Source organism: Lissotriton helveticus, chromosome 1_1 (genome assembly GCF_964261635.1).
Source record: "Lissotriton helveticus chromosome 1_1, aLisHel1.1, whole genome shotgun sequence".
Lineage (NCBI taxonomy): Eukaryota > Metazoa > Chordata > Amphibia > Caudata > Salamandridae > Lissotriton > Lissotriton helveticus.
The window spans coordinates 796888579-796960667 of NC_136057.1; positions in this window are offsets into that span (position 1 = coordinate 796888579).

Sequence of the window (72089 nt, forward strand, 5' to 3'; positions counted from 1 at the left end):
CTGTTGAAATCTTATTTTGGTCAGACGTTGTTCCTTTAAGATTTCCCCTCTTACCATGCACATAACGGCTTCACTTTGATCACTTTTTAACTGGTGTGTCCCAGATGCCTTCTTATTCATGCTCTTTGTTGTTTTTTCTTCATGATGTCTATGATGTTGATGCTTTTTTTAAGAATTTATGTCTTATATGTATGTGTTCTGCTTGTATGGTTTGTCTTACAAATCGAATAAAGCTTTTGAACTGAACTGCCCCTTTTACAGAAGGGGGAGTAAGAGAGCAGCTCCTGTATATAAAGAACATAAAGGTGGCAGGTCCAGACTCTTTTACGGCCGAGATTTACAAGCTAATAGCTGATGAAATATTGCTGGAAATTAACTCACTCTTCAATTCAGTTTATAAGGCGACCTGCTGATCCTGGATTCTTGAAGAGAGGCTATTATTACCTTGATCTTAAAATCCGGTAAGGACCCGAGGAAGGCTGATTCACATCGGCTATTCTCCCTACTGAATGTAGATCATAAAATGTATACAGATATTTTGGCAGGGAGATTGGCAAAGGTGGCCCTCCAACTGATACATATTGATCAGAAAGGTTTTGTCCCGAAATACAAATACAGGAACTTACACTTTCATTATTCGGGACTATAGACCCAGGAGACACCCGATCGATTATGTTGGCGGTGATCACTATAGACGCCGCAAAGGCTTTCGACCGTGTCAGTTTGGCATTTCTTTGGGCAGTTTTGGGCACAATGGGCTTTAATACTGATTTTGTCACAGCAATCAGAAAATTATATGAGTGTTGCATGGCTAAAATTCTCCTAAATGGCTCCCTTACAAAGAGTTTCAATATCCACAGAGGGACAAAGCAGGGTTGTCCCGTCTCCCCTCCTTTTCAACATATATGTTGAACCCCTGGAGCACATATTAAGAAATGATGATCAGATCATCCCATACAGCATCTCCCTTCACGCAGCAAAATTGCTTTGTATGCTGATGACTTGATAATTTACACCTCTGACCCGGCTCAAATGTTAATCAGGGTGGAATAACCGACAAAAGAATATGGGTCATTTTCCGGTTATTCATTGAATCTATCAAAGACAGAACTTATGTATTGGAATATGGAGGTGTGAGGAGGCAGAGTGTGCACCAAGTTGAAATATCTAGGGATAGTTATAGTTGAAAAAATGGATGGGATTGCCATACGTAATTTGAAGAGGGTAGCAAAGGTGGTCGATAGTCATTAGCTAGGTGGAAGAACTTACCTTTGACCATCTACTGGAGGGTTAACTTAGTAAAAGTGTTTGTTCTTCTGAAGCTAACCTACCTGTTCGATACCATTCCACTTAACTTCCCCAAGGATGAAATCAACAAAATAAAGGAGAAAATATATAGCTTTATCTGGGCATCCCGTGGGGTTTGTCTCTCCTGATAAAAACTAAGACGTGATCTTAAGAAGAGGGGTTAGCTTCGCTGTACCTTAGGCTCTATTGCATAGCCTTTCATTTTTAATAAATCTGTAAGCTTGTGGGTAGCCCATTTGTTCCACCTGGGGTTTAATATTGGGGGAAATGACCAAAGAGTTTGGTCCAGTAGCCTTCCTACAAATTCTTTTAAAAAAAAGTAAGGTTAAAGGTATTAAAATCTGCATTGAGCTTCTGGCTTGCAGTAAGAAGGTTACTAAACATTGGCTATTTTTCAGAATTTGCTCCAATTTGGAAACCCCCGGGGAGCCTGGAATACCTGAAAGATGCTCTAAGTTTGCCCTTAAAGCAGACAGGGATATCTAAATGGGGAGATTTGATATCAACAGGAGATGTGACACCCTGGGAGGTATTGAGTGCTTGGACGGGCAAAAGGCTTTTTAGGTTTAAGTACTTGCAGCCTGCTTCTTGGTTCTTAACTGCCTCACAGGAAGTAGGCAGGGCCATGGGGCTTCACTCCAGAAAGTCAGCCCAAAAGTTAAAGAAGTGGAAAAGTGGTATGGGCAATTCCTGGAGGCAGAGGAAGAGAAATTGAAGGCCCTCTTTCAGATCTGTGCAGACACACTCCAGGAAGGAAACATACAATCTCTTTGCACAGACTCATTGAAATTACTATATGCTATAGTAACATCTGCTAACTTTATACGTCATCATTTCTTTGTCATCAATAGGCTGTATTCGACCCCTCAAAGATTGGCCAAGTTTGTGTCACAGCCGGTCCCCAGATGTAAGAGATGTAATCTTCTAAGTGCGAATGATACTCATGTTTTCTTTACATGCCCCCGGTGATAAAAGATTTCTGGAAGACTGTGGAAGCTACCATGAGAGACATTTTAGAAGAATATGCATTCTGGATGAAAACCCTGGTGCTTTTGGGGGTAGATAGTGTTACGCAACACTCCTTAAACAGTAAGCAAAGGGGCTTCCCTGTTGCTTTTAGCCAGGCGGGAGATTTGTAAACGCTGGATAGATCCTGTTCCTCCACACCCCATGGGGTGGTTAAGTGTAGTTAGGGGGACATGCAATAGGGACATCAAATGCAACTCACGCTGCCAGGAGAATTTGGGGGGTATTTTCTTAAGTGGACAGGTCAGGGCTTAGGTTAATTCCCAGGGTGGCTGGAAACATCGATATATATATTGTGCTATGATTACACCCGGTCATTGACTCGGGGTAGGCTTTTTGCTCCCCCGTAATAATGCCAGAGCTGGGGAGGTTCAGGGCATGAAATTGCAATGGACCACAGACGGACCGAGGATTTTTAAAAAGGCCCAGAGTGCAGTCGCCATGGTGATATGAGGACAAAATAAAACTAACAAAATAAATATATATATATATTACCTACTGGCGGTCGCCAGTAGGTATATATAGTTAGGATTTTTTCTCTATGGGATTTTTGAAAATTCTATGTCTAATAACTTTGGCGTTTGTGGACGGAATTGGCTGAAATTTTCAGGAAAATGGCACATTTTGTGTCTGAGCAGCCCTTGAAAATTTGGGGGGGGTTCGTCAAGGGGGGGCCGAGAAAAAAGGGGGGTCCCAAAACGTGTTTTTAACATTGAGTTTTCCATAGGGCGGTTGGCCTCACTTTTAGCCCGAACGGCTGAATGGATTTGCACGAAACTTGGCAAAATTGTAGGGACTGGTAGCCCGATGTGCCTTTGCTAGGTCTCAATATATGTGCTCCAGTGGATTTTGAGAAATTAACGTTCAAAAAAAGATATATATCTGTAACAGCGGACCGGGCAGCGCTCCGGTTCGCGGACTTTACGCGTAACGGAACTTCGCGTAGCGAAGCTGATTGGCTCTCCGGCGTCTGTGAACATTCCAAACAGTCCGTAGCGGCCGCCATCTTGTCTCTCGGTAGGATCGAGAGACAAGAGGAGGCCAAAGCGAAGGGGCAAATGACCATAAGGGGGCATAGTAGATCCTCGCTGACCCCCTAGGTTTGATGTGGAGGTTTTAAAAGGGTCCCGCGGGGCAAAAAAAAAATAATAATAATAATAATCGAACGGCTGAATGGATTTGCACGAAACTTGGTAAAATATTAGGGACTGGTAGCCCGATGTGCCTTTGCTAGGTCTCAATATATGTGCTCCAGTGGATTTTGAGAAATTAACGTTCAAAAAAAGATATATATCTGTAACAGCGCTCCGCTTCGCGTAACGGAGGTTTGCGAAGCTGATTGGTTCTCCGGCGTCTGTAAACATTGCAAACAGTCCGTAGCGGCCGCCATCTTGTCTCTCGGTAGGATCGAGAGACAAGAGGAGGCCAAAGCGAAGGGGCAAATGACCATAAGGGGGCATAGTAGATCCTCCTTGACCTCTTAGGTTTGATGTGGAGGTTTTAAAAGGGCTCCGCGGGGCAAAAAAAAAATAATAATAATAATCGAACGGCTGAATGGATTTGCACAAAACTTGGCAAAATTGTAGGGACTGGTAGCTCGATGTGCCTTTGCTAGGTCTCAATATATGTGCTTCAGTGGATTTTGAGAAATTAACGTTCAAAAACAAGATATATATCTGTAACAGCGCTCCGCTTCGCGGAGATAAAATTATATCTGTATTACCTAGCTGTTGCTAACACCAGTTAGCGACGGCTAGTAGGAGATAGCGACCATCTTGGGCCCCACTTTGCATGTGAGTGATATTTATCACTAATGACATGCAAAGTGGGCATGCCAAGATGGTAGCGACTGGAAACAGTCGCTAACATCGCTATCTCCTATTATCAACTTTTGGAAATATTCGAGATAAGCGCGAATATCTCCAAAAGCTAGCACCTGCCCTGAGCAGTTCTTAGCCATGTTATCCAATGGGAGGTGGATAACATGGCTAAGAGCATTAGCTCGGTAATGCATGAATATCGCTGAGTTTTCAGCGATATTAATGCATTGCGGTCGTTTATTATCGTATTTGCGATAAACCTTGATAATAGCAAGGTTTATCTGCGATAATTTCTGACGATGCTTAGCGGTAAAAAAATCGTTGCTAAGCATCGTTAGGGATAAATATCGCTTAACTTTGGTAATATGCCCCAACGTCTGTTAACGTTCGATTCGAAGGAAATCAGGAAGTGTTGAAAAACATTGTCTGCGCCATCTTGTCTTTTTTCAAATGCCACACTTTTGTCGTGCACGGCAGCCATTTTAGATGCCTTGACCAGACCCACTCTGTGCACGCTGTCGATCCTTAGCATGGCTCCCCACCCTCGCAAGCATCTCCCCCAGGCAGTGGTCACCCCCGCTCTCTGTCTTATGCATGGGTAATAAACCTCCCCCCATCTGCGCTGCTCTTCCCTGAGAATCACACCCTGTGCCCGCCCGACACCTCCCTTTCGCCCTATTCACTACCGCACCCTCTGACACTCCTTTTCCTCTGTGTCCGATTGTCCAGGCTGGTCCTAGGGTATCAGCTAGCCCTGCAGATGTAGTTTATGGCCCCAGCTGTAAAGAATCACCCCTCTTCAAAGGAGTTATAGTAGATCAAGGCCCACACTCGATGAGATCCGTCACAGCAGACGCGTTCCTATTATCTGAAAACCATCCTGTATTGTGATTGGGGAAGGGACCGAGCCTGAAGCGGAAGATTCCAGGGATGATTTTTTGTACATCAAAGTTTTTACAATTATGTGTCACATTAAAAATATATAGCACTCCGACAAAGTAGTAAGATTATAAAAGTTTAATAACTTATAAATATATACAAGAAAACAAAAATAGTAATAACATATAAACATTTTTAGGGAAAAACAACGAAGTAGCGGTCGGCTGTGCGAATAGTCCCAACGCAGCACAACGTCCAGATTTCCGGCGTGGGGCGTCGCGGGGGGTGGGTCATCAGTAGCAAACTGTTGTGCGAATAGTTCCAAGGCAGCAGAACGATGGCACCAAGGTGATGTCCAGTAAGTTGCCGCACTGGTTTTGGTATCCTACAATGCTGCTCCGAATAACGGCGTGGGGCGCCCCGGGGGAGGCGGCGTGAACGGGCCTCTCCAGATGGGTGTCATCTGTTGTAGTGGGGCGCCCCTTTACCGTTTCAGTTGCCATTCCGTCCGTTTTTGGTCCACTGTGTCAAAAGCCGCAATTCAGCTGAGTTGCGCCCACTCTTGCGGTGCAGCGATAGGCGGCTGTCACAGGACTCTCAAAATGGCGGCAGGCTCTTTCCTTTTTGGGCCTGGTCCACTGAAATGGCCCTGGGACACCTTGGAAATCGGACGCTTGTCTGCTAGGTCTTGGACCCCATTCTCGAAAGCGTCCCCTCCGCCTTGAGGATTCATCAAAAGTTTTGGGGGCCCCCGACTCCTGTAGGCTTCTGGTGGGGAGCGGTTGCCATGATTGCTCGCGGAATGACCACGACGGAGCTACGAGATGGTGGTGCTCTCATGCTGACGCCAGCTTCAGTCTGAAACATCCAGAAACAAGGTGGGGCTTTCATCGTTTGGGAAAAAAAAAAAGTTTTCATCCAATGAAAAGTGTTGTTTTTAGGTCATATGATCAAGCCTTCCATCATTAGGAAACCAAAAGTAAAATGAACCAATGAAAAGTTTTATAAACAAGTCACATGACCTGTTATGCGGCATAGGGTATAAAATGCGGAGAAAATACGTTGGCACGTGAGGCGGCGTCAGTAGCGGACCGATGTGCGAATAGGCCGAAGGCAATACAACGCGCCAAGATCCGGATGGCACCGAGGTGGTGTCCAGCAAGTTGCAGCACTGGTGTGGCCATCCTACAATGCTGAAAGTCGGCGTGGGGCGCCCCGTTGGCCTGTGAGTTTGCGTCAGTAGCGGACCGATGTGCGAATAGGCCGAAGGCAGCACAACGCGCCAAGATCCGGATGGCACCGAGGTGGTGTCTAGTAAGTTGCCGCACTGGTGTGGCCATCCTACAATGTTGAAAGTCGGCGTGGGGCGCCCCGTTGGCCTGTGAGATGGCGGCAGTAGCGGACCGATGTGCGAATGGGGCCAAAGGCAGCGCAACAATATTTTCGGAATAGAAGACACCACAAGGCGCTGAGATGCCAAGATCCGGATGGCACCGAGGTGGTGTCTAGCAAGTTGTGGCACTGGTGTGGCCATCCTACAATGGTAAAAGTCGGCGTGGGGCGCCCTGTTGGCCTGTGAGATGGTGTCAGTAGCGGACTGATGTGCGAATGGGGCCAAAGGCAGCGCAACAATATTTTCTGACTGACACCACAAGGCGCTGAGATGCCAAGATCCGGATGGCACCGAGGTGATGTCTAAGTTGCGGACCGATGTGCGAATGGGGCCAAAGGCAGCGCAACAATATTTTCTGTATGGAAGATACCACTAGGCGTTGAGATGCCAAGATCCGGATGGCACCGAGGTGATGTCTAGCAAGTTGCTGTACTGGTGTGGTCATCCTACAATGCTGAAACTCGGCGTGGGGCGCCCTATTAGCCTGTGAGATGGTGTCAGTAGCGGACCGATGTGTGAATGGGGCAAAGGTAGCGCAAGAATATTTTCTGAATAGAAGACACCACAAGGCGCTGAGATGCCAAGATCCGGATGGCACCGAGGTGGTGTCTAGTAAGGTGCACTGGTGTGGTCATCCTACAATGCTGAAACTCGGCGTGGGGCGCCCCATTAGTCTGTGAGATGGCGTCAGTAGCGGACCGATGTGCGAATAGGCCGAAGGCAGCACAACGCGCCAAGATCCGGATGTCACCGTGGTGGTTTCATAGTTGAGAGGCACTTCATCTGCAGTGGGGCGCCGAGATCCGGATGGCACCGAGGTGATGTCTAGCAAGTTGCTGTGCTGGTGTGGTCATCCTACAATGCTGAAACTCGGCGTGGGGCGCCCCATTAGCCTGTGAGATGGCGTCAGTAGCGGACCGATGTGCGAATAGGCCGAAGGCAGCACAACGCGCCAAGATCCGGATGTCACCGTGGTGGTTTCAAAGTTGAGAGGCACTTCATCTGCAGTGGGGCGCCGAGATCCGGATGGCACCGAGGTGATGTCTAGCAAGTTGCTGTACTGGTGTGGTCATCCTACAATGCTGAAAGTCGGCGTGGGGCGCCCCATTAGCCTGTGAGATGGCGTCAGTAGCGGACCGATGTGCGAATGGGGCCAAAGGCAGCGCAACAATATTTTCTGAAGAGAAGACACCAAAAGGCGCTGAGATTCCAAGATCCGGATGGCATCGAGGTGGTGTCTAGCAAGCTATGCAGTTGAGTTGTGTGCGCACTTGCGGCGAATAGGTCAAAGGCAGCATAACAATGTTTTCTGAATAGAAGACACCACAAGGCGTTGAGATTCGGTTACCACCGAGGTGATGTCTAGCAAGTTGCCGCACTGGTGTGGACATCCTACAATACTGCTCCGAATAACGGCGTGGGGTGCCCGAAGGGGGGGGGGAGGCGGCGTGAACGGGCCTTCCTAGGTGGAGGCTCGTCTGCTGTAGTGGGGCGCCCCTTTACCGTTTCAGTTGCCATTCAGCTGAGTTTCGGCTGCTCTTGATGCTACAGCGACAGGCGGCTGCAACAGGACTCTCAAAATGGCGGCCTGTTCTTTGGATTTGGGCCTGGTCCACTAAAATGGCCCTGGGACACCTTAGAACTCGGACGCTCGATTTTTTTTTCCTTTCCTGTACATGCAAAAAAAGGTAAATGCCCGGTACGTTACACGCTTCATCTGCCACGATGAACTCTCCAGAGGAACCGAAAAAAAATATAGTTATGGTAACTATACCATGCATCGTCATATGGAGAGGTGGCACCAATTAATTATAGTGCTGCATAAAAGAGAGATTTGGAGGAGAACCCCTGACCTGCTAGTACATTCATCAAAGAAGTGGCACTGACAGCATCAGAGGCAAGGGAAACGGTCCCAAATATTTAGAAGAACTTTGGAAAGATTAAAATGACATGTTTAGATTGTGGCAAATTAATTTCATGTGGACAGATGAGTGTTACTCTAATAAATACAGCATATGAACATCATCATAGTCGATGGTTGGTAGAGACATTTTGACTATATCCTGGACCTGCCCGTCCTCGCCCAAAATGGCGCCGGAATAAATGGGACTCGTAACTCCTTGTTGTGTACTGGTTGCAGAACCTTGAAATCACGAGATACGTATGCAGTTTTGAAGCACATGGCGGGCGGGGACGAGAATTGATTGAATATTTCGACATCCCTATTGATATTAAGTTCTGATGTGTTATTGATTACTGTACTATTGAAAGTTCGAATTAACGTCACCCATGGTACTTGCCCGCAAATGTATATCTAGATAATTTTATTGTAACTGGCCCTGTCGTATTTTAATTATAAAATGTACGTCCACCGATTCCGTAACTGTGAGACACCTTAGTTCTTGCAACCTAATGGCCCGCCCGTTACGTTCCTCTACAGTGTAAATGTCTACTCATCATATACGATTACAGTTTGCTCCGTGGCAGGCCCACGTGGTTATAGGCTCGTATTTGTATAATGAAATTTTCACAATAAAGGTTTTTAAAAGAAAACATGGTAGTAGTATATACATTGGTAAAGTTTTTAATAATAGTGACTGTTTTAGAATCATTAAAAGGCAAGTGAAATAAAGCAGACCAATTACATGAAGGGTAAAAGGTATAATACGAAGGAACGCAGTAAAGATAAATGGTCAAGGGCTGTTGTGTTTTCTATTCCTGCAACATAAAGTGATCGATAAGAATCTCATATTCAGGCGTATCGGCGACTAAGACAGCAGGTCGACCCTCTTTTGCTCAACGGCTCCGTCATGGGACGGAGAAACGCTCTTTTTTTCGAAAAAAGAATATATTTTACTTGCAGGACAGTTGTAAATTTTCCGGGAAAGTACATTAGCCTGGAACATTATAACATATATTTAAAAAAAAAATAATGTTCGGAAGTAATAAAAAGCGTAATTTTTAGGTCATATGACCAAGCCTTTCATCATTAGAATAAGAAAAGTAAAATGAACCAATGAAAAGTTTTATTAACAAGTCACATGACTTGTTATGCTTACGTTACGCGCTGCGCGCCCCGGATGACTTCCGGATGCGCTAACGCGGCGCGTCATATGACGCATTACGCGACAACGCAGGTCCAGAATATAGTCAAAATGTCTCCACCAACCAGCGGTCGGAACACAACCCCTTTCAGCAGGCTAAATAGTTCTGTTAAATGACAACAGAAGGGACAGGCAACAAGAACCATCAGTCAAAGAGGGGAGGGCTAGTTCTTCTCTACCGGGTTACATTGGGGCGCTACCGGAACTGATCGAATTGGTAGTCTACAGTGTTTCTGGATGTTTCAGACTGAAGCTGGGGTTAGCATGAGAGCAGTACCATTTCGTAGCTCCGTCGTGGCCATTCCGCAACCAATCATGGCAGCCGCTCTTTATCGTTATTTTGGGCGGGGTGGGTGGCGGAGCCGAGCTGTTTTGCAGCCATCATTGTGTGGAGTTCAGTTCATTTCACTAGTTTTGTATTTGTCATGAGGGGTTGTTCCTAATGTTTCTATTTTAGCGAGGTCAAAAAGAGATCCCGTTAGTGGCCTACTGATTTTGCTCGATTCCTTTTCTCTTTTTTTTTACACGATTTTTCGTTATCTGCAAAGACTAAACAGAGTATTGCGACTCTGTGTTTGTTTGTAAATAGAGAATGAACCAAAGAGAACCAATTCTAAAACAGTAAATACTTGGATAACAATAGATCAAATGGAGAGAGAAGCAGGCACGACGTATTACAACGGGGGCAAAGGCCTGCGTTAACTACCCTTCACTATGTGCAAAGAGAGAGTACTCCTAATAGAAATGAGGGGGGGGGGCACCATTCAAAGCAGATCAGTGTGCATAAACACGAAAATGTTTTCACTTACCACGTACTTGACATTCGACAGCTTATGATATTTGCTATTAAAAAACCATTGAAATTCACTGAAAAAAACATAGGTTATAGATCATATATAGTTAGGAATTAGCATTTACAAAACCTTGAAAATTCACTGAAAAAACCATAGGTTATAGACCATATATAGTTAGGAATTAGCATTTAAAAAACCTTATTTTACTCACACAAAACCATTGAAATTCCATATATAGTTAGTTGCACTAACTATATATCGCGCACCCGCAATCCACTGCTGATGATGTCACATATTACATCATTCATGACATGGTCAGTGACATCACTGATGACATCACTGATGACATCTCAAATGACATCACTGATGACATCACTGATGACATCTGAAATGACATCACTGATAACATCTCAAATGACATCACTGATGACATCTCAAATGACATCACTGATGACATCACTGATGACATCTCATTTGACATCAATGACCACATCACTGATGATATCATTCATGTGACAATACAATGCATCTCCTCACACTTTAATATAACCTCTGTTACACCCAGTGTTAAATACAGAGTATAATTTTTGAAACCATTGACACACCAATACTAGTTACTACATACGCACTCAGTGATTCCTATGTTTACACACACATTCACTCATTTACCCATACAATCATTCATACATGCAATCACTCATCTTTACAACACTATCATATGCACTCATACACCTATACAGACTCTCACACTCTGTCACTCATCCATGGAGTTACTCACACACCTAGTCAGTCCTGTAAATAATCAATCACACTTCCATTTTCTAATCTATACAGTTAAACATAGAGCACCTTACATTTTGAAACATATACTAACACATACTTACTCTCTTATACAATCATTGATACAAGTACACATTGATCTGCACAGAGTCACACACCTCCCAGCCAGCCACACACACACTCAGTCTCCCATACAAATACTTGGGCAATCAATCAATAACCCATATAGTTACTCATATAGCTACTGACCAACACATGCAGCAGTTTACAGAAGAACAGACATAATGATGCACAAATTAAGACAGTTTAGTCACTAACCCATGCACTCAGTGAGACACATTTAATCACTCACTCATACAGTCAGTCACGCACCTACTAAATCCTTCATCCAGACACTTCTACATCTATTCATTCTTCAATATGTAAAACATATTTAAACTTTACAGAAACACACAGTCACTGGATGATGTCATCAGTGATGTCATTTGAGATGTCATCAGTGATGTCATCCGTGATGTCACTGACCATGTCATGAATGATGTAATATGTGACATCATCAGCAGTGGATTGCGGGTGCGCGATATATAGTTAGTGCAACTAACTATATATGGAATTTCAATGGTTTTGTGTGAGTAAAATAAGGTTTTTTAAATGCTAATTCCTAACTATATATGGTCTATAACCTATGGTTTTTTCAGTGAATATATATATATATATATATATATATATATATATATATATATATATATATATATATATATATATATATATATATATATATATATTACCTACTGGCGGTCGCCAGTAGGTATATATAGTTAGGATTTTTTCCCTATGGGATTTTTGAAAATTCTATGTCTAATAACTTTGGTGTTTGTGGACGGAATTGGCTGAAATTTTCTGGAAAATGGAACATTTTGTTTCTGAGCAGCCCTTGAAAATTTGGGGGGGGTTCGTCCAGGGGGGGCCGAGAAAAAAGGGGGGTCCCAAAACGTGTTTTTAACATTGAGTTTTCCATAGGGCGGTTGGCCTCACTTTTAGCCCGAACGGCTGAATGGATTTGCACGAAACTTGGCAAAATTGTAGGGACTGGTAGCCCGATGTGCCTTTTGTAGGTCTCAATATATGTGCTCCAGTGGATTTTGAGAAATTAACGTTTAAAAAAAGATATATATCTGTAAGCGCGCTCCGGTCCGCGCCCCGGTTCGCGGACCGGGGCGCGTACCGGAACTTCGCGTAGCGAAGCTGATTGGCTCTCCGGTGTCTGTCAACATTCTAAACAGTCCGTAGCGGCCGCCATCTTGTCTCTCGGTAGGATTGAGAGACAAGAGGAGGCCAAAACAAAGGGGGAAATGACCATAAGGGGGCATAGTAGATCCTCCCTGACCCCCTAGGTTTAATGTGGAGGCTTTAAAAGGGCCCCGCGGGGCAAAAAAAATTATTTTTTTTTTTGTTTTTTTTGCGTGGGTAGCGCCCGGTACGCGAACCGGGAAGCGTTCTGGGCAGCGTACTACAATGAAAAAAGAATGAGAGACTTTTCAAATGCAGTATGTTAATTGATTGTTGGTTTTGTTGATTATTTTTTATTTTCTTTATTTTTTTAACATTTTTTTTTTATTGTGATTGTGTTTCATAATTTATTAAACTTTCTAACATTTCATTGTCAGAAATTTCATAATTATCATGGAATATACATTGTAGTCTCTGAGGGTGTAAAATGTCCTCATTTGCAAGGAGGTTATCTACTGCTTGTACACATTGCAGTAGTTCATTGTCCCAAGTTTCATCGAAAAATTCAATGTCAATTTGATCAATTGTATCAATCAATTCTTGGCTGCTCTCTTGCAGGTCCATTTCAAAAGAAACTTGGTTTTCGCCTTCCATTTTGCCTGAAATTTGGATTAAAAAAATATATATTAGTAGAGATAGGGCAATGTTGGGAATAATTTTAGATAGGCATTTTTTATCAGTGAATTTATCTTTGGGCAGTGTATAGTATCAGAGTGGAAGTAGGAATTTAAAAAAGTGTATGTGATTTAACGTAAGTAAATTCATAATTATACAAGAGAAGCCTAACTCCATCCATAACTATAACAGAGAAGTCTCTCTAAATCTATAACTACTACAGAGGGATAGTATATATCTATCAGAAAAAGTTTACCATATTAACTTATAGTGCACAATATACTTCAGTTTTAAAAATAAAAACTTACCTTTAGAAAGAAGTTGAAGGAATTAGTGAAAATACTATTGAAATGTACAGCAAGAAGTAGTAGTCAAAATGGCTGTGTTTTCTTCTCTTCCTTTATATATATTCAGGTATATAACCAATGAAATGTCAGGTAAAAAAAGTAGAAAATGAAAGTAACATTTTCATTGGTTGTCAATTCCAACACTTCAGATGTGTTTTGTGAAGTAATTTACCTCAGGGTATTTAGAGAGGTCTACAGGCTAAATGACTAAATGGAATTCCAATCAAATTTGTGAAAATGGTAGGGATTGGTATGTAGTATGAGCTAATCTATATTTGGTGAAATTGTCTCCAGTGGCTTTTCTGTGAACTACTTTCCCACCTTTTTTGATGGTGCGCTTCCCAGGAGCGACCCGGTACGCGAACCGGTGAGCGCCCCGGTACGCGAACCTTAAGCGTTACGGGAGTCCACCATTTTGTGTTTCGGTCGAATTAAGATACAAAATGGAGGGCAAATAATGTTCAGAATGGGTAGAAGGGGGCACGGTAGACTTATCTTGACACCCTAGGTTTTGTGAGGGTGGCTGAGGAGGCTTATATGTGCGGAAAAAAAACATTTTTTAAAAAAATTTCGCGAGGTTAGCTCCCGGTTCGCGTACTGGGTAGCGCCCCGGGGAGCGTACTTTGTTGAAAATTAGTGAAAAATGTTAGAGTAAAATAATAATTGTGAGTGATTAGATGTAGGGTAGCTCTGAGAAGAGCTTTTGGGTTTATGGTACATTTAGGTACTTATAAGTAGGTACCAATGCACATTCTTAAATTCAGAGTGAAAACTCTGTTGCCCTCATCTGAGAAGTGAACTCCATCTCCTCTGTAGATATCTTGCATGTAGTAACGCAAGTTATTGTTGTACAGGGAGCCCATTCCATGGTCTCTCATGTAAGCTGAAACAGATTTGTTTACATGCTTCCTCGACTTCTCAATTTGTGGACAAAATTGGTTTGACCACCTCCATTTCTGTCTTTGGCATATATTTGAATATACCAAGGCAGTCTGAGGAAAAAGTGCCATCAATTGCTCAAAGGTGTCCTTTAAAAGCATTTCCAGACCTACCCCAGTCAAAGTGCCCAAGTCATTACCTCCACAGTGCACAATTAACAGGTCAGGTTTGGGCAAATGCATAAAGGTTTTCACCAATGGTATCAATTGGTGACATTTTAATCCTCTGTGGCCAAACCACTTAATTTCCACATCTTGTAAATTGAGGTTAGGTAAATTCCTGTTTTCAACGTACCTTTGAGCCCAGTGAATATAACTATGTCCAACAATCCAGACAGAAAACATGGTGAGAGAAGGTTCTCCTGCAGTCAGATGAAGTGTGGCAATGAAATGGCAGTTGAAAAAATGAGAGTTTAAAATGAAAAAAACTGTGGAGTTTCTGTGTTCATGAAGCAGTAACAGTGATTGGTGGATTTTGATTGCTGAAAACAGAAAGTTAGGGTGCACGGATGTGTTCTTTGAAAGATGTATTTTGAATGGTCAATAAAAAATCATTAAATGAAAGAATGCACTGGATATGCAGGTGCACTGAGAGTTCAGAGTTCAATTGCAACAAAGTTGTGTGAACTTGCAAACACCAGAAGTCTTCCAATGAGGTGGTTGCCATGCAGAAAAGGCAAGAAATGGCAGAGGGGGGAAGGGTTTTCATTTGAAAAAAAGTGAGGGAAGAGTTTTGATTGGGTGACATGAGAGATATGTGTGAAGATTTACAGCATTTCTGTGCTTTTGATAGCTGCAGACTCTGGAGTGCATACCTTTTGCTCTGCTGAAGACAAATTGGTGTGTTTCTGAGACTGTTTTCAAACTCAAAGTATTTGCTAAGGTGAGAAAATATTTCTTTAATTTAGATAGAGAATAGTGTGCTTTAAGGAGAAAATTATGAATTATGTGGCGCAAATTGCTTGTAAATATGATCCCACATGTGCATGGAAAATTTAGATTTTGAATGTTTGTGTTACATAGCCATGTTAAAAGTGATACAAACATGCTGCAAAGGCAATCAAAAAACGCTTTTATGTGTCTTAAGGACATTTTAAGTAATTTTCCCATGTGCAGTGTTTTGAAATTATGATTTGAAAATCGTTTTTGGGGAAAAGGAATTGTTTTTAAATTTATGACAAGGACATAATGGTGTATGCTTCTTTATACGGCAATTGACTGTCCCTGATGTTATTTTTCCCATTTTAATGTAAGACCTTTCTCTGTGGCGCAAGTTGCTTGTAAATATGCTCCGACCTGTGCATGGGAAATTTAGATTTTAAATGTTTGTGTTACATAGCCATGTTAAAAGTGACCCAACCATGCTGGAAAGGCAATAAAAAAACACTTTCATGTGTCTTAAGGACATTTTAAGTAATTTCCCTGTGGGAAGTGTTTTCAAATTATGAATTGAAAATCGTTTTTGAGGTAAAGGAATGTTGTTAAAATTTATGTGCGCCATATGCCCACAAATTTCGTTTTCAGGGGTGCAGCAGGGTGTTCTTGAGACACCCCTGCACCTTTGGAAAAATTCCTAATTTGCGATGAGCTAATTGCTAATCGCAAATTGCACCTTCATTCCTATGGGCCTCCTGCTCCATGGAAATGAATGGGTAATTTGCAATTAGCAATTTGCTCATCGCAAATTAGGAATGGTAAAGAATCGCTATTTATTCCTTAAAATTCGCTATTTTGGAAATGCAAAATAGTTATATGATACATATGGCGGTTGATGTCTAACAAGATAAGAAGCTTAGGGATACATTTATGATGACTGGCGCAATGAAGTGGACATCACTTACTTCATTGGTAGAGCTTTACATGTATTATGTCCTCTGTATTCTTCATCAAGCGTAACTTTAATCTGCAATCCTGAGTAGGCCTCACCTTAAACAAACCTCTGGATAGGCCACACCTTATCGTCATCCTGAATTAATCATTTAAAATGCTAGGGACAGATTTATGATAGGTGTATGCATCTTTTGCGCCACTTACAAAACACTGTCCACGGGGAAATGACTTAAAATGTCCTTAAGACACATGAATGTGTTTTTTTAAAGCGTTTGCAATTTTTTGGGGTGACTTTTAACATGGCTATGTGACTCAAACAGTCAAAATCTAAATTCACCATGCACAGGTGGGAGCATATTTACAAGGAATGTGCTCTATGGGGAAAGGTCTTATAATGTAATATGGGAAAAATGACATCAGAGACACTGAAATGCCTTATAGAGAAGCATACACCATTATGTCCTTGTCATAAATTTGCAAACCATTACTTTTCCCCAAAAACGATTTTCAAATCATAATTTGAAAACACTGCACATGTGGAAATTACTTAAAATGTCCTTAATTCTTAAATTTGCTATTCCTTATTTTGCGATTGCACTGAAGGATTTGCAAATTTTGCGATTCCTTAAATGCAATGTATCAAACAAAAAATATGTAAAAAATGATATTAAGGATTTGGAAACTACCACCAACTTCTAGTTTGTGGTAATTTGCGAATTCTTTTCAAAAAGCATTTTTTTTCCAAAAAACAAAAGGTGCCATATGACGCCTATACATGTCCTTAGGGCATGTATGTGTGCCATATGCCCCCAAATTTCTTTTTCAGGGGTGTAGCAGGGTGTTCTTGAGATACCCCTGCACGCTTGAAAAAATTCCTATTTTGTGATGAGCTAATTGCTAATCGCAAATTGCAACCTTCATTCCTATGAGCCTCCTAGCCCATGGAAGTGAATGGGTAACTTGCAATTAGCAATTTGCTCATTGCAAATTAGGAATGGTAAAGAATTGCTATTTATTCCTTAAAATTCGCTATTTAGAAAATGCAAAATAGTTTGATGGTACATATGGTGGTTCATCTGTAACAAGATAAGAAGCTTAGGGATACATTTATGATGACTGGCGCAATAAAGTGGACATTACTTACTTCATTGGTAGGCCTTTACATGTATTATCTCCTCTGTATTCTTCATCAAGCGTAACATTAATCTGCAATCCTGAGTAGGCCTCACCTTAAACAAACCTTTGGATAGGCCACACCTTATTGTCATCCTGGATTAATCATTTAAAATGCTAGGGACAGATTTATGATAGGTGTATGCCTCTTTTGTGCCACTGTGCGTCACTTTTATGATGCAGCGGCGGTGCTAATTTGCAATTAGCAATTTGCTCATTGCAAATTAGAAATGGTAAAGAATTGCTATTTATTCCTTAAAATTTGCTATTTAGGAAATGCAAAATAGTTTGATGGTACATATGGTGGTTCATCTGTAACAAGATAAGAAGCTTAGGGATACATTTATGATGACTGGCGCAATAAAGTGCACATTACTTACTTCATTGGTAGGCCTTTACATGTATTATCTCCTCTGTATTCTTCATCAAGCGTAACTTTAATCTGCAATCCTGAGTAGGCCTCACCTTAAACAAACCTTTGGATAGGCCACACCTTATTGTCATCCTGGATTAATCATTTAAAATGCTAGGGACAGATTTATGATAGGTGTATGCCTCTTTTGTGCCACTGTGTGTCACTTTTATGATGCAGCGGCGGTGCTAATTTGCAATTAGCAATTTGCTCATTGCAAATTAGGAATGGTAAAGAATTGCTATTTATTCCTTAAAATTCGCTATTTAGGAAATGCAAAATAGTTTCATGCTACATATGGCGGTTCATCTGTAACAAGATAAGAAGCTTAGGGATAGATTTATGATGACTGGTGCATCACCAGGGATGTGTCAGTCATCCTGCGCCGCTGTTCCGCCACCCATGGTGTGCTGCATTTAGAATGCGGGGCATCATGGGGCAAAAATGGCACAGATGCGTGACGTATCTGTGCTGTAAAGGTAGTGATTGCTGGAGTTGTATCGCAAGTGCGATGCAGCTCAAGCAAGGCTCAGGGGTGCCCCATCTCCACAATGTTGCGTCAAGACCTATGCCTGCTTAAAGCAGGCGAAGGGTTTTGACGAAGCTTTCTCCTATCTGATTGTAAATACGGCACACCATGGGTGGCAGAGTAGTGGTGCACGTTAACTGGTGCATGCCTGGGGATGTGCCATTTAACATAAATCTGCCCCTTTACATTTAAGTATGTGCAGGACACACAGAGTCGGTGAGGCTTATCCAACGTTAAGAAGAGATGAGTCCTGTTCACTGAAAATTTAGACATAGTCTTCACCTGCTCAGCATTGCTGGGCATGGCTAAATAATAGCTGCAAAATATTACTCTTGTTAAACAATTTTACTATTATAATCTCTGAGATTTGTCTCTTACTCTGCAACATCTCATTGTTGTTATCTTTCTTTAAAGATAAAGACAACCTCAACATGAGCGACAATCTGCAATCAGTTGATTTTGACCTCATCATTGAACTTGTAATTGAAACATCAGTGGATGTTGATCCCTTGGATGATTTAAATCCTGAGGATGAAGAAGAGCGTGATGAGGATGCAGATTTGTCCGAATTATATGACATAGGATGGGAAGCTGACCTGCTTGAGCCTATGGAAATATAAACATTTATTTTTAAAATTTATAATTAATAAAAAGTAAAAAGGTAAACCGTTTAATTTAAAAATAAAGACACCTTCAAAAGCAGGTTATGTGTAGTGTCTTCAATAAAATATTAAAATATGCTCATAAAATTAGATCAGATTCACATATAAAATAGCACAGGTAACATAAATATAAATGTCATTTCTTTTCTGCTATTTCTGTATTGTAAATTTGCAAGGACTAAAAAATCTTCTATTTAAAATGTCAAGTAGTGTGTTAAGTTTTTGATCACTGTTATTGTTTTACTGTTTGGTAATAATGGTTAATAACATTTTTTATTATATTTTACCACAGATTCAACTGCAGATCATTTCAAGATTTCACCATGCCAACAATAGAAAGACAGAGAAAGGCTGCAAAACGTCAAAGACAGCAGGTGAAACAAAATAAGCAGCAGTCCTCTAACAAAAAGATTTGTCAAGTCACGAAGAATGCACCGGGTAAGAGCACAAAATATTTCATAAGAAATATGTGTAGTAAAAAAAATATTACTACAGAAAATGTTTCAGTCCATAAAACGAGAAGGAATTCAAATGGAAAGGAAAGGCCAATGAAAAATGTTACTGCTAGAGCAAGAGATAACTCTGTGCATGATAGTAGAAGGAAACAACAGTTTAGGGAGATTCGTAAACGAATGTTCCGCAACAGGATAATTGGCAATTTGTTAAAAAATATTAAGAAAGGTCAACAGAAACTGGTTTTTTATAAGAGAAAAAAAAAGTTGAGAAAGTTATTGATCAGGCATTTGAAATTAAACGTAAGTTATTTATTTTGATAATCAATAGAATTAGGAAGCTAAACAAGGCAATTTATGATTTCAAAAGAAATAGTAGATGGAAGAGAATAGTTAATCGTAGTAATTTTTGTGAAGTTTTTTCTGGAGAATGGATGCATAGTTCAAGCTGTGAGGCATTTTTTAATGAGGAGAGTTATTTCCAGGATAATGATTTGGTGCATGCAGTTGACACCAGTGGTCGTGCTTATGAAGTGAAAGATGGTTGTCCAGTTGAAAAAGAAAAACTTGTGACAACAGAGGCAGAAGAGGTGTTAGGTAATGAGGTTTTAGGAAGACGTGCTAAGGGTCCTGTGTACACCTGGAAGTGTAGTAGTATTTGCAGTGTGCGACAGGATTCCATCAAGAGGAGAATGTTGAAATTGACCAAGAAGAAGCGGGTAATGTGGAAGATAGTGTACAGGTTTCCAGTACAGATAATTTCCAGAGGGAAATTGCGACGTTTCAGGTCAAATCAAGTGAGAGGCCAAATTTCACTTGTGTGTGTTGTCGACGCACTTATTATAAGAATCAGAATAAGTTAGTGGATTTATATGCAAAAAGTGAAAGGGAAAATAATAGTGAATGGAAGGATTTCACAACATACTTGATGGTAGAAAATTGTTTTGATTTGGGATTGGATCAACGTGTGTGTACTTATTGTTGAAACAAATTAAATCAAAACCAGATGCCTGCTAGAGCAGTTCATAATAATCTGGAATTGATTGAGATTCCTTCTGAATTGAAGGATTTAAATACTTATGAATCTATTTTGATTCAAAGTATCCATCCCTTTCAGGCTATTGTAAGAATGGAGCCAAAGACAGGGAAATTGCCTCCATCAGATTTACAGAGAGGATTAAAGGGAAGAGTTGTTTATTTGCCTCTAGATTTGAAGAAAAACATTAACACAATTGGAGTAGAAAAAGTGGAAGAGGAACCTCTGGTTATCTTAGTTAATGGGGTTCCGACAAAGAATAAGAAAATATGGCAAGATTTAGTAGATGTTAGGAAAGTTAAAAAGGCAACATTGTATTTGAAAAAAAATAATAAATACTATAAGAATGTATATGTTGCAGAAGAGGAAGTAAGTGAGGAAGAGGATAGCGATTTGTGTGCTGGTCAAATTGAGAAAGTAGAACCCTCTACTAGTGAAGAAATATATGAACATTATAGTGTTCATCCTTTGCATTCCAAGGAAGTCATGGGGAATGCTATTGAGTTGTTTCAAATGAAACAAGCCAAAGGGAGTCCCATTAGTGTTTGGGAGGAAAGTTTGGAAGCTCGGTGTTTCCCACAGCTTTTTCCAACAGGTCAGGGAGGAAGATATGATGAGCGACCTCATCAAATTCCTGCTTCTGAATACCGGACTTTGCGATTGTATGCAGGAGATGCTAGGTTTCGACAATGCATTCCCTATTTGTTTCATCTCCTGTTTGAAAGCGATCTGTCTGGACTGTCATATGCAGTGAACCACATCTTGAAAAGTGGTATACACATGCAAAACATCTCGGCAAGTGACTTTATGGATAAAGTCAATGTCCAAGACAGTATTTTGGATTCTCACCTGATTAATCTCATGGCGTGTCAGCGTGGTACTAATGAGTACTGGTACCGTCGTCATGGTGATTTAAAATGTATGTTGAGGAACTTAGGTACTCCCACATGGTTCCTCACTCTGAGCTGTGCCGAGTATGGCTGGGAAGACTTACTTGAATTTCTACGAGAGGCAAATGCTAACGTAGATAACATCGAATTCAAGACACCCGGAGAACTGTGCTCTTTGGATCCAGTCAATGTATGTAGGTACTTCAATCATAGATTTGAAGCTATGATGTCTTTCATCATGAATAAGAAGAATCCACCTCTTGGAGAGGTGTTGGATTTCTTCTGGAGAAAGGAGTACCAAGCAAGAGGTGCTCCTCATATACATATGTTGCTGTGGATCAAGGATGCACCTAAATTTGGAACGGATCCAGAAGACTCAGTGATGAGTTTCATCCAACAGTATTCTACGTGTGCTGTTCCAAACGCAAAGGAGAAGAAAAGCCTAAGAGAAAAAGTTCTGCGTTTCCAAAGCCATCGATGTGGAAAGTACTGCCGTCGTAAATTCCGAAACAAGGACAAGTTCTACACTAAATGTCGTTTTGGCTTTCCACGACCGGTGATTTCTAAAGGAAGAGTAAACAGTTTGATGTCTTCGCTGCGACACAATGTCATGAAGAAATCACCTAAAAACACTTACAATTTGAAGAGGAACGAAGAGTCCTAGTACATCAACGACTACAACCCGGTGATTTTGTCCATGTGGAATGCTAACATGGATATACAGTTTGTGGCTGATAACTGTATGGCTGTGGCTCGGTATGTGATGTCTTACATCACCAAAAAGAGAAGACAGAATTGAAGGATATGTGGGAGGACATTTCCCATGAAAAGAGCCTCAGCAAGAAGTTGTACAGTTTCAGTCTGAAGATGTTGTCGCATCGAGAAATCGGAGCGTACGAATGTTCTGACCGGTTGTCTTCAGCAAGTCTCTATGCCAAGTCCAGGAGTATCGTTTGGGCGAGTCTTGGTCTTGCAGCAACACGTAATCGAGTTCTCAAACCTGTGCGGGAAATTGAGTATTTGGCGGAAAAGGAGCCAAACAGTACCGACATTTTGAAGACAAACATGTTGGATACATATTATCCAAATCGAAGCAGTCACCTCGAGAATGTTTGTCTGTATGAGGTTCTGCAAAATTACATATTCAAGAGGAACATCAAAGAAGATACTGAGAAAAGAGTGTATGCTGTAATAGGAAGTGAGGGATGTCTGGTCAAGCAAAGAAAATGCCACTTGGTAAACCATCGAAAATTGAGTGGCGAATCTCCTGAAAAAAAGGAGTTTTTCTATTTAGCACTTTTGCAACTTTTCAAGCCTTGGCGTGCAGAAGAGGAACTGCTTGGAGATTTCCTCTGTTACGAAGACTCTTTCAATGCCGCCAAGGAGACCATAGAATGTCCTGCTTTTCCCAAATATGTAGAAATGTTGAATGCGGAAATTGAGCAGGAAGCAACGATTGCAGCCGAGATTGCCAGAGACAGTTCTCAGGACAGTCAGAGTTCTGCTTCATTGAGTCAGGATCCACTAGGAGGACCTGTTATTGAAAATGAAGCTGCCACTGCTATGAATGAAGTGGAAAGAGCCATGGCACATGCTCAAGAGGATGCGGTTAACTTAGAAGAGTTGGAAAGACAACTCAACGTTGAGCAGAGGAAAATATATGACGAAGTTACCATGCAAATTGATCATGGATTAAGTCATGATAAGAAAGAGTGCTCATGTACGTCGTTGAAGCCTGTCCGACTGTACGTGAGTGGAGAAGCGGGAACTGGAAAAAGTTTCCTCATTAAAGCAATTTCATGCTATTTGCAGGAAAGGACAGAGTCATCGCTGTCTTGTGTTGTCACTGCTCCAACTGGACTGGCAGCACATAATATTAAAGGGATTACTTTACATCGTTTACTGATGCTGCCAGTGGAGCATGACAACAAATTACAATATCACAAGCTATCTGGAGATGCTTGTTTTGAAGTTTCAAGAATCTTGAGGAAAATGAAACTTCTTATCATTGACGAAGTAAGCATGGTTTCCAATGTCATGCTTGCCTTTGTGCATTTGAGGATGCAAGAAGTTCTCAAAACAGAGTATGATGTGTTATTTGGTGGCAAACACATCATTGTTTTCGGAGATCTTCTGCAGCTGACACCAGTGAAAGGGCAACCTGTGTTCAAAATGCTCACGCATGAAGATACCAGGAAGTGCCTAGGCAGCATTGGCAACGTCAATATATGGTTAAACTTCAATTATGCTGAACTGCATGAAAATATGCGTCAGGCGAAGGATGAAGTTTACAAGACTATTCTACAAGATGTTAGAATTGGAAAAGTGACCGAGCATGGGAAAGAAGCTTTACATGCACGATTACTGTCAAATTTATATCCAGAACAAGATGTTGTGCCTGAGAATATTTTTCAGAAAATTACTGAGAAGAAATCTGGAATATGTTTGATGCCAACTCTTGCAGAATGTGCCAAATTTAACAACAAAATGTTGCATTTAGAAAAGCAAGAGATTGTGAAACTGGAAGCTATTGACAGAGTAGAGCATATGGGATCAACAATTATTTTGTCTGAGAATCTGAAAACAAAATTGGATTCATTAGAGAAGAGTATATCTAAAACTGCAGGTTTTGAAAAGAATCTGAATGTGTGCTTGAACTGCCGTATAATTTTAAGAAGGAATTTACATGTTGAAAGAGGTCTGGTAAATGGATCAATGGGTAATGTTGTTGATTTTGTGAAATACAGAAATAGAGATGGAATTGAATTTTTAAAAATTAAATTTGATGGCATTGAGGAAGTACAGCTAATTGCTCGTTGTTCTGCTAGATTTTTGCTTGTAAAAGACTTATATGTTCGCCGTAAGCAGTTTCCTGTTTGCTTGGCATATGCGGTGACAATTCATAAATCGCAAGGTTTAAGTGTAGACAGTGCATTGGTGAATATTGGCAGTTCTGTGTTCAAGGAGGGTATGGCATATGTGGCATTGTCACGAGTTAGAACTTTATCGGGATTGTACTTGATTGAGTGTGATGTCACAAACATTTGTGCGGATCTAGATTGTGTTAAGGAATGCAATAGGTTAAGAAGAGAGTATGCGCCACATTTGCCTCAGTATCCTTTGTTTGAGAAACGTGTGGTAGGCCGGAAACGAAGAAATGAGAACAATACTGGGGAGGTTGTAGCAAAAAGACAAAAAGTCAATGAACCTAAAATTACAAGCAGAAACAAAAAGGATTCTGTTGAAGATGTTGTTGGTTTTCAGTTTGAAAACAGTTCTGGTGTCAACTGCTATGCTAATGTAGTGGTTAATGTTTTGTTTTCTCTAAAAAATGTAAAAGAAGAGATTGTGGTCAATTCTGATCAAAGATTTTGCAGTTTGTTAAATTCTGTGTTAGAGAAATGTACCACTGATAGAAGAAACATAGAAAGTGTGTCTGAAATTCGAAATCTGTTAGACAGATGTTCAGGCCAAACACAATTCTCTCAAAATATTCAGCAAGATTGTCAGGAGTTTTTAATGTATATGCTTGATGTATTACATGCTGAAGGTGTAGATGTAGATCAGCTGTTTGGGCTTTCTTATCAATGGCAGCATGACTGCGAGAACTGTATGGTATCAAGTACTACTAGTGTAGACTCAGAAAGATTTATATATTTAACTTTGCCAGACAGTAAATCAGTTTCCTTTAATAAGCTAGTAAAAGCAGCTGATCACAACATGGAGTGTAGCCAATGTAAATCTGAAATGATGTCCACATTATTTATACGAACATATGGCCAGTATGTCATTTTAATGTTCCAACGATGTAGGCCTGATGGAACAAAATTGACAACTTTAATTAAAAATTTTGTAGCTTCGCAGTTGTCAATATCAGGAAGGACTTTTGTAACTGCAGCAATTATATATCATGATGGCCCTTCAATAACATCAGGACATTACACAGCTTATTTAAAGTCTAGAAATGGCTGGTCATTCTGCAATGATTCTGTTTTAATTTTCAAAAAAGAATTGCCGTATGACCTTAAAAACTCTTACCTGGTGTTTTTAAAACCAAAATTTTAGGGAAATAATCTCGGGATGTGCTCTGTGGAATTTCAAGAAGTTCTAATGGCTCCTACACAATTTGGCCTTGAGGATAAGTGTATTTCAGAGACATAACTTCTAACCATAGGACTGGACATCATGGAGAAATATGTGCACTTTGAATGAGTTCAGAAAAACTGTTTCTTTTTATAAGCTAATTGAAGCAGCCAATCAAAACATGGAGTAGAGGGAATGTAAGTCTGCAATGCTGTCTACTGTTTTACATTGCTTTGTGATTAAAAGTGATGTAGAGAATTAAATAATTATAGTAGTCATAGAGGTAGTGTAAGTCTGCTTCATAGTAAGCAGTATCAGTGTCATAGGAAATGTAGAACATGACTGAGCAAGAAGGGGAAGATATTACTATTCCAGGATTGTGAAAATGATCTTCAACATTTTAATTCTGAAAGTTGCGGAAATGCCAAATGACGGGATTGGCTTACAAGAAATCCAAGAGTTATAAATGGCTCTTACCAGATTTGGCCTTGTGGAAACTTGTGGTAGAGAGCAAGAAGTCATTTATTGCATGTAACGTGTTTTTAAAAACGATGGAGATTTTCTTTCAGAAAGTGGCGGGCTGAAAGTAATAACAGCACAAAAGAGTGTAAGCTGTTCATAGGACATCCTTGGACGTCATGGAAAGTAAGTTAACTTTAAGGAGTTCTGAATTTTCATTTCTTATGTTGTATGGGTTTTTTAAACACAATCATTTTGATTGTGTTTTTTTTTCCCCGCTGTTATATGATGAATACCTTCAAGTCACTGTTTTTAGTGAATTTTGATACATTCTGAGAACAGCAAAAATAAACCATTTAACATGTATAATTAATTCTGTACTGTTTGCATTTATGATGTATATGTAGAACTGTGTAGGAGGCATGGAGAAGCTGAGGCTTCTGTAAGTGTCAAAGTTGTTGCATGCAGTGCTGCACTTCTGCGTACTCTTTCATATGATAGACTACATCTGCACAATGAGATACCTAAGCAAAGGAAACACAAGTGATGTGATTGTGAAATGAGCAAAATAAATTGCATGTATTTCATTTACATCACCTGTGTTTCCTATCATTACGAATCACATTGTGCAGATCAAGTTTAGGTCTGTCCAGGGAAACATAGGAGGTTTGAACTTTGTTGAAGAGTGCAGTGGACATGACTCACTTCATTGGTAGACCTTCACATGTATTATCTCCTCTGTACTCTTCAACAAGTGTAAATCTCATCTGCAACCCTGAGTAGGCCTCACCTGAAACAAACCTCTGGATAGTAGACATCTTATTGGCATCCTGAAGCAATTATTTAAAATTTTAGTGTCTTGCGACACTTTTCTGAAACAACAGCAATGCAAAAGATGCACCATGTTTTAAGATAGGCCTCACTTCATCTGCATCAAGATACTGTTAGTTTAAAATGTATATCTTTAGGACTGTGTAGGGGGCCTGGAGAAGCAGAAGCTTCTGTAAGTGTCAAAGTTGTTGAAAAACTGTTTGTCCTTCAATCTTTTCCCTTGTCTTTTCTAATTTTTAAATACATGTTTTAATATTTTTCAAATGTTTGTTCTCTCTTTCACAGATTGAAAGTATAAAAACAAAAAGTGAGTAAGTTAATGACAATTATAAGGTAAATGTTTTGTACTCTTTTCGTTACATTTCTATCACATTCACCTACTAGTAGTTTGACAGCTTCATTTCTTTAACCCTCAGTTTCCTGCCTTTGCTACTTCCCTCATTCCTTTCTCTATTACCTACTTACTCAACTCCTTCCACTCTTTTTCTCAGTCCCTCTCTTCTCATAGTTCCTCACTCTTGTTCACTCACTGCGTCTCTATTACTCTTAGTGTCTTTGACTGATCACTCTATCACTACTTGTTCATAATGCTTTCTCTGTGTAGTTGAAGCACACTAAGGGGAATATTATGAACACAGCCAATAAAATTATTGCTCTTTTTATTGGCAGAAAACTGGTGCAAAAGTGGTTTTAGTGGCAGTTTTCTGCTACAAAAGCAGCTTTAGCGACACATTTCTGCCAATAAAAGCTGCAAAACTTTTATTGCCTATGTTGATGATATGGCTCTATGTTACTTACATTTCTTTGCTGTTTCAATTAATCTTTTTCTGTTATTTTTTGTTTTCTGTTTTCTATTTTTTCTCTCTGTTATTCCTCATGTTTTAATCTTATTTTGAACATTCACTCACATTCTCCAAGAAACTCTTCTTTGTTAATGTTATACTCTCTTTTTTTTTCTTTCACTTCGTTATCTATTTTGTTTTTCACAATTATACCCTCTTCTGTCTTTTCTTCGGTAAATAGATCTATTAAACAGTATCTCTTCTTTACTCCCTATAGCTGTCTTTCTTTTAACATCACTCTCTGTTTCCTTTCCTTATACTTACACTTTTTCTTTTTTTTTTTGGTTAGCTCCCGGTCCGCGTACCGGGAAGCTAACCCGGAAGCGAACCAAAAGAAATAGAGCTTGCCAGAGTGCTAAACATTCTAGCAATTTTTTTGGAAAGGGAAGGTAGTTCTGAAAAGAACTTTTTTTTAAATATTTTCGTTGTTTTATATTTTTTTTTATTTTTTTTTATTTTTTGTTTTTTTTGTATTTTTTGAACGATTTTATATTTTTGTTGGTTTTTTTTTGGGGGGGGAAACAACAAAAAACAGGCGTTGAAAAGGGCTCAACAGGAGCAAAAAAAATTACTGGGGGCGGTTAGGGCAATCATGGTGTTCATACGCCAGGTTGAGTGCATTGATGCTCATGTTGCCACAAGCTAATAATGCACGACAGTGCATACATAAGTGAATCATGTGCCCCAAATTTTCTTGAATATTTGGCACAGTTTCCCGTGCCTCTTCTGGTGTTAAAGAAACCGGTATTGTTGGTCTGGCCACAGGAGTTGGTCTTGGATTGTCGTGCATATCCCTTAATTCCGCCCGGCTGTAATTTAGGGGATGTTTCCTCGTCATGTGCCTGTGCATTGTATGATTTCCAAAGCTATATTTTTTGTCCGTCCCTCTGGACAATTGTTCCTTGCATATCAGGCAGGTGACATACCTCGCGTTGACTTTTTTTTGGCCACGAGGTATTGAAAAAAACTGCCAGATGAAACTGGCTTTCTTTCTGGAAACCCGGGGCAACTCTTCTAAAAATTGTGGTTCTTCTCCCTCCTCATCCATTTCTTCCTCTTCCTCCTCAGTGTTGGTCAGGACCTGGGGAGGTGGTCCTCTCTTCCCATGAGGAGGTGGTGGTGGTGGTGGGGGTCCACCAGCTGAAGCTACCAATGAAGCCATTTTCCAACAAGCAAAATAGGTCTTCCTCTCACAATGATGAAAGTCAGAGTGAGGAAAGAAGGAGGGGTTTTCATCATTTGGGAAAAAACAATACTTCTCAACCAATGAAAAGTGTTATTTTTAAGTCACCTGACCTAGCCTTCCATCATTATGAAACCAAAAGTGAAATGAACCAATGAAAAGTTTTATTAACAAGTCACATGACCTCTCACGCTCATGTTACGCGCTGCGGAACGCTCCCCGGTTAGCTTCCGGGTCGCTAAGCTTCGCGCCCCGGTCCGCGCCCCGGGACACTTCCGGGTGCGCTAACGCGATACGTCACAAGACGCATTTCGCGGCAACGCGATACGTCGCGCTTTCGCGCCGCGGATCGCTTCCGGGGAGCTGCGTTTCGCGCCTCGGTCCACGCCCCGGGGCACTTCCGGGTGCGCTAACGCAGTACGTCATAAGACGCATTACGCGGCAACGCGATACCGTCACTATGTTGATTTCTTACCGGTTCGCGGACCGGGTCGCGGAATTAAATTGAGCTAACAGGAAGCTTCCCGGTTCGCGGACCGGGAGCGAAACAAAAAAAATATTTAAAAAAATTATTAATAAACATATAAAATATATTTTTGGATTTAAAGAAGAATACATTTTACAGCTATAGATATTAGCTTTTAAAAAACCAATGAAATTCACTGAAAAAACCATAGGTTATAGACCATATATAGTTAGGAATTAGCATTTACAAAACCTTGAAAATTCACTGAAAAAACCATAGGTTATAGACCATATATAGTTAGGAATTAGCATTTAAAAAACCTTATTTTACTCACACAAAACCATTGAAATTCCATATATAGTTAGTTGTACTAACTATATATCGCGCACCCGCAATCCACTGCTGATCATGTCACATATTACATCATTCATGACATGGTCAGTGACATCACTGATGACATCACTGATGACATCTCAAATGACATCACTGATGACATCACTGATGACATCTCAAATGACATCACTGATGACATCACTGATGACATCTCAAATGACATCACTGATGACATCTCAAATGACATCACTGATGACATCACTGATGACATCTCATTTGACATTACTGATCACATCACTGATGACATCATTCATGTGATAATACGATGAACCTCTTCAGACTCTAATATAACCTTAGATACAATCAGTGTAAACAGACACTCATAGACTGTCACTCATCCATGGAGTTACTCAGACACTTAGTCAGTCATACAAAGAATCAATCACACCTCCATTTCCTCAACTATACAGTTATACACACCTTACTTATTCAAACATATACTAAAACATATTTACTCACTTATACAATCCTGGATACAAGTTCACAATGATCCATACAGCCACTCACACATTCACTGGTTCTTATGCACAGTTATTTATATATGTCAACTCTCACATGTACTGTATTTTACATATGTACTTACTTTAACATGTAGCAGTGAGATATCCATTCACTCACCAATACACTCATGCACACAGTCAACTGCCCATACAGCTGTTTCCACATGCACTTTTGAACCCATACATCTAGTCAATCAACTGCTCACACATCTATGCAGAGAGTCATACACCTCCCAGCCACCCACACACACACTCAGTCTCCCATACAAATGCTTGGGCAACCAATCAATAACCCATATAGTTAATCATATAGCTACTGATCAACACATGCAGCAGTTTACAGAACAACAGACATAATTATGCACAAATTAAGACAGTTTAGTCACTAACCCATGCACTCAGTGAGACACATTTAATCAGTCACTCATACAGTCAGTCATGCCCCTACTAAATCCTTCATCCAGACACTTATGCATCCACTCAAGACATGTTTTAACTTTACAGAAAAATACAGTCACTGGATGTTGTCATCAGTAATGTCATCAGTGATGTCATTTGAGATGTCATCAGTGATGTCATCAGTGATGTCACTGACCATGTCATGAATGATGTAATATGTGACATGATCAGCAGTGGATTGCGGGTGCGCGATATATAGTTAGTACAACTAACTATATATGGAATTTCAATGGTTTTGTGTGAGTTAAATAAGGTTTTTTAAATGCTAATTCCTAACTATATATGGTCTATAACCTATGGTTTTTTCAGTGAATATATATATATATATATATATATATATAAAGGAAATGATTGTAAAACGTTTGATGTATAACAATACAATCAATGCATTCTTCCTTATGGTAGGTGACATTACCTGTAACCTAAAACATACTTAAAAACTAACAATGCCCAAACTCAAACATATAAACACATAACACATAACATAACTAGAATAATTGAATTTCTATACAATAAGTGAAAAGTTAACCTCATGATACACTAAGCCTTAATGTACTTACTGAAATTAATTAATGATTTACTTAACCTGAATAACCAAACTCTTATAACTATACTCTTTTAACTTCACTTACCTTCTGCTTTGTCCAACCAACATAGTACTATTAATCCAAATGTGAACAAAGAAATTTAATTATATGACACTCAAAACTATATGCCTAGAACCACCGTCCTAATAAAAAATAAAAGTAATGGTGACATGGACATTAGCAACATACCTTGCTTACACTAAAATGAATGGTATCAATAGATTTATAATTGATTAAACTATAAAAATATTTTACAAAATACAAATATTGTATATATATGCTAAAAATATAAACAAATATTTACATTATTATACTAATGTATAACCCTGGGAGAAGCACTACGCTACGCTCGCGTAGTTTGCGAAGATTGCGCAACTTCGCACTACGCGAGCTGCACGTAGCACAGTGCGAACACGCATAGTGCAGAGTAGCGTAGTGCAGTGGTCATTTTTTGCTTGTTCGCGGTCCTCAACATCATGTTCGCGACCGCGAGCAAGCAAAATGACATCCCGGCGAGACTCTCAACGCGGGTAGGTCAGGTTTCTCATTGTGAGTGGTCGTGCATGCTCGCGACCGCTCACAATGAGAAACTACCAGTTCGCGTTGAGAAAGCTGCCGCTCGAGTAAAAATCTACTCAAGCGGCAGAAAACTACAGCTCGCACTGTGCAACATGCCATTTTCAATGATTGCACAGTGCCGGATGCTTGTTCGCACTGTGCAATCATTGAAAATGCATCTTGCACAGTGCGAACATGCTACTACGCAGCTCGCCTAGTGCTACGTGAAGTTCGCGTAGTGCGAAGTGCACTTCGCGTAGCGCTACTTCGCAAACTACGCCCACCCGTACTAATGTATTTATACACAATGCTCAATACATGCAATGAGAATATGGAGGTAGTTATTAATATAATAGTAATACAATATATTTAAATAACCATTTTAATGTGATAATTATCTCAAAAAAGAATTTAATTTATTTTAATAAATGTACGTTGCAAAAAAAAATATGTTGCAACTATTAAATATTTTATTATGAGTAATGAACTATTTGAATATGATTATTAATATTTGTATGTTAATTCACAATTTGGTCAAAAATGTACACATAAATACATGTTTTCTAATTGATTGTATAATTGTTATATGCAATTTGCATGAGTCTTATTAAAAATATATGTCATTATGATTCAGAATACATCTTAAAATATTAAATATGCCTACATATATTTTAATAATAACATATGTTTCTTACTTGTGTTCTAAGTAATTGCTGAAGTCTAAAAAGGCTTTTTAAAAAAGTAAGAAAATAATAATGTTATTTTGATTAATGGAGCTCCCTTCCTGAAGTGCTTTAAACAGATATAATTTAAACATCTTTTAACAATTATAAATAAAATGTCCTTATTTAAAAGATAATCTAATTGAGATCATGGAATTCAGTATTTTTATTCCAAACACACCCTTTTTGGGAAAATAATTTATTCTGTGGAGTGCATATTTGATATTTGCTGGAAAGTGGTTTATTAGTAGTGATAAGGAGGGACCTACCACTAGTAATAAGGCCACAAACACAATAAACGGTTCAGTCAAGGTCTTAATAAAGTAATCCCTAGTTCAAACCCTGGTAGCTGGCAACAAGCAGGCTGGCTTATCCTAGTAGACAGATGTGTAAAGCATCAATACATTAAATTAGTAAGACACAATTTATACAAACAGGTTATATGTATATGAACAAATTGACACCAAAATGACAAAAATCCAATGTAGGGAACCAGAGCTATGAATTCTTAAATAATAAAAATAAAACTAGCGCTTAGAAACAATTAGCACTCAAAGGGTTAAAAAATGTTGTGCTGGGCCGGGACAAAGACAGGAGTACTTTCCACTTAATTTTATGAAGTGTTTTTTGTTGCAGCAAAATGGTCCACAGCACCAGCCAAGGGTTCAGATGCTATGGTGTGCCTCTTGGGGTCTAGGACTACAACTCCCACAATGCACCTGATCAACTTATGGAGATTTTTTACTAATGTTGCTCCAAACATCTGAAACGTCTTCCTGAAGTTCCTTTAGTGGGTTTAAAGTGTCCAGAACACCAATCCAAGGGATGTTGGAACTACAATACTCACAATGCACCTGGTCAAATCCTTAAAAGTCCACTGGATGCACTCTGAGCTAGGGACTACTCGGGGGAGGTGCTTTGTTCATCTGTAGCTTTCAGGGAGTCCACTCCTTAATCCTTGTGAAGCCAGGCAAAGTCCTTAGGGTTGTAGCACCAATTTGTGCAGCAGGTGCAGTCCTTAAAAGTGCAGTCCTTTGGATGCAGATCAAGATTCCAGCAGGGCAGTCCTTCTTCTCCTTGTTGTTTCAGGCAGCAGATCTGATTTCCCATGCAGCTCTCCCATATTTATTCAGTGATCCTGGGTGTAAAGCAGTGGGCTTCCCTGACCATAGATGCAAGGTGCCACCCGGGTGAATGAACACTTCCAACTGCAATGATGTGGAGTTTGGATACACCAAGGAGGTAATATTGGTGAAGGATGTAATCTTCTGATTTAGGGGTCAATTTATATGTTGATATATGGAGAACAAACTGGTTCTCCAGCTGTCAGACTTAGATGAGTCCCGCAGCCATCTCTGTCCCTTGATTTGAACTGCCATGACAGCGGTCCCCTTCAAGATACAAATGTATTGTGGACGGCCGGAATCGATTCTGCGGGCCTTCCACAAATTGTTTAACAGAGATTGGACCCGATTCACAAAACTAATCTGAGATAAAAGTCTAACATTTACTACTTTTGGTATTCACAGATTAAATTTACGAATAGTATCTTTACGTCCGTAGTCAGGGTTGAATCTCGGCACTCGGGCGGAATTTCTGCACTCGGGTGGGAATATCCATAGTTGGGGAACGATCTATGCAGTCGGGGCAGAATCTCCAGCTCAGGCTGGATTGATATTTCCTACAACGCTAAACACCTGTGTAAGTGCTTACCACCTCCCCCTGCTCCAGCTGAAACATTGCAGTCCAATAGCTAATCCCAGCCCTGAAGCAAACATAGAAGCACAGCTACTACATACAAACACTTTCTGACATTTCAACATATCGCTGAATGTGTTTGTTGCTCTGCTGCTTGCCATGCGAGAAGAAGATTTGATTAGGAGAAGAAGGAAGTAGATAGGATTTTTAGACAAAGGATAAGTCTATTTGGGATGTCCAGCCAAGATGTCAGGGACAGATACCGTTTTCCTCCAGGTGTCATCTTGAAGATGGTTTGTGAGAGGGAGCAGGAACTTGACTCTGTGACCGGTCACTCCCATGCCATCCCAGCCTATGTCAAGATTGTTGCAGTTCTCCATTTTTTTGCTATGGTGATGTTCCAAATGGTCTCCAGTGACCTTGTGGGTATCTCTCAGGAAAGCCAGTCCTGATGCTTGAATCAGGTAATGAGCTTCATCAATTGGAGAGCCCACCTACGTATACGAATGCCCCATACACTAAGCAGGAGGCAAAGGGTAGATAGGGATTTCTATCTTATTTCCTGCTTGCCCATTCCTGCTGGGTGAAACTGATTGTACCCATTGGGCTCCTCACAACCACCTCACAGCACTGCACACATCTTTGCAACAGACACCAATAGCATTCCATTAATGTGCAGGGTGTCCCAATAAAAGTGGTAGATTTGTTGGTGTGACTGCAGTGTTTCCAGGCAGTACCCAGCTTTGTATTCCTCAGGTCACCTCTTGCCAGCAAATGGCAGCATTAGAGTTTGGTAAAATGAATCTGCTGTGTGAAATGTATAAATGCAATACCAAAATGCTTTGTCACATAAACAATCATTTTACAACGAAAGTCATCGTGCCACATACACAGTGTCAACAGACACTGCATATACCAAAGCATAGATCATGTACTTCACAGATGCTAGTGGGACATGTAAACAAGTTCCCTAATTTCCCTTTTCTGGTGATGCTGAATTAGGCCTGGGCGGTAAATTCCGTTCAGCTTGCAGATTTCGTGGAATGTGGGTAATTTTGCGTTCCGCGGAGAACACGAAATTGCACAAAATTCTGCGTTCCGCGACTTCACGACATTTTTTACTTGTTCACGTTCTTAAAATGCGCGTTTGTGAGATATTTCCCCTCGAGCACGCAATAAGCGATTGCGAACAGGAAAAAAGCATCGCCAACAAGCAATTCCGCGTGTTCGCAGAGATTTTTTACCGTTTTGCGGAAATTTGCGTAACGCGATTATGCAAATTCCGCCCACCCCTATGCTGGATATGCACTCTCCCCTCAACTCGTGACACCATACAGACGTGCAGCCTCTGAACCTGAGTGTAGGTACAATAGGGCACACATACATACTTGAGCCATCATAGAGCGCAGGTTTGGTCTCCAGAAGTTGCAATTTAGACGTTTTTACCATATCGGGGGAGGGAGCTGCTGTACTCCCCTGAAGTTGTGTGCAAGATCATTGTAGCCTGTCTTGCACAACCTGGCTTCGCGCCATGGCTTACACATAACTGAGTCTGGACCCTTAGCTAGGTCTGAATCCTGTTAAATGGGTCATTGACAAGAACTCTTAGATCTCTGGGAGCCAAACTGGTCGTAGTTCCACCAACAAAAAAAAGCTCAGTGGGGTGGCAAAAGTTTCTCTTCATGTGCAGCAAAAACCTGGAACGACTTGCCTTTCCATTTGAGAAATGCCACCAATCTTCTAGCTTTCAGGAAAAGGTTGAAGACCTGGCTTTTTGATAAATAAACCAGCTGTTTTTTTCTAGCTCTGCATTAGGGAGAAGTAACTAGCGCCAGGACACCTCTGGGTAATTGTGCACTCTAAGAGTTTCCATAACATAACATTGCACGGAACAGAGGGCGGGGTATGCGAGTCCTTGATCAGCTGGCTGGCACTTTTTTCACCTGAGCAACCTGTTGTGTTAAGGACAACAGGTGGTTTGCAGTCTCTTTTCAATGATGATAGTTGGACATTTAACACTCTGTCCATAAATTACATCCTGAGACTACCTTGCGAGCCACACTAAATGTATGTAAACAATAGTGTCGACAGGAGTCAATAGATTGGTCAAGCAATATGTAATGTGCACATGTCAGCAATTAGTTTTGGCAATGTCTCTAAGGTATCCATTGCCTCAGTTGATTAAATATCTGTGCATGTGTGAGACCTTCGAGGACATTTTGACAATGACGGCCTGCTTCTCAAAGTGACTCCACTATCTCATAGTCGAGGAATTGCCCTCACCTGCAACTACTCCCCTTCAACTGTGGGACTTTCACCATGAGTGATAAGGCACTTTGTGAATCATGCCATATGTGTCTGGGGATACACAGCACTGCTTCCCCTTACTATACAACAGTACAGTCAACACAGATGGGAGCACAAAGTGTGGCCTTTATGTACCATGATGCAATGAGGCAAACTTTTCTGGGATGTGATGAAGTGTCTGGCCACACCCTTTTCCCATTCTAAACAGAATTTCATGCCTTGCTCTTACATTAATGTCACATTCCTAGTGTTCATTTTGGCAAAAAATGGGTTCCAGACCATTTCCTGCTCCAAATGCAGACTCTCTGCATGCGGAGTCTATGCATGCGGAGAGTGCACAATCAGTTCGGACATTCCAAAGACAGGGTTTGAACCCAAAAGTTTAAAAAATGAAATGACATACAAGAAATGCTAGGCAAGAAATACATCACTGGAAGATGCAGGCAGCTGTTTTCGGTTCATTCCAAGTAATTCTCAGCACCAGATCAGATCCTTTGCTGTACTGTACACCCAAACTGTCCTCAACATGCCTGAGGGAAATTAGGAAAAAGCACCCCCTTTCAGCAGAAGGGAATTGGGGAAATTAGCTGAGGGAGTGGTAAAAAAAGTACCCTTAGCTGTGTGAGAGTGCACAAGGAACAGGTGAGCAATGCAGTACGCTCCAGATTCTGGGCCACGTGGCAGGACATGTTGTAAGCGCTAGGAGGGCCTGAAAATGCTGGGTCAGACTTAAGGCCCAGGAAATATTGGCCCCTTGTGCACTGGCTTCTACTCTCACCACTGTACAGGAGGGTATTGAGGGCATCCTGGCCTACCCTCTATGCTCAACTGGAGGAGCATGACCAGCAGAGAGCTGGTAAGCGCATTAATTTCAATATGTGTCTGATAGTCTGATGTGAGGGTGACAGAGCTTTACCATCAGGTGTCCCATGTCTCCTTTTACCTAATCTCTGCAAATCTATCAGTCATTTTAAGGCCCAAGCCTCATTGTAGCACTTAAATGCACTGAGCAGAGTGCCTTCTAGGACCCATGATGTTTGGAAGCCACCGGGTAAAATACCCTTAAATATTCATTTGTATAAAAAACAGCACTGGCACCACCATTAATGTGAACCAAGGGCCTTATAACTGATATGTGCTTTGGGTAAGGAATGGCACAAACACTGTCCAGTGTGTGAATGTGAGGCCTTTGGGTGTTGAATGGTGTACCTTACATGCCTTTGGTGTGTGTCTTATGTCTCCTTTTACCTAATCTGTGTAAATTCAGCAGTCATTGAAAGGCCAAGGGCTCATTGTAGCATATACAATGCACTGAGCAGAGTGCATTATGGGACCTGTAGTGTTTGGAAGACACTGGCGAAAAAGACCAGCATACATGCATCTGTATGAAAAACAACACTGGCAGAAACATTACTGATGAACCAAGAGCCATATAACTGCTGCGTGCATTGGGTAAGGAATGGCACAGACTCTGTCCAGTATGTGGATGCGAGGCCTTTGGGTGCTGGATGTTGTACCTTGCATGTCTTTTGTGTTTAGAATAAGGCAGATAATCATGTTCCATGGAGTAAAGACAGACTTTGAGATCCTTGTCTCACTTTAAAGTGATACCAACTTCTCCAAGGGGGTCCACATGCCCAAGTCTTCCCAACAGTGGCTTGTTTGGCATTTGTCCAGTCAAGGCAGCTGTAACAACTTGCCACATGTGTGGACCAGGGTATAACACCAGGTAAGCAGTCTTTAAAAGCAAAATGTGGCACTAGAGACACTGGCCTTGCTAGAGAATACCAAATTATTGGATTCACTTCTTAGTAAAGCTAAAATCCATGCCCTTGTTTGGATATGAACACCCAAATCTGCATATATGTTGTGTCATAGAATGCTACACAGCAGATGACATTTGTTAGTAAGTGTAGGAGTAAGAGACTATATATCATAGGAGCATCCCAGAACCACCCTGTCTGTCTCCCATCTCCTTTTGCAGACTGGCACTGGAAGATGACTATGCAACAATGACAGAAAACATAGATTACAAGAATGCTCAAGGTGAGGGTTGGTCAGTACAGAGTATACCATCTAAATTGAAGTAAGATGTCAATGTGGAAGTCAAATCAGGACCTCACAGTGAACGTACACATACATTAGGATCCAAGTCACTTCTAATTAGAGAGTGAGATCAAAGGAGAACAAAGTCTGCACTTGATTCATGTAGCTATGTGTGTCGTTCTGATGTGTACAACAACTACATAGTGTTTTGTCTTCTATTTCAGTTTTCCCAGCTGGCAAAGACCAACAGGACCAGGACCAGGGGCAGAGCAGGATATCCTTGGGGCATCATCGGCCATGACCTCTCTCTAGCACTGAAGGAGGGACCTACAACATCTGAAAGCAGGGGAAAAATGCCCACCCAGACATAGTCTGAACCAACATTGAGCTCTACAGACCGGGAGGAGGTTGAGAACATTGTAGGGGGAGTGAAGAACTGGACACATCTGGCCACAGAGGGGAGGAAATCAACTTTCCCCCTGACAATCAAGACCTTTTGTTTGCAGAGGTGTCCCCAGGGCAGGTCACACCACAACCTAGGCCTGCCACCAACCCCTCCCGGACTCCTGAGGCCCCCATTCCATCAAAGCCTCCAACTTCATCCCCTGCCACTAGTCCCCTTCCAAGTGGCTGCCAGGAACACCCAAGGGGAGGCTCTGACCCCAGCACACCACACTTCTAATGCCAGACCCAAACCGCTCCCTCTATTGTCACTCCTGTGGCTGTATCCCATGAAGTGATGGGGGTACATGAGGGGCAGTCAGACATGTCCTCCTGAGTTATACTGCAGCTCTGTGATGAACTGCACATGTTCCAAGAAGAGCATGCAGGATCCATGGCCAACCTTAATGCCTCTATGGCTTCTTTGGGTGCAGCCATGTTGTTTGCCCATGACACATGTTCCTCCCAAACCACCCTCAGTGTGACACCCTGTACATTGACCCACACTGTTCCTCCCCAGACCCCTCATGTGTCCCAACCCTGTGTGGTGTCTGGTCCTGCATCAGCCATCCAGGAGCCTGCATCTGAATCAGAGGATCTGCACATTGTGAAAATAGAGGATGACCAGAAGGACAGTTGACTGACTGAACAATGAATTGATTTTGGACATTTTATTTGCCCCTTATATATAGACTGATTACCTTGTTGCTTCCTGGCATATTTTAATTATGTTTCCCAACCCCCTCCAAGTCCCCTTGTCCATTCTGTGTGAAGAACATTATTTGATTTCTTTTCTCCCTTCCAAACGGTCTGTTTATTGCATCTTTTCTTAAAATCCATTCTATGATACATAACGCTTTGTTTTAGATCAAACTACCTCTATCTTGTTCACTTCATTGTAAATGCTGTGTTCAAAGCATGGACGTATACCTTGGGAGTAGTTAGTTGCTTGCACATGACAGCTTGTTACACAGATTGTCTAACACTTTTACATGTCTCAGTCACACACATTAATCGCCACATCTCAAGGTCACCACAAGGGAAAACAATTGACCATCAATACTTAACACACAACTTAGTCTTGACTTGTGAGGAAATGTAACTTTTATTTACATATATTGTGGATAACTTATTTTCCATTGATCATGATCATTGCCTGTGTCTTTGCAAAATGTGGTGGTGATGATCCCTGTGAGTAAGTGCATTTGCTGTATTGTTGCAAAGGTGCAGGTTGTTGTGATGCATCTAGCTGAACTGATGGGATTTTTTTATGACAAGGGCTGATGGTGGGTATACAGGTGGGGAAAGTTCCTGGACAGGGCTGATGGTGGCAGTACAGGTGGGGGTAGTGCTTGGACAGGGGATGATGATGATGCATGTGCAGTGGGTGCAAGGGTGGTGGTGGCTGTGAACTTTTGCAGCGAGCCTGTACAGCTTGTGGTACAGGTAGGTGAGTGTGATGTGCTGCAGGTAGATGTGATGGCTCCTCTCCCTGCATTGACCTTGAAAGAAATTTTGGATCAGTTTCAGCATACCCTCCATCATCTTCATAGCCAAGGAATGGTGTCTTGCACTCTCTTCCTTATGGATGGATATGGTGTCATTTATCTTCTTGGACATGTTTTGCCAAGATGTATCCATCCTGTCCAACACCTGGGGCAGTCTGTCAACCACATGAGGGATTTGGCACATCTCCTGAAGTGTCTCTGGCATGTCTGACAGAGTAGCCCATATAGCACCAAAGTCCTGCCTCACATCAGTCTGATGTTGAAAGAATCCTCCCACTGGCCACCATGGCCGTCTGTTATACCCCTCTGCATGAGAAGGCTTTAGATATGACTTTCGGGTCCACCAGCGGGGAGAGTGGCAGGTGGTAGGCTCTGGTAGTAGATTGGGGCCCAGGATATACCTGCACCGCACCAGGGGAGGTTGGTCCCTCAGATGGTGGAGAGAATGCCTGGGATGCACTTTATTGGGAAGAGTGTGTAGGGGAAACACCACATCTGTCCTAGTTGTGAGGGCTGTGAGGGAGTGATGGCTGTGTTGGGTATGTGAGAGCTGTAGCTAGTTAGTGCATTGCTGAGAACAGCCAATCCTGTGGGATGGAATATGAGGCACTTTGCTGGGCAGAATTGGGGTAGCCTTACATTGTTTGCCCATTGAACCTAATAATATGGTCATGGTATCTGACTTCTCATTGTCTGTATGACGGGTCAGATAATCTCCATCCTCCTCCAAATCATCCACCTCTTCCTGTACTTCTTTATTCTCCTCCTCTTGCACATTACTGGCAGCTGAAATGGCTACTTGCAAGAAAAGTGGGTACTCCCCTTCAGTTGCCCATCGCCCGCCACTGGTGGAAGGTCAATGTCCTCATCGTCCTCAGCACCTGGAAGATGGAGGTTGCAACAGGATAAGTAATTGACCTAATATTTATTGCGGTGCAACAAAAGGGTTGAATAAAATGAACTTTGCATTAATGGATGATGCACATGTGACCTGGTTTGGGTACACCTACAATTGACAGCTCACACCATAGAACTGAGGTGTTGAATGCAAATATGCAATGCAAAAGCAAACTCACCAGCGTGAGCGATAGCTCTGTGTTGTTCTGAGATCCTCTGTGATGTCAACTGCTGAGCCTGGTTTCTCATTGGTGTTGCAGAATATGCTGTAATCGATCCAGCAGCTTGAGAAGGGTGACACCATACTTAATGATCTGCATAAATAAAATCAGGCACATGTGATACGCACATCAGTGCTTGATTATGTATGAATGTTTTTACACACCAAATACAGATGCTATGCAGAAGGGGTTAAATCTGCTAAAGCCCTTCCCCAAGGATTTAGATATTCTGCATGATTTTGGAATCCAGATTTTGAAACACTATATAGCACGCTTACCTGATGGACAGATGCAAGTGGGTTTCACTGCTGCAGCCAGGATGTCTTGCATACCCTCGGATTGTGTTGCCTGCAGCACTCAGGAAATCCTGCCAGCAGCTGCTGCGAGACATACATGTCCATATTCAGGTACACAGGTTGATAGCAATGATTTAGCATGTATATGTCATTGGTATAGATCAGTGTAAAGCAATTTATGGCTAGTGTGTCACATGTTGCCCTCCTGACCTTTACATGCAAGCTCCTGCTCATCAGCAGCAGTTGGCAGCTGGTACCTTCACATAGCACTGACATCAACAAGATATTACGTTAACAGAAAAACGTGTATTTGAAGGTTACTGATATTTGAAGGACGAGGGTAATTAGGGTAAACAGCACCACCTACCTTTGGATACACATTAATTGTTTAACGTAGATAACCACAAAGTTACAATCAAGATTGGGTCTGTTTCTGTCTAAATAGACAATATTTAATATTAAATAGACAAAAAAATTGCAACAAAACAGTATACAATCAGTGAGTGTACAGGGTATGAAAGGGTATTGGGAAATCAGCCGAATTCCTTACCACAGGCAGGTGACTTAAAAGTGACTTACAAGTGAAATGCAAATTGGTGGTAGTCACAATAACAATACCAACTAGTACTCAACAAATGCATTCATTTCTAGTTATGAGTTTAAGATGTAAGTGTCAACTACGTTCCGATTCCCAGCCAGGTTATGGGATCAACATCAGGACTTAAGTATAAAGCAAATGCCTGTGAAGTTTATCAAAGCACGCTACCGATGCACGGTCCCAAGGGGTAGCAGAACCACACGTAACAATGACGGGAAAATGGTTCGGCAGCCGAGCGGTGAAATGAGGAAAGTGGTGCCGGGACAAGCCTGGTGGGTATGGTGAAATGGCAGTACTGGTGCAGGGCCAAGCCTGGTGAATTGGCGGATGTGATGTCCTCAGTCGTAGAGCCGTGCTGCAAGGGTCCTATGACGAGTGTAGACAATTGTGAAACATTGCTCCAGAACGGACAACATGCCCCCACAGCCCCTTCCCCACTGATCTTAAGCACAGGACTTCAACATGCCCACATTGCCCTTGATCTCCTGGATCCCCCTTGAACTAAGGCTGTGTCATCTCGGGCCCACTCGATATTCAATTATTCTGGCCTCCGTGCCAGTGACCACCGACAGTTTCACAATTGTCTGCACCCGTCATAGGACCCTCGCAACAAGGCGCCAGCAAGCCTGTTTAGGACTGAGGAAAAGGATTTGCCATTTCCATCACAAAAGATTCTGGGACTTGTAGTGCAATGTATGAAAGGAGACACATGAGTCTCTGACTTACCATGCTTTTTACACATACTTGGGACAACATCCATTGTCTCAATTGTAGCGAAACACAGACAAACATTTAAAATTATTGTTATTGTCATCATATTTACCTGGCACCACATTGTGAACATCACTCATAGGCAGCCCATGGTGCATGTGGTGGTGCATGGTGTTGAGGGCATCTTCCTCTAGTGGAGAGAGATGGAGGCAGGGACCAGATTGTTAACCAGTGAGAACTCTGGCCAGCTCTATCCTGGAGTACTTCTTCTTCACCCGACTCTTCTCGTCCTGCAACTTAATGGTAATTACAGTGCGGACATCCTACCCCCACGCTGCAAAGCCAGTGGCTAAATGCTGCCGTAAGGCTGCCTTCTGTGTCCCACAGATGCTGTAGGGAGGTAGACCATGGAGCCCATTTTCATGCCTAACAATGAACTCTAGGATCGTGGTGGTCTCCTCCTCAGTACAGTTTTTCTTCTTCCTATGGGCAGCATTTGTTGAGGCATGGCACATAGCAGGCATGCACAAACGCTGTGTGGCCAAACCTGGGCCGTTTGTATGCTACTTTTATTTGGTAGGTAGTGCAGGTCTTGCAGGTGGTGTCAATTAACTGCAGGTGTCGATGATTACACTACATCTGACCCGGAATCTAGATTTCACCCCGACTGTGGAGATTATGCCCTGACTACGGGGATTCTGGCCCGGGTGCGGAGATTCTGCCCTGAGTGCGGAGATTCCGCCCCGACTGTGGATGTAAAGGTACTACTCATAAATGACCTCTGTAAATACCAAAAGTTGTAAAGTTAGGCTTTTGTCTCAGATTACCTTTGTGAATCATGGCCTTGTTTTTAAGAAACAAACTGCCAAAGCAGGATGCTGTTTCTCAAAGACTAAAAAGAAATTAACCCCACATGCTGAGAGTTTTCTTATGTCTTGCTGTTTTTTTAGGTCATTCACAACCAGGCTTTTCCTTCATGAACAGGAAAAAAAACATCACACCATCTGCTCTACAGCTAAACTAATGGCTAAACTCCAATGATCCAAACTCCTTTAGGCCATCAGCATCAGCTATCCATTGAGGAAGTGAACGGGGACTCCTCCGACGGAATGTTTATGGTGTGCATATCTATAAACAAGGTTGGCAGACTGACATTTTGTCAGACAAGGTACTCCACCATATTTACAAAGGAATACCCTGCCAGCCAAACTCTAAATTATCCCCTTAGTCTCTTAAATGAAAGTAGGAATAGTCCAATGCATCAAACTTGTAGGCTGGGCTGTATCTGGTGAAGTGCACTCAAAGTTGGATAGCAATTTGGGGAGGTCCCACTAATGCTGTTGGTTTAAGAGGGAAAAGTTCTTAGCAGGAAGAGTCATATTTCACACCCTCCAAATTCCTCTCCTTGGTCGGATACTTTTGCGCATTCACCCTATAATGATTTCCATCTAAGGACACATTTGTGGCGCTCCAAATTCTCCAGTGGGGCAAACCTAGAAGCTTTATCCAACAAAGTCCTATTGAAGGTGGGCACTTTGATGTGAAGGCCTGCTGAGACGCTGGAGGCCTTGGAAGTCGATACATTTTCTTAACTTCAAGATGTTTTTAAGAAATTCCTCTTGATTTCAGAGTGTTCTGGTTCCCAACCGTAGGTCTACGTAGGGCTGACTCTAGTGGTATAGTGCAGAGAGCCAGGAGAAAAATTAGGTGTTGGAAGTAAGGGGTGGGTAGTGAGTGTCATGGTAATTGGGGGATTAGTGGGCCAGGGGCTACCTACTCTGGCAGAAGAGTACGCTAAAACAAGCACTGGCGATTCCACTTATATCCAGAAGGTGCTGCCTGTACTGTCACAGAGACAAGCTACAGGAGACCTGGAGTAGGCAGACTCTGAATGGCGCAGACAGAGTGTGCTGGCTTTGACTGGCAAGTTTTATGTGTTAGGGTGTCTCCCTTGAAATGGCAGGAGTGTGTCTGGAAGGAGCGATGCCACAAGAAGTTCTGAGAAGCCTCAGGGGGGATCGGTACCAGTGGCTGCGGGAAAAAAGATTTCCCATCATAAGCAATGTAAAGAGTATGCTGTTTTGTCCTTCTGCAAAACATTCAGTTATCCTTGTGTGGACAGGCGTAAAGGGAGCCTTAGGACCTTTGCCTTACACTGTACTGAAAGGTTTGAGGGCTTGCCAATGGAGTGTATGGTTTCCCTGAGACTGAAAAGACTTGGACTGTATCCAGCTTCAGCAACCTACATGTGTATCCTTGTCATCCCACTGGCTGCAGGTAAGGCCTACCCAAGGCATTGGGTTTGAGCATTCACTGGTAAATGGATGGAGAGTAGCCTATCATAGTACACTAACAGCTGTAAGTTGTCTCTGCTAGTTTTTTTTCTTGTGCGTAAAATGAGCCGGAGGTTTGGGACAAAGATTTGATGCAGGAGGAATAGTAGACCAAAGAACGTCACATGATTGGCAATGTTGGTTTTGTTCACATTCTGGGATGCACGTGTGAGTAGATTAAGATTTTTCCTCTCAATGGTGGGGTCTGCATGAATGAGAAGGGTTCCCCAGGGCAGGCTTAGTGGCTAGGGCTCTATCTTGTCAGAGGGGGCACTGTTAGGTTTACAATGCCATAAAACATTTCAGCACCATAGCAGAGGCTGCAAATTGGCTGTATTCTATCACTTGAATAGGGACGTCTATCAAGGGATTGATTAGTCTCCCTTGGCTCTCAAGGAGGAAAGGTTTGTGTAGCACCCTCATCTTTTGTGCAGGTTTGCTAGCCATCTGCAAAATTTGCATACGTTTGCTTTAGTAAATTTTAGAAAATGAAAAGTTACACAAAACTCATTGACGGTGCCTTTCATTGACGGTGCCAAAAACGGATGCCAGGATGCACATTGTGTTTAAGAAATATTGCATGATCATATGTGCTACCATTTTGGGTACGGGTGTAGCATTCTCACTCCATCTTCCTCATGCCAACCCACTCTAATGTGACACTTTACCTCCCTATCTGTCCTATTTAGGTTTATTTTCTCTCTTATTCCTCTTCTAGTTCCTTCTATGTTTGATTTTTTTTGCACTATTTTTATCATCTCTCCCCCCTCAGTCATGGAAGTGAAGGAACCATGTCCCACTCCCACTTGTGCATTACGGGCATGACCCACAACAGTTTTACTGAGATGTGCTGGACTACCTCGGCAGCATATTGTCAGCGGTCCTGGGAAGGGTTATAGCCAAGAGGGCATGAAAAATGTTGACCAACATCCTTACTTGAATGCTTGATGAGAATAATAGACCTTTCTCTTGCAAGTATTGCATATTTCAACCATGACATGGAACCCGCTAATTAAAGTTGGTTCAGCCGATTTCCATAGTCATTTTTGATTCACAGCATTCCCACCCTTTACTTACCTCTGTATATATACCTCACACTGCACACACCCACTTCATCATCGGCCAAGACCATAGATAAAAGATCTCCAGCAAAGAGACCCCTGCAGGATTCATTGAGCTTTGCTGTTCCGGCCGAACAAGGAGTTTCCCTATGATGAAGCATGACTTCCTCTGGGGTGTGTGAGGGCCCTTGCTCATTATAGGAGCACTCCCCTTGCTTGGGACCTGAATACCCATTTCCCCCTTTTCACCAGCAGGAACAGCATATCTTTTTGCTTTCAGAGCATATATCTTGGTGCTCCTGTGCTGGACCTTTTTTGGCCCCGGATACCTCCTTGTTTATTTGTGATGACATATTTAAGGACAAAAGTAGTGCATGATCATGGAGCGAGTTATGGATAGTTTACCTAACCATAACTGGTGAATTTCAGTGGCTTTTAAGATTTTGTATTGTAACCATAATTGCACTTTAACGTTGGCCAGCCAATTCTTAAGCTTTTATAAAAATGTACATTAAGCTTTTATAACAAAACCCAACGCTAACATCAATTTACATTTTGTTTTTGTCAGTGAAATTGGTACATCCAAATGCTATAGGCACCTATCTACCTATTTTTGGGCAACTCCAAAAAAGGGTTCACCTTTGGCTATGCAATGCAGGGGTTGACCACAGAGTTTTATCTTTGGCCTGACTCTATGTCCGATCCAACACAAAGAGCCAACACCTGCTGCGCAGAGACTTCAGCTGCCATAGGGCCTTGCAGAAAGCCACAGAAAAAGATAGATGTCATGAATCACTTGATAAAAATAATTGTTTAATAATATTTTAATGTTGGGAGGTCTTTTCAGGCCCCCCTCAACCTAGGTCTATGGGACAAGCAAGGTTTATCCAACTCCTTTATGTCCAGTTTATGTTTTCTTTCCCAACACAGAGCTCAGTGCACAGTGTTGGGCAATGGTAGCTGCAAAAGACATTTTTTTGTGATGTCCAACCAATGACAGTGCAGTTGATTTGTGAATGTGCAGCCGGTTTTGTGAATTTACAATGGAAGATGGGAGAAAAAAGTTCTTTAGTCCAATGGTGTTATTCAATTTTTGGGGGGATTCTCAATTCAGCAGAAGATTTCCAATCTAATGGTATCGATATCTTCACCCAGAGAGGAAGACCTTTATATGCTAATTTCATGAAAACAGCTGACATAATTTAAAACAACCCAAGCAAAGAAATATTTTTGAGTAAAGCTCTACCTAAATGCTAAGTTTAGCGAAATTCTGTAGAGCAATTTTTGTTCCATATTAAGGCACAGAAAAGTCATACGGCAGTTAGAAAGGGAAATGTCACACTCAGGGCCCTCCTTCTCTTTTTGGTCTTTGCTTGATGGATCTAGGCAAACCTTGAGCCTGAAAAAACGAAATTGGCTGAACTTTTTGTGCAGATCATCTAAAGAACCCAAACAATAAAACCTCTTTTCTATGGAAAGTTTGACATAACCATTAGTAAGTAGGCTCCAACTATCTGACTGGCTGTCTGTCAATAGGTATATTTATGGAGAAAAACAAATGTCAAAGTGTTGTTTTAGTTAAGTAAGGTGATTAGACCTTGTCTTATGGAAAACAAAAACAGAAATTCACTAAAACAAAGGTCAGAATTATAGTTAGGTTACTCTGTCACAAAGGTGACAGATATCCCATCCGCAGAAATATAAATCCCATTATATCCTATGGATTTTATATTTTGACAGATGGGATCCCTGTCACCATTGTGATGGTGTAACCCATCCATTGAGCTCTAAATAAGGTCCTAATTCACTCAAGAACTAACATCTAGACAATGGAAAATCACTGAAATTTGCCATTTATAGTTCAGGGAGCTAACTATAGCTTTCTCCCTTATTAGTCATCATGCACTGCTTATGACCATACATATTACAACACTCATGGATTGTTAGATGCTTTAATTGAGGATATCATTAAGCCAGGAGGGGTTCACAGGAGCTCTAATGCCTGGCCACATATGAACAATTCATTTGCATGATCCAGGATCAAATGCATTTCTTCGATACATTTTGGGGTCTTTTTGTCAGGACTCAAGCTGTGGGTTCGGTCTTTACCAGTCCAACTGCGTTATGGAGAAAATCAAGACGTTCTCCAAACACTTGGGCAGATAGAGTACGATCCTGGAGATGCAAGATGGCCGCCGTCGTGGGCAGCGTGGAAGACAATGGACGTTCTAGTCTTTCAGATCCTAGCTGCTGAGATTGCTATGTGGAGCGCGAGCGTCATGAAAAACGCGCACTTCACTGAAGACCCTAGCTGAGGAGGTTCGTCGTGTCAAGTTTATGAGAATTCTAGTCATAGTAGTTATAGTTTTAATAATCCGGAGAGTAAGGTGGAAGACGTCGGAAGTAGGCTCGGCGCAACTAGTCAAGCGCGAGCCTTTTAGAACATTGTGAGCGTCCGCCTCTCAAGACGGAGCCCCTTTGACAGGCGCTATCTGTCTGAGGAGCTCTCTTCGTGGAAAGAGACGCTGTTACCGCCTTTAAGCAGAAGAGGAGCGGCCGTCACGAAAGAAACGTCTTGCCGCTGTCAAAAACAGCTGAGGAGAGTTCGCCGGTATCCTGTCAGAGGTTTCAAGTTCCCCCGAGGACAAGACCGGGCGAGAGGCGCCTGCAGCGCGAGTAGCTGTGAAGAAGCAAGCTAAGTGAAAGACTGCAATTACATTCTAAATGTCATTTCTATTAAAATATATATATATATATATATATTTAGCCAATTCAAAAGCTCCTGAGGTTTAACCAAAAACAGTATACTGATAAATTAAAACACGTGTGCAAAAACTAAGAAAGACAAAAAAAGGAAAAGAGAATACTTACCATATTTGCTGAGAGACAACTCTAGGACTCTGTAAACCAGCAAGGAAGGAAAGAGAGACTGAGTTAATTATCAGCCAAACTACTAATAAGTAAAAAGAGAAAAGACAATTAAAAACAGAATCCATTTTAACAAGAAACTCAGATGCCAGTGAAGTAAGTGCACTTTCCCTATCCAAAATAATTAGGTCAAACTCTGCCACAGTTACAAGAAACCAAACTAATTCATTGCTGTTTATTGTTATATTAGTGACAACTGGTAGCTGAGCAGAAGCCTAATCATTACCTAAGAAGAGAGGCAAGGTCCAGCAGTACTAGGGTGGGTGAGCAGAGAAAAGACACGCATTCAAGAATAGAACAGTGATAAATAGATGGTAGGAGTGTAATGTTGTATTATTGTTTTTTGGTTCCACACATCTACCAAGCCACCAGAAGGCAGAGACCAGAGGGAACCAACGCAGGACCATTCTCTTCTCTGTTTGTTATTTTATCCACACCCCCTTCCCTGGGAGTAATGAAGGGAGGGTTCAGAGACCTGACCCACCGACATTGGTCCAAGGGATTTGGGTTCTAGCATCTCTGTTCCCGTGCAAGATCTTCTTGAACCAGATAAGTTGTTCCCTGACACTTTTACTCAGCCTTCAAGTACCTTGAGCCTCTTTCCTGCATGGGCTTCTATGTCTCCTGCATTATTGGCTGGTGGACCAAACAATCACTTACAAGACGTGGATGCATGTTGGAGGGTTTGTGGGGGGCTCCCATCTATAGGATTGTGGGGAACATGCTTGTTATACTCACAGTCCAGGGGTTTGTAGTCCTTGTTGTTGATTGAGGGGAAGGGCATGGGATAGGTGCTGGATTGCTGTGTATGTGTACGGACAGGCAAAACGGCCACCTGGTAGGAGCTGCTATCGTGAGCTCCTGGGTTTGGGGATAACCAAAGAGGTTAAGATCCCTGGTAAACCCTGGTAATCCCCCCAGCAAACAAACATCCATATGCTGAGCAACTTAGGCCAAAGTCGAATCAAAGGGAAGTGAAGCTGATTACTGAAATTCGTCGAGAAGCCACCGATGTGGCGCCGAGAGTCCAGCGGTGCCTGGAACATTCAAGCGGGATCGCCGAGACGGAAGTCCGATGTGCTGAAGAGCGGCGTAGAAGCGGACCAGCTCGCGATCCAGAGCGCGGCGTGAAAGCGGACCAGCTTGGGAGACGGAGCGACGTGGAGACGGTCCAGCGTGGGATCCGGAGCGGCGTGAAGACGGTCCAGCGTGGGAGCTGGAGCGACGTGGAGACGGTCCAGCGTGGGAGTCGGAGCGGCGTGAAGTACAAATTGCCAAGCAGCGCCAAACAGCGGAACGCGGAGACGAGGGACGTTGACAAGCACTGCTGGCCTGCAATGAGTGGAGGTGAGGGACTGGAGCGGTAGCTAAGCGGCGCTAATCAAGAATAAATCAAAACAAGATCTGAGAAGACCCTGCATTCCCTAGCGCGAATTATACCTAAATACTAAGAGGATCACCGAGTGATCAAAGTTCAGAAAGTGAAGTGAAACCCACGAAGCGGCGCGCCTGACCTTAAAATGGCGGCCGCAAAAGACACTCGAATTGTAAAAGCGAAGGTATCTCCTGCTGCCTACTATGACCAATTGCCCACAAAAACAATAGAAAATGTACTCCAAAAATGGCAGAAAGAAACAGGAGCAATTGAAAGAGGACTGCTAAACAGTAGACATGGAGAAAGGAGCTTAACTCAAGGGCATAAACAAACTATGGCAAGTGAAAGAGGACAAGTATAAACTATAGAAAGAGAGAAAAACATCAGCCCAAAGAGAGATGACTAACACGGCGGACAACTTGAAAAGTCTACACTAATAATATAAAAGCATAGTAATTATTATATAGTTACTTATATTGGAGAGAGTATTTATTCCCTGACCAAAATAAATTACCTGGAAGAGGAACTAATATAGAAACTATAATTTAGTTACATATGCTAAAGAGAGTATTTATACTACCAGGTATAATTATAATTTAGTTATTTATACTAAAGAGAGTATTCATACTACCAGGAAGAGGGCAACTAATTTTAGTACTCAAACGCATATCACAAAAATGGAGGACAACTACCTGGAACTAATAAGTAGGAACGCCTATATCATAAAATACCCAACCTATCTTTCTAAGAATGCAGCCAAAAAATTTAAGCATAACCTCATGAGGAAAAAGTCTGACACATTGATCTCCGACACTTCCTTTTGCATGGATAAAGGAGTCATCGGGAAAGATATGATATTCTTCACCAGAAGATGGGCGTAATGGCGCAATGCCTTTACAAAGATGTTTTATATAAAATCCACAACTAACATTCCACATGGTACACATTTATCACCAGAGCATCACCTAATTTCAGAGCGGACCTTTGCATAACTATCTTCAAGGATGGAATAGTGATGATCCAAGCCTCTAACAACGAACTGGAAAAATTCAACAACATTTTCTCATCCTTAAAAAGAAATGTAGAGAACACGAATCCACTACTACACCAGAGTCGTATAGAAGACAACCTTGTCCCACCCAACACCACTATAATTAGCACAACAACTAGAGACCACCAGGAACCTGATCAATTTACGCAATTAAGAGATACTAGGCCTTTACAACTCTGGAGTCCGTCAGAAGACAACCCAGTCTCATCTGGCACTATCTCTACAATTAGTACCCCAACTAGAGACCAACAGGAACCTGAACAAATTAGCAGCCCATCTAGAGACCTCCAGGAACAAGTTACACAATCAGGAGCCATATGCGGAACAGAAAGTACGTTGGTCGGGAATGAAGCAGAGAGAATGCGAAATACAAATATCAACAACAACAGCCGTGGATCACCAAGCTTAGATAGAACGTCCAACACCGCAATTAAGGAGGAGAAAACCGATCAAAGGAAAGTATCAAGAAGACAAAGATACATTGTTCAGAACGGAAATTCGGGAACAGAAAACGTGAAGATCGAAATATACGGATTAGTAATCACACTACGTCACCCAAGGTCATGAGAAAAATCTTTGAGATCCAAACACAAATCAGCAACCTGTCGCAGGAATTACTAAACACCCTGAAAGGGATAGAAAAAGGACGTGATATTACAGAAAACACACACACTGAAGTAGAACACATCAGAGAGCTATTAAATACAACCAAAGAGAAAAACAAGAAGAGAGCGATGCCATTTTCAAACAGACAAAACAGACCGGATAGGAATCAAAATTATTTAACGGAAGAAGAAATACTATCACTACTCCGGGATTACGAGCCAACGGACCGCATTAAGGTACAGGAAATCAAAAGAGTACCGATAGACGCCAACAGAACATCCACGAGGAATGAGAGGAAACCCAATCTCAACAACTTACAACAAATCCAACTTACCACCGATCCGTTAAACATGAACACAGTTAGAACAGAGAAATCATTAAAATGTCTACTGCTCAACTGTCGATCTGCAGCAAAACATGCTTCTGACATAGCCGACATCATTATCAATCAGGAAATAGACGTAACAATCCTTACCGAAACCTGGCTATCTGAATCCTCGTCCCCAGTCTTGGACCTTCTGGTGCCCCCGCACTATAACATAATGAGACTTGATAGACAGAAAAGGACAGGGGTTGGTATTGCCTGTATCCACAGATCGAACTTAGAAGTTGGCCAATTTCAATCCGACCCTCTCCAATCATGCGAATACCTAGGGCTTAATATAAGATCGGCGAACATACAGATTTTCAACCTACATGCCTTATATCACCCACCGGGAAATAATATGAAGTTCATTAACCATCTAATGGAGATCATCACTGCTAACGCCAACACCAACATTAATAATATATTTTTAGGTGATTTTAATCTACGCTGGAACGACAACAACGACAAACAGGTCAACGCCTTTAAAGACTTTTTATCTGAACTAAAACTATCCCAAACATGTCTTCAACCAACTCACTCGAAAGGAGCAACATTGGACTGGATTATCTCGAAGAATAATGACATCTCAATCCTCTCAATAGAACCTTGCGACTGGTCAGATCACCATGCCATAACCTTCCTAATACCGTCACGGGAGAAGATAAAAACCTCCCAATCTAGCAAAATGAAAAGATGGAAAGGAGATACCAGGGACTCGAATATGGATCTTCTAATTGAAAGCTGCAAGAGAGACCTAAACCTACATGACAACATGCAGAGTGTGAATGATCTAACAAACCATTATACTACCTCAGTAACGAAAATAGTCAATGCCACTATACCACTCAAATTAAAAAGAGTTACGGAAAAGATTAAAAACCCATGGTTGAATATTGAATGAAGATAGGCGTAAACTGAGACGGGCAGAAAGAAAATGGACAGAATACCCATCATCCCCTGAGCTGAAATCCCTCAGAAAAATCAGAAATGAATATAACAAAAAGATCATCAACTCTAAAAAGGAATTTATCAGAAGAGAATTGGATAACGCCAAAAACAGACCACGGAAACTGTTTGAGATTATAAAACAACAATCAAACGAGCTGGCAAAATCTGCCCAAGAAGTAACTAAAACGCAACTAAGTTGCGAAGAATTCTCTACCTTTTTCACTAACAAAGCCAACAAGCTGGAAAAAGAACTTAGGATCGCTGCAGATAACCCTGACTACAATAGACCATCATCACAATCTGCACTGAATTATGCAAATAATACGACAAAAAACAAAGCACACTGGGACACTTTCAAATTATTGGACCAGAATGAGATTGCTAAAACGCTAGCTGTCACTAAACCCAACAATCACTATAACGATCCACTACCATCAAAATGACTAAAAGAAATCAGCCATATTATGATTCCAATATGAACAGAAATTATAAACGCCTCACTTTCCCAAAGGGGTCCTCCCAGAATGCCTTAAGACAGGACAAGTAGTACCGATCATCAAAAAACCCACAGTGGACCCAGCAGATCCAAATAACTATCGCCCAGTGACCAACATCCCTCTTCTTGCCAAATTAATAAAGAAATGTGTACAGAATCAGTTGAGCCGGCACATTGACAACTTCTCACTGTTAGATGACTGTCAATCGGGATACAGAACAGAACACAGCACGGAAACAGTAATCCTTCACATTGTCGATGATACACTTCAAGCATTAGATCACAATCAATCTTGTCTACTCATCCTCCTAGACCTGTCATCAGCATTTGATACAGCTAACCACGAAAAACTACTGAACAGACTTCATGACAGGATGGGAATTTCTGGCACTGTACTGAAATGGTTCGAATCATTTTTACAGAATAGAACTCAGAGATTCCTAGTAAACCAATAACTTTCTTCTTTATGCCCAAACACAATTGGAGTACCCCCAAGGATCTACTTTATCTCCATCATTGTTTAACTTATACATCGAACCTCTTACAGAAATTCTGCGAAATTCCAAAATATCTTTCCACATGTACGTGGACGACACACAACTATACATCAAGATTGCATGCCTGGAAGACATAACCACAATGAATGAGGCCCTCAAAATATCGCTAAAATGACTAACTAGCAAGCATCTCAAGCTAAACCCAAATAAAATAGAATTCTTACATATCACGCCGCAAAAGAATCAATCAGAAGTGAAGGAATGGTCCAAAATGATCACAGCGTTAAATTGCACCCCTACTCTAGTTGACTCGGCGAAATCACTCGGAATCACACTGGATGAGAACCTTGATAGGAAAACCCACATTAAAATAATGGCAAAAAACGCCTGTTTTCATCTGAACTACTTAAGAAAAATTAAATCTTTTATAACGGAGACTGACTTAAAACTAGCTGTGCAATCACTGGTTATCTCAAGGATTGAATATGGGTGTACAACGCTAGCAGGACTACCAAAAATGTCCACAGCACCCCTAAAAGCATGCCTCAATGCAGCGGCAAGACTTATTACAGGAACGAGGAAATGTGACCATATCTCCACTCACCTGAAAGCGTTAAACTGGCTACCTTACAAAGCTAGAATACAGCTAAAAATGGCATGTATCACCCATAAAGCGATTCATTACAACACACCTAGATATCTCGCCCAGAAATTAGAAATTTCAGGAGGAAACAGACCTGTCCGGAGTGCCAATTATCTGCTGCTGAGACCACCTATCTTCGGGAAGAAAAACACCTATGAGAGGGCGTTCTCAGGTGTGGCCCCCAGAATCTGGATTTCTCTTCCTGCGAACATCAGAAACATTACAAACACTGCAACATTTAAGAGGGAAACTAAGATCTTTCTATGAGTAAGTTCCTCCCATAGGTAAGACAATTCGCCATCTAAGACTTATCATTGAGGTGATTATTAGATAACAACGTAGGAAATATATAGAAAATCACCTACGATAAGATGACACCGGCATTCGGCAGGAGACAAACCATGGGACTGGAGAAGATAGAGTCCTAAAGAAAAGTCTCTAAAAACAATCAGTTACTACCTCAGAACATTTTTTGTTCGTGTTTAATCATGTACCGGCCCTTTATCGTTTTCTTTATACTATCTACATATAGACTAGGTATGGAAGTAGTACTAACTAATTTTACATTCTTATTGCTTTTTTATATATATTGTTGTTTTAACCCATGCCATGTGATGTTAAGCGCTCTGATACCCAAGGGTCATGTTCGCGCTATAGAAAACTGTTAATAAATAAATAAATAAATAAATAAATTGTGAATGATTCAATATCAACAGCTTATATTATTGATCAGCTCATAATGCACACCTCTACTGTACCAATGTGGAAATGTGCTGGTGTATTTGATCATTCTTACTGTAAATGCTGGTTCATATTGTTCTTCTGGTTCTGTTAATTCATTTCTTGTGTTCTTTTTTTTGCTTCTGTATTACTACTGTACGAGGTACTGACGCGATAACTATAAAAATCTCAATGAAGAAATTATCCAAAAAAGAGGAAATAACTGAGGATATCTCAAATGGCGTCCTCTTTGTGCAACCCAGGTTTGGTCACAGGGTCAGTTGTCCAACCAAGCCCTGCACCCACCTCGCCAAGGCTAACTAGCTTCCCCACTGCACACAGACTTCAACAAGGTCCTGTGCCCAATCCCCACGCATGCACCTAACTTTTACTGCTTACTCCCTTCACCAGTGTACAACAGTTAGCTGGCCCTGCACCCAACCCATTGTGGCACTCAATCTCTACTGTGCACAGTGGATAGCCTACACAATGGTCCTATAAATATGGTCTGTATAGTTACGTGCATTTTTTTTTACTATTTAGTTGCACAGATTTAAATTTAGCAATTGCAAAAAGCAGGATATAAACAAGGTCCAGACGAAAGCCTACAGAACCCTCATGGGCTAAATAAAGGCTGAAACTTGTCGACGAATTGGATGTCTGGGAACCTTAGTTCCTAAAAGCATCACACTGATCTATTTTAACCTAGTCCTAGATCCCAGAATCATAAATTTGTTACAAAGGATTTCAAGACAATTTTAACACACTGTGCCTTCACTCACTGCGACCATTCATATAGCTACACTTACAAACATGTTGAGCCCACCCTTTCACGTTCAGTGTCTGGGGGAGGGTCCATTGATAAAACATGCCACAGGTGGTACCTGTGGGTGAGGACCCCATATATATATATATATATATATATATATATATATCTGCTCCAACAGTCCCTCCCCTCAATGCTCGGGAAACAGGAAGCAGCACTCCAAAGATAGGGTTTCACAAAGTTTTAATCTCTCTTGTGAGATTAAAACTTTGTGAAACCCTATCTTTGGAGTGCTGCTTCCTGTTTCCCGAGCATTGCGGGGAGGGACTGTTGGAGCGGATATTGTTGTCGGGTGCACCCCCGACTGGCAGGCACCCGCCTTGGAGTGCAACAGGCTGGTGCGAGTGGAGCTTTCATATATATATATATATATATATATATATATATATATATAAAACTATATTCTCTCTCTCTCACATGATACCACCCGATACATATGGTCGCTGGACCATAAACCATTAGGAAATGTTAATATCATAATTTCTTTGGGGTGACTTTTGCTCCGGGCGGGACAATGTAGTGAATTTTTTTCATGTGCACTTACAATTCCCTTCTTACTATATATTTTTTCACAATTTTTCATTGTGTCTATACATTATGTTTATATATTTTTCTGTAAGGGTGAGGCATCCTCTTATCTAATTTGGGACAAAATCATTCTTACTTTCTTTTGAAAGTTTTTTGACTTCTGTTAATGCCCAAAGTCTTTAACCCATGTTTATTTTTCCCTCCACTGTGTCTCACTGTATGCTATTAATACAATGCCACAATGTATGATCCTAGCTTTGACAAAGACCTCTTGGTTGAAACTAAGCATGGGCCAAAAATCTGTTACGCTCGTTAAATTTGCGGATTTTCGGCAATTTCGCGATCCGTGAATCCGCAAATTCGCGAATGGGCGGATTTTTTTTTAATGCCCAGCTCACTCAAGGGACCCCTGCGCCCTTCGGCGTTATGGCATAGTAACACATAGGTCACTGGAGACAACTCTGCTGGCACTTTACGCAGCTGTAGTGTAGGAAAAGCACTATACATTTACCCAATGAGGTAGCACTTACTGATTAGCCAGTAGAAAATACTCCATTTGAGTAGAGGTATCGCACAAAACGATGGCGTCTTCTTGGATAAATAAGGGCAAGGATCATTCTGGCACGATGCTCCTGTCACAAAAATGACACCTCAACAGGAAGCACTTACAGATTTAAATAAAGCAGGTGCCCGAGTTGAAGCTCAAGTTCAGTAACGCATTCATCAGCCCAAAAACAATCGTGAGCTTTTTCGAGGCTGGGCAGGTGTGCTTTCTCCCCATATCTACCGTCAAAAATGTGCTGTGATGCTGGATACAGGCCTCTGCATCCTTCACTTTCACGAGCGCAATCCCAGTGCAGTTCCTGTGTCCAGGAGCTTCTTTCTCCTCATCTGCTGCTCTGATCGGTTTTTGACCATTTTTACATACAAGAGGCATGTGAACTTGCATACAAGGCTTGTATGCGAGTTCACATGCCCCCTTTCATGTCATACTAAACATGAAAGCCGTGGGCAATGGCTGTTGCGGTGGGCTTTCTGCTGCAACACCCATTGATTTTGACGCTGCCCCATATTCTCCCAGTGTAATTGACAGTGCAATTAGAAAAACCAGGAGCCTGTCAAGAAGGGAGGCACTCACACCCAGACTCAAGCAGACAACAGATAACACCATCACCACAGCAATCCAACCTAGGGTCATATTGACGTATAACAGTCAACACCAGGAACTCAGAAAAATCTTCTACCATAATTGGAATCTAGTACAAGGAGATCCGGTTATTGGTACGTCTGTTCCAGCTAAGCCAGCATTGACTTTTAGGAAATCTATGTCAATGAGTAATGCCCTAGTGAGCAATGGCCCAGAAGTGCTTGCCCCAACTACTTGGTGGCACTATGCAAGGGGTTTAGAAAGTGTCCTAGCTGCAAGGCATGTAATTTTGGGTGTAACAAAATGCATTACAGTAGCGCTTTTAGACCGGACCCCATTGCGATCAATAGGAAACTGACCTGAAAGACTGAATTTGCAGTGTATGTGCTGGAGTATCCTTGTGGATTGAGTTATATCGGCAGTATCAAGCTGCTAGCCCACAAAAGGATACTCCAGCACATCAGGGCAACCAGTGGTAAGGATCAAGCTTATCCAGTGGCAATGCATTTTGAAGAAAAACATGAGAGTAACACTATACATCTTCAATATTTTGTAATTGATAAAATGTTACCACTTGAACGAGGTGGAAACCGGGAGGCGAAGTTGCGCCTCCTAGAAACACGTTACATATTAGATCTTGATACGAAGATTCCATCAGGGTTAAATGCCAGCGAAGATTTTTACACCTGTCTCTGATCAATATGAATTTCTGATTGAAAAATAGAAAGTGCAATTTGCCTAGTGTTGTGTATAAGAACCAGCTGCGACGTATATATTTAATATCAATTTCTTCTGTAATTTGATGAAATGCGTTGTATAGCCATGTCTTCTCACATATGAAATTTAGATAATGATTGTTTATACAATCTCTTTTTAGTTTTCACTCAATTTTTTAGAACTAATTTGCACTAAATTAAGATCGACTGAGTGATTCTTATGCAGGGTATTCAATGACTGATGTTAGCTTATGATGGCCCACTTGGGCTTTATTGCATATTACATCAAGCGGCATAAAGAGTTACAGTACAACAATATATGTGTGTATTATATAACATTGCATTCAATGAAATATGTACCAGATTGGCACACATACTGAATATGAGTAGGCATTTCTAGCTATATATAGATCCATTGGATCACTGTGTAAGATTTTAAATGCCATGTGTCATTCTTTGTTTCAATCACATAGATATATATTGTTTTAAAAAAATTTGTTTTTATATACCTGATGTTTATATTTAACATTTGTGAGCATATTTATATATTTGGTGGCTTATTTTAAATGCGTAAAGTTTTGCACCGAGATTGAATAACTCATGCTGCTATTAGTAACTTTTCAGTTACCATGTATTTGCACTTTGACTTTATGATGTCATTTCCTGCTTGTATCACTTTAAATGTTGTTCTAATGTTAAGCAACGCATCATGTGATCAAGACCCTAGTGGGATTCGAAACGCATAATGGCGGACTTGCTGGGCACGAAATAAACTTCACTTGATTGGCACAAAGAACTTTGGGTACACTCTTTGTCCTTTTGTCTGTGAGAGGCAGCTGTTGGTGGTGAATCTTGTATATATATATATATATGTATATATATTAGTTAGTTCAGCTTTATTGTTCAATTACTTAAAATTGTTACAATATACTATTATTACAATAATCTAAAAGAGAAAAAAGAGTTTAAATCCAGCACAACTTGCTACAAACTATGGGAGAGTTTAAAACATTAAAAACAGATTATCCAAACTGGCAATAAAGTGCAAGTGCATAAAACTTTGTGGGAAGTATTGTCAAAGTCTCTCTTACTTGATTGCCGGCTGGTTACTTTTTAGTGAATCCATTTTTGTTGACAGGGCTGCCCGGATTGATTCTGTAAATTTCCCTAGCAGCGCAACAGTTTGAGCTGTTTTAGCAGAGAAACACAGGTCTGAGGCTTCTCTACATCGTACAAGGCCGTAGGACCTGCAGTTGGGAAGAACCAGCCGGTGCCGCTCGCTAGCCAGCTTTGGGCAGCAGCACAGCAGATGGAGCCAGGATTCACAATGATAACTACAAAGACGACATGCAGCTGAATTATCCTTCTGGGCCCAGGCTTGGTTAAAATCTACAATAGGCAGTGCGAGAAGTCTCATATAGGTGATTTTTTTCCGGGCCGGGACTGTCAGTGCTTGCTCAAAGTAAGGCTGTGGTTTGCCCACTGTGTAGCAAGTGTCCAATGCTGGGAGATTGGGATGATGGTGTAAACTTTCCAGATCTCTTTCATAGGATATTTTCTTAACCTGTGTATTCACTGTTCTTTTCCATGCGGATACTGGAATATTTACATTGTGAAAATTTTGAGCATCTATTTCTAGCAACTCTTCGGCTGCTGCCAACTGAACCTGCCATGGAGATCGTCCTTCTTCAAAGATTGTTTTAATGAGCATTTTCAGCAGGGAGGTTACTGGGGCACTCAGGGTGCTAATGTAGTATTTTAGAATATCCCCTAAGCAGCTGATGTCTGGACGGGTGAGACCCAGCTCCAACCTTACTCTTGCTTTCCTGGCTTGTGGTGGAAGTTCTAGAACCTTCTTATAGGCAGAAATTTGGTGGTTTATGAGTAACTTAGTGAAGGCTCCGGGGAAGGCTAGGTGGCCATAGTTAAGGGAGGGGACTAATTTTGCTTTTAAAACTTTCACGATAGGTTCAGCAGTCGGACTCTGTAGGCGTCTATTGAGATTTCTCAAGCTGTTTATGATGCTGGCCCCCTTGCTCCTTAGATGTTTCAGATGGGCTGTGGGTTTGGCCGATAACCTGAGACCCAAATTGTTATAACTATGCCTAGACGCCATTGTGCTGTCTTCTTTCGGTGGTACTTCCCAAAGATAATTATCCTGGTCTTTTCTTGGTTCACCAAGAGATTGTTCTTTTGGTTAAATCTATGCAGAGCTTCTAAGGCTTTCTGTAGGCCTGTCCTGGTGTGATCCATTATGACTATGTCATCCGCGTATTGGAGAATTTGGAGTCGCTCTTTCCCCCGCCTTGGTGTTAATAGATTTGCCCCCTCCAGGGCTTTGCCAAGGTCAGCTGTATAAAGATTAAAACGTAGAGGGGCGAGAACGCATCCTTGTTTGAGACCGTTATTAGTTGGAACCTTGGTTGTTACAGATGAATGACTAGTTGTGATACAAACCCAGGGCCCCTCATGAAGGGCGAATATTGCCCTCAACAGATTTTGAGGAACGCCCCAGAAGTCCAGTTTTTCCCACAGCTATATATATATTTCTTGTTTTCACACCATCCCAGAGAAAGTTTGCTGTCTGAGAAATTGGGAAGCAAGCACTGATTTACCTAGGTGCATTACGTTCACTTGTCTCGGATACAGGCAAGACAGACTCTTTCACAAATAACTGGGTCTCCCCTCTACTTGTGATATGGGTTTCACCTTATTCACAAGGTGGCATTAAGCTACTTAACGAGGCTGAACACTGCCTTGTGAGTAAGGCCCCCTTTCATGCCATACTTAACATGAAAGACATGGGCAATGGCTGTTGCGGTGGGCTTTCTGCTGCAACACCCATTGATTTTGATGCCGCCCCATATTTACAAGGGTGGCGTAAATATATGGCAGCGCCAAAATTAAGACCAGGGAAAATCTGGTCTTAAACAGGTGAAACGAGGAGAAATGCTTTTTTCTCCTTGTTTTTGATGTTTCTATGTGTCCTGCATGCAGCACACATAGAAACAGCAAAACACCATGTATTTTTTTTATGTGCAAAAAGGTGTCCCTTTCTGCATATAAGAAATCATTTAAAAAATGCCGAGTTGTAACTTCTATGTGTGCTGCATAAGCAGCACACATAGAAGTCACAAATCAACGTTTTTGATTTTTCATGTGCAGGAAGGGATACCTTGCTGCACATAAACAATCTTTTCCCATAATGCAGGCACGCCTGCAATATGGTGCAAGGGTGCTTGCGCTTGCACTAGGCAGCTAAATTTAGCGCCAGCGCAGGGAGAAATGTAGGGCTGCACCGTATTGTTGTAAATATGGTGGATCCTTGCGTTTCTTTTTATGTTTAAAAAGCTTTATTGATCAATTTGTTAATACATAAAGATACCAGCAAATACAGGAAATAACTTCAAATATGTTATTAAAACAAGGGTTTGGCTGCTACCAGGCAGAGAAAGGTAAAAGCATTTTGTGGAGTTTTATAGAAGGAGGAGGGGGAGGAAGAAGGAAGGGAAACAGAAGAAGGAATAAAGGGGAGGCGAGGGGATATTAACACTGTAATATAAAGAAATATGGAGATAAAAAAGAGTAACGCATAAATACTGTAAATAAAGCAATATATATTGTTTAGTATTGAAGTTCACATAATATAAGAAACGTGTAAAAAGAGAAGGGAAGGACAGAGTTGATATCCTTCAAGGAGGTTTGAAATTGGCCGAAGTGATATGTGACGTTTTCTTCAAGGCCATCTGGTCCAAGTAGGTGGTAGGAGTTAACCAGAAGAGATCTCTGTTAAGAGTTTGGTTGCAAGAGGAGGCAAAGGCAACATCAAGTCTATGAAAAGGTCCGAGAGTATTCCACCAACATTGTATGGAGATATTTGTGGGAGTTTTCCAGTTAAAGGAGATGTGTTGAAATGCAAAAGCAAGCATGAGGTCAAATATACCATGGCAATGTGGGGGAAGGTCTAAAGAATCAAAAAAGCTACCCACAAAGAGGAGAGGTATAGCGTAAGGAGTGGAAATTGTATATAGATGAGAGATATATGACCAAACCTTTCCCCAGAATTCAGAAACTGTAGGACAGAAAAAGAAGAGATGAAGAAGATCAGCATTAGGAGAATAACAACTCCAGCAGTTAGAATCAGGAGAAACAGAGAAACTTGATAAAGAAATCAGAGAAAGATAAAGTCTGTGATATAGGAAGAACAAAGGATGGGTAAGAGAAGCAGAACGAGAAATTTTAAAGGATCTGGACCAAAGTTTATCCAAAAGAGCGTCAGACCAATCACATCCCAAATCCGACTCCCAAGAAAGTTCTAGTTTAGATTTAACACAATCTGGATTGGGGGATGAGAAGAATTTATATATAAGAGAAGCTTTAGAAAGGGTGAGAAGTATTTTGAGCAGAGGATTTTGGGGAACAGATGAAGATGAAGAAGGAAGGGAGTAATAAATGTCAAGAATAATTGATTTACGGGTGGTGAATTTCTGCAAAAAGGAGTGAGAGCAATGAAATAAGAGTTGAAATTGGATAACGGAGCAAGGTAAAACTCCATCAAAGAGCTGATTAACCCACAGGATACCTTTTAATCTCCAAGCGTTCCAAAAAATGGGTCTATTTTTGAGGAGAATAAGTGAATTATGCCAGATAGGGGCATCTAAGAAAGATTCACACGTAATAGTAGTGGGGTGGACCAAGGGCTTCAAGAGGGAACAAGTATGTCTAAATAAGGGGAGGGAAGTATAAGAAGTTTTGGCGGAGAAACGGATAACTTCATTGAAGGAGAAGGGTAACAATGATATTTGTTCGATGGAGAGCAAAAGGAGAGTAAAGGGAGAACATTCTAATGTAAGCCATCTTGAGGCCTGGCGTAGTGAGAAGGATTTATGATAAAGACGAAAATCTGGGAAATTGACTCCACCATTAGATTTTGGCTTTCGAAGAGATGCTAAAGCAATTCTAGATTTTTTATTTTTCCAGAGAAATCTTGAAAGACACGTGTCAATACTTTTAAAGTAAATAGCAGGAATGTGAACGGGGAGCATGGAGAAGCTATATATTAAAATTGGGGCTATCATCACCTTGATCGAATCCAACCGCCTCCATCAAGAAAGAAAGAGAGGATTCCAAGTGGAAAATGACTTTTCAATTTGAGATAGGACTGTGGACATATTTAATTTGATTGAAGAGGCAATGGAATTAGAGAACAATATACCTAGATAATTAAGTTTCGAACTATTCAAAGCAAACCCAGTAGAGGAAAAGAAATGGGGAAGACAGAATTTTGTAAGAGGGAGAATTTCAGTCTTGTCTTAGTTAATTTTATAACTGGAAAACTCTTATTAAAGAGAAGAGACTTACCCTCGACACCGAGCGTCGCTATTACCCGGCTGCAGAGAGGACCGAAGCCGAAGAGTAGAACGAGGTGCATGGCTTTGACGAACAGCGGCGCGGTGACGAGTGGCGGAGGAAGACCCAGGAGCCCCCTGCACGACAACGGAGCCTCGGCATACCGCATGAGGGGTAGAGAGGCGGAGGGGAGGCTCTGGTCAGCTGCATGATTAAGAGAAGCGGACGGCAGACCCAGAAACCCCCTGCCTGTAAACGGAGCCTCGGCATCAACGCGCGAACAGCGGCGTGTTGCAGAGAGGCGGCGGGCAGTCCCAGGAGCCCCCTGCCTGACATCGTAGTCGCAGCGTCTCCTGCATCGGATGAGGATAGCTGCATCACGCATTACCCGGTAACTCATCGTTGTCTGAGGAGAGGCGGGGCGGAACAGCCCTGCGAGCCCACGGCATCGGCAGAGGAGGCGAGCAGCGGAGTAGTCCTGTGGCAGAAATAGGAGCACATCGACGCCCCAGGGGGACCAGTGAAGATACAACCGCTTTAACTGTCCACAGCTGATGGGAAAAATACGACAAATGAGGAGACGGTACGGTGAGGCGCTGTGTTATATCACTAGGGGCTCTGCAAGGTCTGCTCTGGTTATAATGTGTTAGTTGTGGTTCACATGAACTACTGCTAAGGACATTGTTCTCATGGCCACTTCCTATAAATAACTTTTTAAGGATATACAACGACCATTTTGTGAGGCTAATCAGCTGCCTTGTTGGGGCTAAACTTTGGCCCTGATCGTAATGGAGGGGTAATTATGAGAAGGAGGTGTAATTATGAGAAGTGAACAGAGGACTACACCAGAGAGAAGAGGATATTGAAATTAACAAAGAACTCTAGAGATATAGAAATAAACAAAGGACTTAAATACTCTGAGTCTTGGTCTCACAAACAGAGAAATAGGACTGCCCCTCAGGCTATAATACTGGTAGCCATCTTGGAAGGGGCAAATAATGCAAATAACTCGGTCCTTTTATCATTAGGAATTTAAAAATGTGTCATAATTTTGGTTACAGTCCGCAGCTGCTTAATTGGAAATTTCTGTTAGGTGACTTAACCTACACAAAGGATTTGATATAATACGTCTTTCTCATGCACGGCCTTCCTCCATTAATTTGTGAGAAAGGGCCACTATTGTCAACTACGTTCAGCATATCTAGCGAAGAACCCTCTCAGGCCCATAACTATGTCAGGACAACACCTAAAACAGGAAGGAACAAACTCATTCACTATAACTTACCCACCCTCTATCTCTAAAAATGCTTCCAAAGCCTTTAATCACAACCTGCTCAGATCTAACCCAGAAACACTTATACTTGACCTCTCTTTTAACTTAAAAAATGGCGCATTTATTAACGATTTTATCTTCTTTTCGCTGAAAACTGCCAAATGGAGAAGCGCAATAAATAACCTACTGAAAATCCAGATAACTAAAAACATTCCCTATGGAACAAAGTTTATCACTACCCCTTCTAGAAAATGTAAGGCCACATTAAATATCACGTGTTATAAAAATGGAATGTTTCTCATTCAAGCGGCCAATAAAGATCTGGAACGCTTTGACGAAATGTTTTCAACACTAAAAAACTTCGTCCTCAGCAGCCCCTCTATAAAAAGAACCCAGCCTAACAGTAATCCCCAAGCTAACACAGTGCCACCGGGGAATATACTGACTATAGTTGAAACTGACAGAGAAACAGAATCTAATCGATCTACCCAAATTAGTGAGATTGACTGCAGCAACACTAATGATGTAACTCATACTCTACATTGGGAAATCTTGAACTTACAGTCTAATGCTATTAGCAGCACCATCGCACTAAGCAGCAAAAATACCTATTCGGAACATCAATTATTACATCAGGATGGTAACCTGAGTAATAAGGTCGCTGAATCACAACAAATGGACCTTGATTTGGCGTTTAAAGTCATCTCACCCATTACAATACAACGCCCTCGTCATGACTCTAATAGAGAAACAGACCAGGACATAAACACGCAACTAACAATTGTTCCACCGACTCCCGGCCCTATCACCCATCCTATCCTTAACACAGTGATTGTCCCACTAGCAAGTTCAGGTAGCAAAGGGGGAAATACACCAATGGATCATGATCAAGTAAACCAGAATGGAGCTTTGGGAAACTTCAAAGGGAGACAAGGAACTACCCCTAAGCATCATGTAACATGCTCAGACCTTAATGGGTTAACCAAAGAGTATCACACTCAACAACCCTCTAGAACACCCGATAGTCCAGTCTCGATTAGGTCCAGTACCCCACAAATCAATAGAGATATCATAGACCTCAGTTCACAATCATGCAAAACATACAAAGCCATGCTCACCGCCGTTAAAGACATGAAAAACTTGCTTTGCTTATCTGAAATATGGCTGGCAAAAATGGAGGCTCTTCAATCTTACTACCATGAAAAGCACGTTAAGTACTGCTCCACCTCTATGGCTCATGCAAAAAGAATTTACCGTCTCAGAGAGCAACTTAATTATCTGTCTGACAACAAGATCTTATCCATTATGGCCACATGTGAACCATCACCTACCTCTCAAACTAAGATAGAAGAAAACTGTAATATTCAAACGATCTCAACGGACGCCTGTAGAGTCTCACAAACAAACACAAGAAGGATCAATACTAACAATCTTAAGAAAGTTTCATTAACGTCTTTAGAACCTCTGCCATCCGAGAGCACTGACCAGAAACATATTCGCTGCGCTCTACTCAACTGTCGCCCAGCGAATAAACATGCGGCGGACATAGCCTACCTCATACTCAGCCATGAAATTGACATAATCATTCTAACAGAAACATGGCTCTCTGACTCTTCTTTGCCCTGCCTAGACCTTCTAGTCCCCCCGAACTACCAGATTATGAGACAGGACAGAAATATCAGAAAAGGTGGAGGCCTTGCTTGCGTACATAGATCTGACATTACCATCACAAAAATACAGGCTGATCCTCTAGAGTCCTGTGAATATCTAGGCATGTCTTTAAGATCAGCAGATAATCAATACTGCAAACTCCACGCACTATACCGCCCACCATGTACTTAGACCAAATTCATCGAACAGTTGATTGATATCATTACTACTAACGCCAATAAGCAAACACACGATATTTTCTTAGGATACTTCAACATTCATTGGGATGATCATGAGGACAATCAAATCACCCTGTTGAAAAATTTCCTAGATGACCAATCGTTAATCCAAGGATACCATCTCCCTACCCACAACAAAGGGTCCATATTGGATTGGATAGTAGCTAAAGAAAAAGCCATTGAAAACATTGTAATCAACCCGTGTGATTGGTCTGACCACCACATAATTACCTTTGAAATTCCCATCAGTAAATATAAATCGTCCACACAAGCTACTAAACCCAAAAAGTGGACCAGGGACACTAGAGGAATTAATATGGAATACTTAGCCGCACGTTGCGAAACTGATCTGCAGCCACCCAAGAGCATGGTTGACGTCAACGACCTCACGCTGCACTATACCAAAACGATGTCCAGCATTATGGAGGACATAGCCCCACTAAAACTGAAAAGGCTCTCGGAGAAAGACAAAAATCCTTGGTTCAATGGTGCCCTTAATGAAGAAAGAAGGTCGCTGAGACTAGCAGAACGGAAATGGAGACAACACCCTTCTTCACCACATCTATCCTTACTGAGACAATCCAGGAAAGCGTATAACAAAAGCATCATTAAATCTAAAAATGAATTCTTTAGGAAAGAATTGGATAGCACAATAAATAGACCTAGGAAACTCTTCGATCTTCTCAAAGAACAATCAAACAAGGTGGCCAAAATGGCTCCAGTCATCTCCAAATCTAACTTAAATAGCAAAGACTTCTCGGTCTTCTTTTCAGACAAAGCTAACTCATTGGAGAAGGAACTCAAAAAAGCAGCAGAGGAAATAACACTATACATCTTCAATATTTTGTAATTGATAAAATGTTACCCCTTGAACGAGGTGGAAACCGGGAGGCGAAGTTGCGCCTCCTAGAAACACGTTACATATTAGATCTTGATACAAAGATTCCATCAGGGTTAAATGCCAGCGAAGATTTTTACACCTGTCTCTGATCAATATGAATTTCTGATTGAAAAATAGAAAGTGCAATTTGCCTAGTGTTGTGTATAAGAACCAGCTGCGATGTATATATTTAATATCAATTTCTTCTGTAATTTGATGAAATGCGTTGTATAGCCATGTCTTCTCACATATGAAATTTAGATAATGATTGTTTATACAATCTCTTTTTAGTTTTCACTCAATTTTCTAGCACTAATTTGCACTAAATTAAGATCGACTGAGTGATTCTTATGCAGGGTATTCAATGACTGATGTTAGCTTATGATGGCCCACTTGGGCTTTATTGCATATTACATCAAGCGGCATAAAGAGTTACAGTACAAACAATATATGTGTGTATTATATAACATTGCATTCAATGAAATATGTACCAGATTGGCACACATACTTAATATGAGTAGGCATTTCTAGCTATATATAGATCCATTGGATCACTGTGTAAGATTTTAAATGCCATGTGTCATTCTTTGTTTCAATCACATAGATATATATTGTTTTAAAAAAAATTGTTTTTATATACCTGATGTTTATATTTTAGCATTTGTGAGCATATTTATATATTTATATATTTATTGGCTTATTTTAAATGCGTAAAGTTTTGCACCAAGATTGAATAACTCATGCTGCTATTAGTAACTTTTCAGTTACCATGTATTTGCACTTTGACTTTATGATGTCATTTCCTGCTTGTATCACTTTAAATGTTGTTCTAATGTTAAGCAACGCATCATGTGATCAAGACCCTAGTGGGAGACGAAACGCATAATGGCGGACTTGCTGGGCACGAAATAAACTTCACTTGATTGGCACAAAGAACTTTGGGTACACTCTTTGTCCTTTTGTCTGTGAGAGGCAGCTGTTGGTGGTGAATCTTGTATATATATATATATATATATATATATATATATATATATATATATGTATATATATTAGTTAGTTCAGGTTTATTGTTCAATTACTTAAAATCGTTACAATATACTATTATTACAATAATCTAAAAGAGAAAAAAGAGTTTAAATCCAGCACAACTTGCTACAAACTATGGGAGAGTTTAAAACATTAAAAACAGATTATCCAAACTGGCAATAAAGTGCAAGTGCATAAAACTTTGTGGGAAGTATTGTCAAAGTCTCTCTTACTTGATTGCCGGCTGGTTACTTTTTGGTGAATCCATTTTTGTTGACAGGGCTGCCCAGATTGATTCTGTAAATTTCCCTAGCAGCGCAACTGTTTGAGCTGTTTTAGCAGAGAAACACAGGTCTGAGGCTTCTCTACATCGTACAAGGCCGTAGGACCTGCAGTTGGGAAGAACCAGCCGGTGCCGCTCGCTAGCCAGCTTTGGGCAGCAGCACAGCAGATGGAGCCAGGATTCACAATGATAACTACAAAGACGACATGCAGCTGAATTATCCTTCTGGGCCCAGGCTTGGTTAAAATCTACAATAGGCAGTGCGAGAAGTCTCATATAGGTGATTTTTTTCCGGGCCGGGACTGTCAGTGCTTGCTCAAAGTAAGGCTGTGGTTTGCCCACTGTGTAGCAAGTGTCCAATGCTGGGAGATTGGGATGATGGTGTAAACTTTCCAGATCTCTTTCATAGGATATTTTCTTAACCTGTGTATTCACTGTTCTTTTCCATGCGGATACTGGAATATTTAGATTGTGCAAATTTTGAGCATCTATTTCTAGCAACTCTTCGGCTGCTGCCAACTGAACCTGCCATGGAGATCGTCCTTCTTCAAAGATTGTTTTAATGAGCATTTTCAGCAGGGAGGTTACTGGGGCTCTCAGGGTGCTAATGTAGTATTTTAGAATATCCCCTAAGCAGCTGATGTCTGGACGGGTGAGACCCAGCTCCAACCTTACTCTTGCTTTCCTGGCTTGTGGTGGAAGTTCTAGAACCTTCTTATAGGCAGAAATGTGATGGTTTATGAGTAACTTAGTGAAGGCTCCGGGGAAGGCTAGGTGGCCATAGTTAAGGGAGGGGACTAATTTTGCTTTTAAAACTTTCAAGATAGGTTCAGCAGTCGGACTCTGTAGGCGTCTATTGAGATTTCTCAAGCTGTTTATGACGCTGGCCCCCTTGCTCCTTAGATGTTTCAGATGGGCTGTGGGTTTGGCCGATAACCTGAGACCCAAATTGTTATAACTATGCCTAGACGCCATTGTGCTGTCTTCTTTCGGTGGTACTTCCCAAAGATAATTATCCTGGTCTTCTCTTGGTTCACCAAGAGATTGTTCTTTTGGTTAAATCTATGCGGAGCTTCTAAGGCTTTCTGTAGGCCTGTCCTGGTGTGATCCATTATGACTATGTCATCCGCGTATTGGAGAATTTGGAGTCGCTCTTTCCCCCGCCTTGGTGTTAATAGATTTGCCCCCTCCAGGGCTTTGCCAAGGTCGGCTGTATAAAGATTAAAACGTAGAGGGGCGAGAACGCATCCTTGTTTGAGACCGTTATTAGTTGGAACCTTGGTTGTTACAGATGAATGACTAGTTGTGATACAAACCCAGGGCCCCTCATGAAGGGCGAATATTGCCCTCAACAGATTTTGAGGAACGCCCCAGAAGTCCAGTTTTTCCCACAGCTATATATATATTTATTGTTTTCACACCATCCCAGAGAAAGTTTGCTGTCTGAGAAATTGGGAAGCAAGCACTGATTTACCTAGGTGCATTACGTTCACTTGTCTCGGATACAGGCAAGACAGACTCTTTCACAAATAACTGGGTCTCCCCTCTACTTGTGATATGGGCTTCACCTTATTCACAAGGTGGCATTAAGCTACTTAACGAGGCTGAACACTGCCTTGTGAGTAAGGCCCCCTTTCATGCCATATTTAACATGAAAGGCATGGGCAATGGCTGTTGCGGTGGGCTTTCTGCTGCAACACCCATTGATTTTGATGCCGCCCCATATTTACAAGGGTGGCGTAAATATATGGCAGCGCCAAAATTAAGACCAGGGAAAATCTGGTCTTAAACAGGTGAAACGAGGAGAAATGCTTTTTTCTCCTTGTTTTTGATGTTTCTATGTGTCCTGCATGCAGCACACATAGAAACAGCAAAACACCATGTATTTTTTTTATGTGCAAAAAGGTGTCCCTTTCTGCATATAAGAAATCATTTAAAAAATGCTGAGTTGTAACTTCTATGTGTGCTGCATAAGCAGCACACATAGAAGTCACAAATCAACGTTTATGATTTTTCATGTGCAGGAAGGGATACCTTGCTGCACATAAACAATCATTTCCCAT